This window comes from Dipodomys spectabilis, unplaced genomic scaffold (genome assembly GCF_019054845.1).
Source record: "Dipodomys spectabilis isolate Male_0828 unplaced genomic scaffold, ASM1905484v1 ptg000004l, whole genome shotgun sequence".
Taxonomy (NCBI): Eukaryota; Metazoa; Chordata; class Mammalia; order Rodentia; family Heteromyidae; genus Dipodomys; species Dipodomys spectabilis.
Window position 1 is genome coordinate 12,803,808 of NW_024870681.1, and position 66,441 is coordinate 12,870,248.

The window sequence follows — 66,441 nt, forward strand, 5'->3', positions numbered from 1 at the left end:
TGGAGATAAAAGTCTCATGTAGGGGCTGGGAAGGTGGCTCAGTGGTAGAGCACTTGCCTTGCATGCATGAGGCCCTGGGTTCAATTCCTCAGCACCACATAAGCAAAAAGAAAAAAGCCGGAAGTGGCGCTGTGGCTCAAGTGGTAGAGCACTAGCCTTGAGATGAAGAGCTGAGGGACAGCGCCCAGGCCCAGAGTTCAGACCCCACGACCGGACCCAAAACAACAACAACAACAACAACAAAAGTCTCATGTACTTTCTTGCCTAGGCTGGCTTTGAACTGTGATCCTCAGATCTCACCCTTCTGAGCAGCTAGGATTACAGGCAAGAGTCACTGGCACACAGCTTAAAACTCCTTAAAACGGTTTGTTTAAATTTAAATACATTTACATTTAAAATGAATTTTAGCATCTAGGATTAATTCCAACAATTTCTTCTGCTATCTTCTTACCGGTCCAGCTTCAACCCCTTTTTCAGAGACTGATAATGTCTAACTTTAAGTGTTATTTGGAGCCTTAATACCATCTTTCCCATCCCTTTGGTCCATCTCCAGTCTCCTAAGTTTATTAATTCTACTTAAGGTCCTGCCTACCACATCTGTGTTCTGCCTTATCTTCTTCTGCTTTTGTTTATGACCATCTTTGCCAGTCCCAGTCCCCATCATTTCACTAAAGCGGAGTGTGGAGGTGGACTTTAACCTCTGATGGTCAGTACATCTAACCTCATCATTTATGGATTCCATATTTACAGGTTCCTCTAGTGGCTAAAATTTATTTGTAGCCCAAATATCAAAATCAGATGTATCTGTGGTCATCCTCAGGCATAGAGTGGAGATAAATTTGAGTTGCTGAGCTCTAGCAAGCTCAGCTGAGCTAGGACCAGGTGACAACTGGTCTTCCTCAGCCTTTTTGTTTCTCATTAATGCTGCTTTCTCTTTCTTTCTTCCCTTTTCTTTTTCCATTTTTGTGGATTTTTTTTTTTTTTGCTGATGGTTTTTGCTGCTTCAGACGGTTCCACACTATTGCTAAGGGTTGCCTAGTGTTCCAGTGTAAGAAGGCTGTGCCTTATGGAGAAAGTATATGTGTTAGGCAAGTGTTGTTCAGTCTGACAGCTTGGCCTCAGCCCCCCAGTCCATCCCTCTTGAAGAGGAAGGAGATACCATCCCCCTCACCCTTGCTAACAGTGCTGTTAGCCATGTGTTCTGTATTATTGAGTCTGCAATATATATGAAGTTAGATGTATTTAAATAAACACATTTAAAGTAAGCTTTATACTGCTTAATTAATAAAAATGTTGTAACCAGAATCTCTTAGAAACAAAACCCTCATTTCCCTGAGGAACAATTGTTCAGTATTTATGAATTAGCACTCATAGTGACTTTAGAAAGCCTAACTATATACAGCAAGTAACAAATCTTGACCATATTAAATGTCACAATGAATGCCCCCTCCAACTTGTCTAACTACTTTATGCTGTAGAAAAAGGGAATTGGCTGTATTTATGTGCGAGAGCCCCCTTGAAGAATAATAAAAAGCTGGTAACACCAGTTGCTTCAAAGAACAAGATTGGGTAGCTTAGGAACAGGAGTGGGAGAGGACTTTTTACAACAATGCCTTTTATATAATTACTTGCTTTGGGGATTGAACTCATGGCCTTTATGTCACTCAGCTTTCTTGTTCATGGCTGTTGTTCTACCACTTGAGCCACATCTCCAGCCAGCATTATCCATAGTTAATTATAAAGAGTCTCAGGGGACTTTTCTGCCAGGGTGCCTTTAAACCAAGATCCTCAGATCTCAGCCTGATGAATAGCTAGGATTGTTTTTGTTTTTGTTTTTATTGTGAGAATACCATACAGAAGAGTTACAATTACATGGGCAAGATAACGAGTACATTTCTTATCAAGCATTGTTGCCTCCTCGCTGTTTCCCCTTCCCATCCCTTCCCATACTCCTCCTCTTCCCCCACCCGATCCTCCCCCCACCCCACCAAACTTGTTAAGTTCGTTTTTCAACATAACGACTTGTACATTTCATTGTTGCAATGGGTCCACCTGTATCCCTAGTTAAACGATTTGTTTTTTTCCTTTCCCCTCCACAAATTATACCAACATCAAATACAGTGAAAGTATGGGTTATATTGTGGGGGAGGGACATACAAAGCAACATAAAAATCATCTTATAAATGTGATAGAAACAATTGCATGAAAGGAAAACATTTGAATACTTATCTTGGGGGTTCATTCCCCTAACATCAACTTATCTGACCTTTTCTGCTTGACTCAGACATATACTAGTGGATTCTTGGCATGAACTACTGGTGCCTGGCTGCCTTTTGTGTGTTTCTGAGCCACACAATTAGATTGATAAAAAATTAAACTTAAACTTAAAAACAAAAGAAAATAATAAAATGAAAATATGTAATTTAATCAGGGATCACTTTAGTCTCATGATTAAAGTCCATTCAGAAGGCACCCATCCATCCTCATTGTCATCACTGATCCCATAGGATATGGATAGAAACCCAAGCCTGCAGGCTGGCCATGTTAGATTGTTCCCAAGTAGGATACCACATAAGTAAGCATTTTGAACAAATTTGATTTCATTTTCTTTCCATTTCTTGCTGTACACCCACAGGATTGTACATCTGGATAAAACACAGATCAGGAGTGTTTTCAGATGATCCCATGCAAAGCACTGTATAACTCTAATATGTTGAAGAGAGAAGGAAATCAAATGAAGGACTTTACCCCTCAAAGCATCTGGTACCATGATTCTCAAGCATGGCTGAAAGTTAGACTCTCCAGGAAAGCTTAAAAAGTAGGGATGGGAAATGTTCCTGACATAGTTAATCTAGGATGGGACTCAGCTACCAGAATTATTATGATGCTGATTTTCAACCAGGACTAAGAACCTCTGACAATCAAGTGGACCGGGTGGTTTCTCAGGTTTGGTAGTTTTCAAGTCTGGTTCCCAGAAATGCAGATTCACTTGTTCTGAAGTATGAGGGTGGGATTCATTAACCATGTCTTAAACCCCCTGGATGATTATGACATGTGTCAGGAATGAGAACCAATGTTAGAACAGTCACTTTGCTAAGAAATACAGATGATAAGCTGGGTGCTGGTAGCTCATGCTCACACCTATAATCCTAGCTACTCAGGAGGCTGAGATCTGAGGATCGAGGTGTAAAGCCAGCAGAAAAGTCCCTGTAAGACCCTTATCTCCAATTAACCACTCAAAAAATGGAAGTGGTTCTGTGGCTCAAGTGGTAGAGCATTAGCCTTGAGCAGAAAGAGGCTCAGGGACAGCACCGAGGTGCTGAGTTCAAGCCTCACAACCAACAAAAAAAGAAAAGAAATACAAATGACCAATGAACACGTGGAAAGATGTTCAGTCTTACCATTAGGGAAAAATAAATGAAAATCATATGGTGGTATACCTTTTATCTTTCATATTGCTATAAAGGTTGATAATATCCAGCGAGATAGGAGGAGATGGGAAACCCATAATTACCTACTGGTAGAAAGATAACGACTTTAAAAGGAAGTTTGATAGTTGGATTTTAAAAAAATTTTAATGCCTATCCAATAACAAAACAATCCCTCTGTGCTAGAAAAACTTTTTACTGTGTGCTAGAGCATAAAAAGAATATATAGAGATGTTCATTGCACTATGGAAAATCAGCAACAACCACTTGATCATCCATAGAAGAATGGCTGAGCACACTGAGTACTGCTTTTCTGTAGAATATTGCTTATCAGTTGAAAAGGATGAGGAAGCTCAATATATACACATATACAGCTACCACCCCCCCCCACACACATTACGGTTGAAAAGGTAAGTTGCAGACACATAGATAGATAGATAGATATAGATACATACATACATACACACACACATACATACATACACACATACATACATACATACATAGGTTGATAGATATAAATCTCTCACACAGCACCTTATAGGTTTAATAACACATAACCCAGTACTCTATAAATGGTGTACACAAACATAACTATTAAAATGCATGTAAAGGAACCAGGCACTGGTGGCTCACACCAGTAATCCTAGCTACTCAGGAGGCTAAGATCTGAGGATCTCAGTTCAAAGCCAACCCAAGCAGAAAAGTCCCCATGAGACTCTTACCTCCAATTAACCACTCAAAAAGCAGAAGTGGAGCTGTGGCTCAAAGTGGTGGAATACTAGCATTGAGCAAAAGTACCCAGGCCCTGAGTTCAAGCCCCATGACCAACCAAAAAATATAAAGATATAAGGATTATTTCCCCTGATGAGAATAAAATGAAGGAACTGGATCTGAAATAGAGGTATGGACAAAAAGGATTCAGTCTTATCCATAATTTAAAATGTTCTCTTAAAATGATGCATTTAATTATTTCTTAGGGAGTGAAAAAACAATTTTTGAGAGTGGAAAGTTTTAATAGCAATTTTCCTTGCAAGTCCAATGCCATAGCAATGATTATTAATCTTTTGTGGATCATGGACACACATACAAATTTTCCAAAGACATAAATTGTGTGTGTGTGTGTGTGTGTGTGTGTGTGTGTGTGTGTGTGTGTGTGTGTTCAATTTAAGAGAGCTTCTAGAAGCCCTGAAGCCCACTCATTGGCTTCTCAGCCTTGGGTTGAGAGTATCTGAGCTGCACCATCTTGATAGATTATAAACAGTTTTGCTTTTCTTCCCTCAGACTCCATGACCCTTTCCTGGTCCTCCGTGTCCTGGAGGAGTCATTATGTCTGACAGCTATTTTTATGGGCATCAGCAGCTCTTCTCCCACAGATTAAATTTCCCCAGAAGGTAGATTTTCGCTGACATCTTAATACTTGGAAGGGAGCAGGCAATCCTTGAGGAGTGAGTGAATAGAGCATATGGTGTGTGGAGCTGCAAACAGAAGCTGATCTGTGTCAAGGAAACCTCAAGTGTTTCACATTTGCGTTTGGACATCATCAGATCCTTTTATAAAGTTCTGCAGCGTCATTCTCCCTTCACAGGCATACGGGGCCTTTGGGTGTTAGCCACTCGGCTAGTCGCACAGAGTTCTTAGCTTTTTTATTATGTCCTCTTAAAGAAGAAAGGGGCACACGAAGAGTTATCCTTCTACTCCTAAATTTCTGTCCATCTTCCCTCTACTGTTCCAAAATTATTGCCGAATGCAGGTGTATACCTGCCTTTTCTGAGACTACTTCAATCGGTTTTAACTGGCAAAGTTGGTCTTTATAAAAGCGAAGTTCCTTGTGCTAGCCTGAAACAACTGTACACATGTAGTGAGTCTGCTTCAATGTGCTGTGCCTGCCCCCACTTGAACACCTTGCGGACTCGAATCCCCCCCCCCGGGGAGCACTGTACACCTCATTTCTCATTCCTGTTCCCCTTGTTCATCCCAGAGCAGGTTTGAGAAAGCCCAGGGCAAGCTAGCTGCAATCAAATGTACTTGTTCTTTCTCTAGCTTCCCATGGATGCACCTACATTCCTAGGCAGAAAAGGAGAGGCCTAAATATGACAGCGTGTCATCCAAAATGGTAGATCAGCATTCCTTTGAAAACATGATGGGGTTTGTTCCACAGGGTTGCCACTGCTTCTTAAGTCTTGTGCCTCAGAGAATTAATTTCTGCAGCGGCTATTGAAACCCCACCCCAAGCAGGTCCTTGTAGCTTCTTGCTTCATACCAACCCCTATGGATTTGCACTCATAGCCATACTGCTGTCCTTTCCATTCTGAAATCCCCTTCTGACCTTCCCCAGCCATGTTCGTATTTAATTTATTATGGCTCAGATCCAAATGCAGATTTTTCAACAAGCATTCATTCAGCATATCCACCATTGGCATCAGTTTCCTTTAACTCAGCATTTATTTTTTTATTTTTCTATTTTTATTTTTTGTCAGTCATGGGGCCTGAACTCTGGGCCTGGGTACTATCCCTCAGCTTTTCAGCTCAAGGCTAGTGCTCTACCACTTGAGCCACAGCACCACTTCCAGCTTTTTCTGCTTCTAGGTGCTGAGGAATCGAACCCAGGGCCTCATGCATGCAAGGCAAGCACTCTACCACTGAGCCACCTTCCCAGCCCCAGCATTTCTTTTGTAATGCTAGGGATTGTATCTGGAACCTCACCTATCCTAGGCAAGCATGCTCCCACTGAACTACACCCCAGCCCCTCCCTGCTGCCTTTCAGTACCTGCAGAATTTTATCCCTTCCACTTATAAGATCTTCTCTATAGAAGGTTGGACTGTACCTGCCTACCACAAATACTTGTGAAGCATTTTGAATGTGTCAGACACTCACAGTTCTGGGAATAAAAATAAGATTTCCCCCTCCCCATGGAGTTTATATTCAAGTATCTGAGACAAGAATGACAAGTGGGCCACTAAACACAAGAGTTCCAAAAAGCAAAGGAAATGACTCAAGGTGATGTGTAAAGTGACTAAGAGGAGAGAAAACATTAGAAAAGATGTTCTTAGTGAAGGTCACTTTGAAGAGAAAGACTTTGAGTTGAAATCTATAAAATAGAAGGAGGCACCATTCATTCTAACAGCCATGGAAAGAGCCTTCTATTCTGAAGGAACAGCAAGACCAAAGGCCCTATATGAGTTAGGAGTCTGGCTGCGTGGCACATGGGTGATTATAGGTTTCTAAGATGTCTACCTGTTTCCTACAAAACATAGTAAGGCCACTGATGGCTAGAATATAAACATCACAGATTCCAGGCCTGTCTTCCTTCCTGTGATATCCACAGTGTTAGCACCAATATTGATGAATAAGTAAGTGGGTTTTTACTGAGTGACCAGTGGCTTTATCTCTGGTCTGACAGGTCTGGCCTTCTGCAACCAAGCTGCAAAGAACAGAATTCCTCTCAAATCTCTGTCTGTGTGCCTTAGTAGCACCATTTGTTCAAGGGAGAAAGAACAGGGCATTTCCTTTCTGGAGCAATGTATACCAATGAATAATCTCACAGAGGAAATCTGTGGAACCTTTGGAAGCTGCTCGGGGAATCCAGACAATTCCAGAGCGTGGCTTGGCAGATAGGAAGCCAGAAGCACTGTACATTAAGTGTTTACCCAACAGACAGTGGGAACTGCCATGTGAGCAGCCGCTGCCCTCCCCCCAGGAGCATTTCCAGAGCTGGAACCTCTCTTAAGCTTCCAGAATGTGGATAAAGTTTTTCTGCATGATAACAGGACACGGTGTTACTTTCCTTACTACTAGGTTTATTGTTGTACTAATTCCAGAGTTCCTGTCCAGCTTTTCTCTCACATTCTCTCATGGGCAAGCCTGTCTGTCTGCAGTCATTCAAAGCAATCCCCGTTAGATGCTGTCTTCAGCATATGCAGGAAAATCTCCATTCATAGCTAGATACCCGAAGTGAAATCATCTTTTGATGTCTTTCTTGGCTGTGCTGGGGATAAAACGTAGGGCATGCCATATATTAGGCAAGTGTTCTATCACTAAGCCCCTCCCCTTCCCATACTTTCTTTCTGTGCCAGTCCTGTAGCTTGAACTCAGGATTTGGGCACTGTCCCTGAGCTTTTTTGCTCAAGGCTAGAACTTCACTACTTGAGCCACACCTCCATTTCCAGCTTTTTTTTAAGGTAGTTAATTGGAGATAAGAGTTTCATGGACTTTACTTTCCAGGCTGGCTTTGAACCACAATCTTTATATCTCAGCCTCCTGAATAGGTAGGATTAGGCATGAGCCATCAGCACTGGCTAGATTACCTTTTTAAATGATCAGGTGTAACTAGCCTAGCTCCAGTGGCCACATCTGTTATCCCTGTTACTCAGGATGCTTAGACCTGTAAGACTGAAATTTAAAGGCAGACTGGGCAGACTAGTCTTTGAGGTTCTGTCTCCAACTAGATAACAACATGCCAGACTGGAATCATGGTTCAGGTGGCAAAGTACCAGCCATGAACAAGAAAGCTCAACAGCCTGAGGCCTTGAGTTCAATCCTTGATACTGGTACACACACACACACACACACACACACACACACACACACACACACACACACACACACACACACTAATATAATCAGAAGATTTATTGAAATAATGAACTTCCATGAAACTTTTCTTCCTCTACAAAAATAAGAAAATCAGGGTGCCAGTGGTTCATGCTTGTCATCCCAGCTACTAAAGAGGCTAAGATCTGAGGATCATGGCTCAAAGCCAGCCTGGGCAGAAAAGTCCCTATGAGACTTGTATTTTCAATTAACCACAAAAATTGGAAGTGGTGCTATAGCTCAAAGTGGTAGAAAGCTAGCCTTGAGCAAAAAGAGCTCAGGGACAGTGCCCAGACCCTGAGTTCAAGCCCCACTATCAACCAAAAACAAAACAAAAAAAAAAACACCTATAATCCTACCTTGGTTTTAATGGAAATAAAAGAAGCATAAAACTATGCATCTTGGGCTGGGAAGGTGGCTCAGTGGTAGAGTGCTTGCCTACTATGCATGAGGCCCTGGGTTCGATTCCTCAGCACCACATTAGCTGAAAAAAAAGCTGGAAGTGGTGCTGTGGCTCAAATGGTAGAGCACTAGCCTTGAGCTGAAGAGCTGAGGGACAGTGCCCAGGCCCAGAGTTCAGGCCCCATGACTGACCAAAAAAAAAGCTTATATATTATCATAAAAATGAGGGAGATCGGGACCACTTTGTTCAAAAAGAGAAACTGAGGCCCAGAGACAAAGCTATGTAATGCTCTTCTTCCAGTGCCCACCCACTGATTAATATAACGAAATAGATATTATAGGAATCACGTTCACATAAAGAATTCTCTCAAACCTCACTTATTTCCAAACCCTACTCCTATTGCCACTGTGGTGACAGTGGAGACCTGAATGTCCATGCAGACAATGTCTAGGTGCTAACTACCTGTCATGTGACTCATAAGCCAACCTAAATTCATGTGTAAACTTTAGTGTATTTTTGTTTTAGCATAACCTTGTTTTAAACAATCAACTTGAAACAACAGGTTTCTTAATGACCTGGTGTTGTGATTCGAGTTTCATACTGTGCATACTATGTTAGCCAATGAAATTGAAAAGGACAGAAGTGGGCAGAATGAGCCTCTTTCTACCACCTTCCAGTTATTAATAGAGCAATACCTGAGTCAAGTTTGAACTTAGACCATAGGTCTTAGGTCTACACCGAGTCATTTAATTATCTTTTGTCAGTGGAGTTGGGGACCTGTTTGGAGGTTGAATTCCCTCAAACATATGCTTCATACACTCTAAGCATTGTCCTGCCTATAATGTCCAGATCCCACAGACCAGATGGCTTCTAGGTCAGGCAACTCATGTACCCTGTGCTCATGGTGCATGGTGAAGAGCCGGATTGAAATAAACTGAAAGGAAAGACCCTCTTAACAGCATGTCAGCACACCCAGTAAGACTATTGCTTGCCAGTTAGAATAAAACATATTTCTAGATAACTTTTTACCTATATCCAGAAGAAACAAATTTCTCCCCTTTTTCAAGTGGTCTCAGAGTGAATGTTTGACCCTGAGAGTCAAGAGATATGGAATGTTTGAACCCTTGACTCTTTTAATTTAAAAATAAAGAGCCTTCCCATTGCAACCTCATATGAATATACCTTTCTTTTTGGGCCACTTTTTGTGAAAACGAAACTGGCTCTTTGGAAGTTATCATTGAAAGCTAAGGCCTTCATCCAATGGAATGACACTGGTTCTTAGATTTGGCCTTTAATTCTACTGTGATTTAGATAATGTCACTCCTACCCAATAATTGTGAGCCATAGAGTCTGAAAATACAAACTAAATCCTAAACTCTTTTTTTTAATTAATTAATTTATTTATTTTTATTGTGAAAATACCATACAGAGGGGTTACAATTACATGGGCAAGGTAATGAGTACATTTCTTATCAAGCATTGTTGCCTCCTCCTTTGTTTCCCTTACCATCCCTTCAATCTCCAAAGTCTTAAATACACTTTCCCACTTAAACTCTCTCTATCCACTCACAAAATAAACAAAGATATTTTGTGTACCTAGAATGCACTTAGCACAGTGTTGCTAAGCCTTGCTGTGCAGATGAGTACAAGGTAAAAAGTGTCCAACTTCTGCCTCCACTAGGAAAGAGATGTAGGAACAAAACTAATAAGCAGTAAAGATGTAGGAGCGTGGGGATCTCCCACCATGGGTAGAGAGGAGAAGCAATTCTTCCAAGGCTAGGAACAGCTTCCCTGATGTGGGGACAAATGCGATCCATTACTTTTATTTATTTTTTATTTTGGCAATGCTAGGGTTTGAACTCAGGGCCTCTAATTGCTAGGCAGGTATTCTACCACTTGAGCCAGCCCCTTTTGCTTTAGTTATTTTTCAGAATAGAGCTCCTCTATGACCCAGCAATCCCACATTTGAGCATTTACCCAAATGATCACAAACAAGACCACACTAAAGCTACCAGCACAACTATATTTATTGCAGCATTATTTACCATAGCTAAGATATGGAACCAACCCAGATGCCCCTCAGTAGATGAATGGATCAAGAAAATGTGAGATATTGCCTCCATCAGAAAGAATGACATTGCCCCATTTGTTAGGAAAAAATTATATTAAGTGAAGTAAGCCAGGCCCAAAGAAACATAGGTCCCATGGTTTCCCTTATTTGCAATAACCAGTGTATGTCTGAGTCAAGCAGAAAAGGTCAGATAAGTTGATGTTAGGGAAATGAACCCCAAGATAAGTATTCAAATTTGTTTTCATGCAATTGTTTCTAACATATTTATCAGATTATTTCTTTGTTGCTTTGTATGTCCCTCCCCCACAATAGAATCTTGCATTTTTGTCCGGGCCAGCCTGGATTTTCCTAGTTAAGACTACCACATTGTTGGGATGAGAGGTTGTGATTACAAAGCTACATTGGTTGAGATCAGTGTTGATAATTTTTTGCTTAGTCTTTACCCCAACTGCCCATCCTCCGGATCTCTGCCTCCACAGTAAGTGGGATTATAGTGGAAGTCACAGCACTCAGCCAAATTAGTTCTTAAACAGAGAATGAAGGAGGAGCATTACTAGCAGGTGGAACCAAGTGAGCCACGTTTGCTACCTAGAGTAAATTCAGTCACCCAGAGTGTCCACCAAATAAATGGCAAGGCAGAGCAGAAGAGTCTGGAGAGATACACAGAGGTAGGAGAACAAAAAAGGACCTTCTGTTTGTCCAGTTTGGGACGCTAAGAAACAGAGGTGACCCCTCCTAAAATCTGAAATGCCCATCCACTCAGCTGGACACCCAGCCACCACCTGAGATGAGAGGAATAGGATTTAGGAGAACGTGGGCTTTGGTGCAAGCTACACTGAAGTGCTTTTCTAAGCCTCAGAGCTTAACGCCTTTGTGGTATCAGCAGATTGTTTACTCTCTAAAGCTCAGACTTGCTAGCTGCACAACAGGTAAGACAACAACTACTTCCTAGGGAAGAACAAAAGGAACAGGAGAATGTGTGGAGGACTCAGTATTGTGGCACCCAGGAAGTGAGTTTATTAACAATGCATCCTGAATAATAGTATCTGGTGAAAATCCTGTGATTGTTAATCATGCTTTGTAACTCAGGGTCCGTAGAGAGACCTAGGGTCAGCTAGATCAGTTGAGGTCAAGTTGATTTCATTGCTTGGTTCTCAGAAGAGCCCTGATGGGAATTAAGCTTCAGCCTCAACTCTCAGCCAGATTCGAAGTGTCAGGAGGACATGCCTGGCAGGCTCATTTCTCCTCAGATTTCTTACCCCATGAGGATCCAGGGGGAAGGGGAGCCCAAGCCTGGGATTATAAGGGCATTCTTGGGTCTCCCTGTGTAAAATGATAATGCCAAGAGATCTTGGCACCCAGTGAGGGACTGCAGCTGCCGCTACCCAAGGCTCCTTGCCCCACACAATTTCTAAGTGCCTGCCGATATTAGACCCTCAGGACTGTCCACAAAGTCTTCTCCCAGTCATCTTTATCTAATAGCTGTGTTGCACGAGCGAACATGGTGTGTGCTTCTTGCCTTCTGGAAGTGTTTGTTGACACTTAAAATGTTTTAATGCACTTTACTTTTTGAGAGTAGTTTTCAATTTACTGTGTAAGCTGAGTAGAGTAAATGAGCCAAGTGGAAAGTACAGAGACTCCTATATCCAGCTTTACTCGCAGTAGTTTGTTGGTCAGAGCTGCCCTATCCTGACACATTCTGTCAAGCCCACCTCCTTGCTTTATGTTAGGGCTCACTCCTGGTAATGTATATTCTGTAACTGTGGTTGACATTTTCCAGCAACCTTTGTCCCCTGGAGGGTATGTCCACCCTGCTTTGGACAAAGCTGCTGATGCCATTCTATGTCCAACTACCATGGTTTTGGAAGTGGGTTTAAGATGGAGTAGAAACAAGAGAAAAAAACAACAGAGGCAAGAGAGAGAAAAGAGTCACCCACTCACCCAGGCAAGTCCCACCCTCAGAATCTTTACTGGTGGAGGTTAGTGATAGCTCTTGGCCAAAACATCCAGATGATTCCCTTGTTCCTTCAGGCTGCTGATCTGTATCTATGCCTTCATCCTCTCAGAGAGATGGCATGGCCTTTGAGTCTTTCCTTGTAGCTTTTTCCCTGCATACCTTTCAGGGGTACATGGCCACCCCTACCCAAAATAGAGAGGGAACTTATTATTTTGAACTGATAACTTAGGAAAGGACTGGGTTGAGTCTGGAAAGCTTTGACTTCCGTTTTGCAGCACCTAAGATAATGTATCTTAAGAGCTCTTGCAAATTTCTCATGAGGTGGTCTAAGTCAGCCTCCTGCTTTGAATGATGAGGCTCTCTGAGTGTCCTGGAAGCTGAGGGCAACGCTGGGATGTCCTTCCAAACAGGGACCCAAACAGCTGAAGAGCTCCAGTTACCCAAGAAGTGAGTGACATGGACACTTCTTTCTCTTGCCAGTTGGAGGAAGGGAAGAAATGGAGCAAGTGAGGTGGTGAAGGAAAGGACAGGGACAGGAGGGTGGAGGGGTGGGGAGGGGCTGGCAGAAAGGACTGGAACATTCTGTCTCTAACCTGGCTCCTTGCTGATCCTTGGGGGGCAAGGGTAGGTTTCCACTTTGAATCCCAAGCTGCTGCTGGTGATTTACCAATGCAATTATTGACTCCCTCAAGATCATCAAGATCCCCCCTTAGCACAGGACTGTTGTAAAGGAAGATTGCTCTGTGTGTGTGTGTGAGCACGCTCCATGCATGCACGCATGTGAGCATGTGCAATCGCACCAAGTGAAGTGTGTCCTAAGTCTGTGCTTCAGGATTTCAACATGGATAAAGTTTGTTCAGAGTGAATTAAAGATGCATACCCATTTACATGTTTTTTTTTAATTTATCGTGCTTTTTTTTGCTCATTTGAACTTTATGTGCCTTCCTAAAATGGCCGTGGATTGATTTGGCAGCAATAAAAATAAATGATTTGTAATTGCAGCAACTGAAACTGGTTTGAAAAAAAATTGCAGAAACAATTTAAAAAGTTTTTATACAGGAAGGCCCAGAAGGAACATGTCACATGGTTAACCTTGGTAGCTTGTGGGTGGTGCGTGGGATGGAGAGGTAGAAGATGGTCAGTTGCTTTATTTGTATTGTACTTCTGTCACTTTTAAAGTAATTCCAAGAAAGAAAGAAAAAGTATGAGAATTTCTTTTGCCATGTGTTTTTAATAAATATCTATGAGCCATCATTTTGATTTCATAAACACTGTGTTCATAGTTGCTTCAGATCTTTATTTTTTAAATAATTGCAATATTAAAATAGTATAATTATCTTCTGTTTTTCTTCCCAAGTACTTCCGGCATCTACAACTCTGAAATTAGTGGGTACATTCATGTCCAGATTTTGACCCTTTTATTATGTATGTGTATGTACGTAGGCAGTATGCCTTAATGTTTTGTCTTTGAAAACTAGGCTAGGATGGTTCTGTATGTATCCCAGGAACTCTTTTCTCTTGAGATACACACAGTTCTGTCTCACTCATTTTCATCACTGTATAGCATTCTATCCTATAACTTTATCAAAGGTATCTATCCATTCTCTTATTGATGAATTATAATAAAATTCAGTACATTGAATATTGTGGTTTGTACCTTATTGGGTACTTGAATTATCTAGGATAAGTCAATCCTACTCCTAGGAGTTTCCTAGGAGTGGAATTACTTAGTCCTTTGGACAGGTATAGAATTTAAGAGAAAGAACAAGACTTTTTGTTTCGTTTTAGGATGGTGGTTCTTCAGTTTCTTTTTATCCTTTTCCTTTCACATTTGAAATCTGGGACAGCTTTCCATGAAAATCCTAATTATGAAGAACTGGCTGGTCAGAACTCAGAGAACTAACTCATCTTGAGCCGAACTGAAGCAGAGACCCGTGAATAAATTACTTCGCCCCTTTCAGAAGATTGCATGTCATTTGAGAACACATTAAACAAGATAGCAAGATTAATGAGTTTACTCAAAAAAAGAAAATAAATTTTGGTAAGTAGGGCAATGAATTTAAAATGCTGAATCTTTATGAACCCAGAAGCAAAAAAAAAACAACAACAACAACATGGCATCTAATCTAGGCTGTGTCTGTGATGGTACTTTATGAGTGTCCTATATGTTATTTTCTCTCCTTCCAGATCAATTACAGTGTGTTTGCATCACCAGGCCCCTTCCTTCTTCATTCTAACCAGTCCTCTCCATTGATTTTATAGAGGACTGACATTCTGTGAGGTCAGCTCTTTCCTGGTACCCACAATGCCCTGCAGCCCTTCAGTATCTTATGTGAGCCCCTCTTGGCAAAGGTCTATACTCCCTCTTGCCCTAGACCTTCCCAAGGCTTCCAGTGCGCTCTGTACCTCAGCTCTGTGCCAAGAATGTGACATGCAACCAAACCTAGGGAGGGGGGGAGGGGGGAGCATACTATAAGGTTTGCTGCATTTTAAGGGGTTGTCCATTTTAAGATCCATTTCACAGATTTTGTTGCCAATGATGCATCTTAAGTAGTCTTAGGGTCAAAAGAACCACCTTGTTTAAAACAAGCAGTGAGTATATAGGGTTGCATACGCCTGGGGAAACTGGGATGAAGATCAAATGCAAATGATGGAATGTAGGAGATACTGAGGGGGGACGGGGGAGTGGTTAGCGGGAGGTAATACAGCCTGACTCAGGAGTACAACAAATGGCTGGATGTATCTGAACATGACATAGACAGGGCATCACTTTGGGTGCATCCTTTCTGTTCCTTGAGTCCCAGTTTACCTACCTGGGAAGTACAATAGTTGGACTAGATAAGAGATTCTGACCCTTGTACTCACCTTTCAATCAGATTTTCTAGATACAAACGCCTGGGGTCCTCTCCAAAGCAGCTCACTGAGCAGCTCTGGGTGTTGTGCTGGGCTTCTGGTTTTTTATCAAGGCTCCCTTACAATAATGTTCAATCTAGCATAATAAAACCCACTGGATACTGCTGCTTGTAAAGGCGGAAGAGCTGGGGGATAAGGACGTACCATTGAGGGGAGAATCTGATCCAAAAACATTATGTGAATCTATGGAAATATCACAGTGAGACCCCTTTATAATTAACATAGGCAAATAAAAATATGAGCTAAAAACTAAAAGCTTGCTCACAAATGGTCGTATTTAAGCAGAATTGAGCACCGCTAACTAAGATGATGGCTGAGAGGCCTTCTAGGTTGAAGATTAATTCACTTTTTGATCTCACGGATAGATTATAAATGAGGAGGAAACACTGATTTGGAGACCGAGGAGGAAGTGGAGGCATGAATGTGATATTTACCTGCTCTCCAGGACTGGGTAAGCCCCAAAGGGAAGCCCTCTGACAGCAAAGACTGTTTCCTTGGATTTCACCAGTTCCTGTGACTTGCTTGGTACAGAGTAGATATCCACTAAGTACTGGACAGAAGGATTACAAATGGTCCTGAAACATGATTTTATTGGGGCATCTAGGATTCAACAAGAGCTCCAGAGTTTGTCTGTTGGACTGGAGGGGTGGCTCAAGTAGTAGAGTGCCAGCTGAGCAAGAGTTGGCCCAAGCTAACTAAACTCAGTGGAAACTGATTCTTCTCACTGGCTTTCCAGCCCACTGTGTGTGCACAGGAGTACTTCCAGGCCCAAGAAGTAGAACCCATCCCTGTCCCAGAGCATTTCCATCTCACCACACAAGAAAAGAAGGTCAATGGGGGAGGTAGTCAGCTTTCCATCATTCTTACAAATACCTGAAATAATCAACGTATAATGAGAAATTGTTTATTTTGGCTGGCAGTTTGGGAAGCGGCAGCCCATTGCTTTGGAGCCAGTGATGGGGGTTTGAAAAACAGCATATCCTGGCAGAAGCACATGATGGAGTAAAACAGCTCACCTCATGCCTGGGGTGTGAAGAGAGTAAAAGAGGGAGGAGCTAGGTTCCCACTGTGGCCCAATGACTGGAAGACCTCTCCTTGGGTCCCGCCTCTTAAAGGTCTCACACCCTCCAGACAGCTCCACTGGATGGGACAAGCCTTTATCAAACAGGCTTCTGAGGGTCATTCTATATTCAAATTTTAATGTTGGTGTGGGCCCCAAAACATGAGCTGGGTTGTGCTTAAATGTTATTTCTCCTGAGCTCTGAAGGTCTGCTATCTTGGCTTCCTTTTCCTTAAGTCATTTTGGTGTTCAAAGGGTCTGGAACCATTCATCCTGAATCAGAATACCTATTTAGACTTCTTGGTAACATCTCCATTATTTTTCCAGCTTTCCCTTTTGGAGCATCCATGCGACCACCCACCCTGTGTGTTTACTCTCCTGGTTACCACAACCGTCTCCTAAGCATCACATTATTTTGCTGTTTGCTAAGGACACATGGAGAGAAACACGTTAATCTCCCCAGTAAGGTCATTCCAGATCTCTCAGCAAGATGGGTCGCTTCTGGGAAGCTGCCCTGTAGACAGCTAATCCATCCTTCTTGTAGGCTTCACTTACAGAGGTGGCATCTGCTGACCTTACATTCTTGAGAGCTGTCTTATTTTGAGGGCTGGAGTACTCTGTCTACTGTCTACAATTACCAGGACTAAAAATACTTTGGAGAATAGAGAGTCTTCAAGGGGACTCACCATTACTCCTATTTGGAGGCCGTGGTTCAAGGCAACATCCTTGTTCATGTGCTGAGCTGTACATTCCTTACCAGAACCATATCACAATTCACAGTGGATGGGAGGTTAACCTGTAGGCTGGGCCTTGATGATGTTGTCTTTCTCCAAAAATGTCTCCATGTAGTGATTGGGTTTTTTTTTTCCCCTGATACACTATCATTCCTTAGCTTAAACATGCCTCATACCACGGCTTCATTTTTTCCCATGGAAATGTACATTTCCATCCTTTCCAGCCTATCTTTAGATCCTACTTCTGATAGTGAAATTTAGGAGCTTCTACAAAAACCTAGGATCAGAGAAACGGAGATCATGATGTTAAGTGAAATCAGCCAGGCAGAGAAAGACAATTACTAAATGTTCTTACTCCTATGTGGAACCCAAAAGGTGGCTATCGGAGCATTGGTGGGTGGTAACTTGCAGCTAGATGGCATGTGCTTTTGCACAGAGGGATAATTCTAGATAACAGCAATGTGCTGGATATCTCAAAAAAAAAAAAAAAAAGCTCAGAACGAGAAGATAGAGAATGTTTCACCATGCAGAAAAGAGAGATTTGAACACTTCATCCTTTACCTTGTCACACTCCATTTCCTGGGGGTGTTTAAACAAGGGAAACACTTCTACTGTATAAAAATGTTAGTGTATGGACTGGGAAGGTGGCTCGGTGGTAGAGCGCTTGCCTTGCATGCATGAGGCCCTGGGTTCGATTCCTCAGCACCACATAAGCAAAATGAAAAAGCCAGAAGTGGCCCTGTGGCTCAAGTGGTAGAGTGCTAGCCTTGAGCTGAAGAGCTGAGGGACAGTGTCCAGGCTCAGAGTTCAGGCTCCACGACCGGACCCAAAAAAAAAAATATATGTTAGTGTAACTCTAAAGATGTGCGCTTCTATTGAGGAAGCTCTTCCTTCTTGAATATTAATTTACACTTTCTTCTTCTATATGTTTAGCTTAACTTGACTTTAGGGGTGGTGTGTGTGTGTGTGTGTGTGTGTGTGTGTGTGTGTGTGTGTGTGTGTAGGTAAGTAGGTAGATAGGTAGGTAGGTATATGCTCATGAATAGAACATTTATGAAAGAAGATCAAGAACCTGGGAAAAGTGTTTACTCTGGCAAGCAGCGCTGATGAACTGAGGTGGGGAGGTATTTCTGTTTTCATTTTCACACTTCATGTGCTGCTGTCGATGGCTTCTTCAACATAAGAGATCATTGCTGGTGGTCATCTGATCTTCTGAGTCCTACTCTAACAATCTATGACTGTACTAAATTAGGGAGGAGCTTTATACGCCTCCCTCTAATCTCTGAACTCGCTGAATGAGACTCTGTTCAAGATGTAGAAGTTCCTCATGTCCCCACCATTGCCTGACAGATTCTGAGATTCCCAGGCTTAAAGTACTCCAGGTCAATGAATTGATTCCCTTTCTATTATTGGTGAAATTTGCAGTAACTTCTAGTAGTATACTTGTATATTGTTTCACATCCCTTCCTTTTTATACTTTTATTGAGCTATATTTCATTTACTGTAACCCTAACCGTAACATTGACTTATTAAAAGTTCAGTGATTTCCTCAGGGGGTGGGGGGGAGGATGGTTACAGAGACATACACAATAATCATTGCTGTCTAATCGGGGACATTTCAGCATCCCCTGAACAAACTCCACACTCCCCCATCCTGCTCTCCCTTTCATTTTCTAGCATCAACTCATCTGTTTCTATTTCTATAAATTCACCTAATTCAGGATAGTTCCCATAAATGGAATCACCTAACACAGGGTGTTTTGTTCTTCAAAAAATACAATTAACAGGATTTATCTTTTCTGGATGCCTTGTATTACTGTTATTAATAACACACCATGCTCGAAATAATCTAAAGAAACCTTCAGGCGGAGTGATGTGTGAGCCTGTAATCGGGACTCTGTTAGAGCCATGTTGCTGGAGGTGTCGGTGGTTACTTGAATACCTTCCTTGTTCTGTAGCATAGAACTCTCGCTTTAACCAGCCTTTCCTCCTGTTTTGCATGGCTGGCCCATTAGTCCATGAGCTAGCTCAGGCCTAATCTTGACACAGGTTTGGGTGCAGAGCCCCAAGAACCATGGCATGTTTCTCTTTTTCTCCTAGAGCAGCAACCAAACAGGCCAGAGCACTTCATCTCCTATTGCTATCTTGAGCATCTTGTATCATTCAGTCAGCTAAATTCCATCTTAGCCATAAATCCCCCACAAGGATTTTGTGATCTCTCTGGTTTAACCGGTGTTAAACCCTTTGATTCGTGTATCCTTCCTCTCCCTTTTCTTAAAATAACCTGTCGTCCTCATGTCAAGGATCCGATCCACTTCCCTTTCTCTAAAATTGCATGATCATACAAGAATACGTCTTCTGGTTCCTAAGCACATGCATAGCGAAATAGGATTAAATGCAAACCTCCAGGCAGGGTGGTGCTGGGCACCCCTCCCCCCCCCCCCCCCCCCCCCGGTCAGTGCAACCCACGTCTTACAAACCCAAGAATGCTGGAGAGGGAGAGAGATGGAAATAGTTCACATCTAAGCTGCACTGGAAAACAATGTCTTTGTAAGTATTTTCATTTACTTCTTGGGCAGACATGGAATGAAGAGGGGCGTGTTTGAGACCATCATACTTTCAGGTTCTTGACACAGTTCTGATGGGAATTGTTTGAGACTGGGGCAGGGAAGGAGCTGTCATCACTCTGAGTTTGCTCAGGGGAGAAGGCAGGTGCCAGCTGGGCTATGGGCATTTGAGATTTGGGGGATCCTCCTGTTGAGCTTGTTGTCAGGTGAATCCCCCAAATAAGGACACCTTGTGGAGCATAGCCTTGGGTCATCCTGAACCTGGAGATCATGATAGTCTATCAGGGAAAGAAGTATTTGATTGGGGCTTGGTTCAGGTCAGGAACAGAGCGTATGGAACAGAGCCTGGTGCACAGCCGGTCCCGGCAAGTTTCTGCCTAAGGGCTGGATCTCTGGAGATGTTGATGGAGATGCTGAGGGTTCTCAGCTTGGAAGTGCTGCAGTTTGCGTTTGATCTGTTCTGGGGAAGCAAAGTCATGTGGAAAGGCTGCCGGGATGTCCCACCAGAAGCCCAGCTTGAAAATGTTGAAGTGGCCCCTAAACTTCAAGTGCACTAGGAAATAGTTTGGATTCATCGAATCCTACATAACTAGACACTAGTGGATTCCACTTCCTGGGCAAGTTGGCAGACAGGGCACCCTGCCATTCAGAGGAGAGCATCGGAATGCAGGCAGCTGCTACACCACCTCATAAGTGACCTGGCACTGCCCCCTCGTGGCAATTTTCACCAAATGCATCTTGGTTTAAAAAGACAGGGCTGGGGCCTCTTATTTAGCGCATGTGTGAGGCATATACAGATGGGCTTGGCAATTAATTTTTCTAATCCCGTCTTGCTGTTATGTGAACAAAATGAGCGAGATAAGTCCATGTACTTTGTGCCTCTTTCTGGCTCCAGCAACAGTCTGAGACTATTCTATTTGTCTCTGGGAACAGCCATTGCTATTGTACAGTATTATGCTTGCATGTTTCAGGCACTGGTAGAGTAGGTGCTGTAATTATTCATAAACGGTAGATGAGGAAAATGGAGGCTCAGAGAGCAAGTCTCACTCTTGTTGCAAAAGTACGGCATTCAGTTCTGGGAGCCAACAACCTGCGATCCCACATCTACAGACAGTGGAAACTAGAGGAGAGTGGACAGAAAAAGGAGGCTTTTATTTTACATTTTACAACTATGTCTTACAATAAAAACATATATTTTGTCGATATATTTCTCTAAAAATGTAGGCTGAATTCTGAATGCATTCACTGCCAGTCTAGCACACCGAGAAGCGAACACACAGATCAGAGGGGGCAGGATACAGGACACTCTGAGAGGACATGGTTTCCCAGGAATGCAATGGCTATTGGATGACCCTCAAGGAGCTAAGAGCGTCATCTTAATACAAGTGTCTAGACTAGGGTCTGGGCAGCAAAGTTGTAAGTGCATTTCAGATGACTGTCTTAGCATCTTCTTGGCTGCCCCACTGGACATAGCAGGCCTGGGACCTCTTTGGAGGGGCTTGGGCTGGGGTCACTGGGAAGTTAGTTATACAGAGAATCAATGATAAATAGGCTTCAAAGCTTCTGATGTGCCTGAAGGTGGGAAGTTCTGCCAGCAGGTGGCAGCACACGCTCTCATCTCTTGGCTGCCTCTGCTCAACAGAACCCAAGCCTGGTTTTGGCGTTCTGGATCCCACTGTTTATGAGTGCTTTTCTTTTCTCTAACTTTCTCTTTCTCTTTTCTTTTTTTGCCAGTCTTGGACTTGAACCCGGGGCCTGGGCACAATTCTTGAGCTTCTTTTGCTCAAGGATAGCCCTCTACCACTTGAGCCACAGTGCCACTTCCAGCTTTTTCTGTTTATGTGGTACTGAGGCATCGAACCAGGGCTTCATGCATGCCAGGCAAGCACTCTACCACTGAGCCACCTTCCCAGCCTCTTGTAGATTGTTTTCATCTGGAGGTTTGGGTAAGGAAGCGGGGAATATGTGTGCAAGCTACTGATATCTTGGGTCTGCCCCCTCAGAAATTCTGATTTCATTAGTCTTGAGCGTGACCTGAGATTGTAATTTTTTTTTCTTAGTCTCCTGAGTAGCCTGATCTACTGATAATAGCCACCACACCTGGCTATGGGCATCTGTTTAAAAAAAAAAAAAAACCTCCCCAAGTGGCTTTCCACCAAGGTTGGCTTGCTAGGCCCTGCCATTCTTATGTATTCAGTGGACACTTTGTCTTCCCTTTTAAAAAAATTATTGTCTTATACAGGGGGAGCCTGATTTCACAGGAAGAATGTAGGCACATAGGAAGAGATGTCATGTAGAGCTACCAGTTCATTATGGAAGAGACAGCTTAAAAGATAATTCTCAAAACAAGAAGAGAAAAAAAAAACCGGTGTTCAAATAGCTTGTGAGAGAATGATAGACATTCGGTCCCCTTCGGAGGAGGATTTTGAAAGCCATAAGGAGGTCAGGGAATGATCTCAAAGGCAGGGTGGCAATGTGTTGGGCTGGGCCTGGAAACCGGCCTTCCTGGTTATCAGGGGTTTGGGCATGTTGGACTGAGGGGCAGGTGGGCTGGCAGAAGTGGAGTCACAGAAAGAATGGGAAAGAGGGCAGGTGTGTCCTGAGGGGAATTAGGCTCCTGAGGCTACCCAGAGCCTCTGTCCCAGGCATGCTGAAAGCATAACCTCATTCTGGACAAAATGTGAAATGAAGGGGGAATTGGTATTACCAGCTTTCATGTTTGTCTCAGCATCTGGGGCCCAGGAGCTGCCCTGCACTTCTCTACAGAGCTCAGGCTCAGCCTGAGCCTCTGCCAGAGCCATTCATCTATCTGCCTTGGCACCTGAAGCACTTTTGGCAAGGCCCAGCTGGGGACTATGCACTTGGCAGAGCAGCAGCGCCACCTAGTGAGAGGTTGGTGCTCAAGACTGAAAGACAAGGCCAGGCTGCTAGAATTGGCCAGGAGAGAGGCCCTGTCCCAGAGTGGGAAAGCCTGCCTTGGAAATATGCACAGAAGGCAATGGAAGGAGCCAGATGTAACAGAAGCCAGGGAGGTGAGCAGGTTCAGTGCCCCTGGAGGAGGGAATTCCAGTGACAGTCTTTGCACTACCTTGAAGCTGTCACTCGCCTTGTACATCTTTATAGAGAACCCGTGAGAGCTGATGTGGACCATCTCCGCAGTTCCCACACTCTTCAACTTCCTGGGCCAAGTCTCTAGTTCCAAGAACAAGGACGGTAGAATTGGCACTGAAAGTAACAAAGGAACTTCTGGCAGGAGTGCCCAGTGGCTTTCAGGAGCTAGTCCAGGATCTGGATCTCTACCAGTATATGTCCAAGCAGGGGGCAGGGAATAGAGGAATGTTGTCCAGTCTTTTTTTTTTTAATTTCTTTATTATTATTATTATTATTACTATTATTAGTTTATGTGGTGCTGAGGAATCGAACCCAGGGCCTCATGCATGCAAGGCAAGCACTCTACCACTGAGCCACCTTCCCAGCCCTGTTGTCCAGTCTTGATGTTGTCTTTTATCATAAATACCTCCAGTGCCAAACAAATTGGCACTTACATAGTTAAGCCATACAATCTTAAACACTTGGCCTAGGCAAGTTGGATTTTGCAAGTACTTGGATACCCTACTAGATTAATAAGGAGACATGTAAAAACCAGAGCTTTTAGAAACCCTCAAGGGCCTGGATCTCAAAGTGGGGTCCACTCAGACCCACAGAGTTGCTATCAGCAGGACTCAGTCCAGGCCAGAGTATCAGAAACTTGAGAGTGGGGCTTGGTGATATGGCTTGAAGTCTGTCTCAAGCCCTCCTGAAAATTCTGGGAGCTTTTGAGAACCATGGATCAAGAACCAGACTTCTTCTCAAGACCTACTGTGCTACCATCTGACTATTCAAATGCAAATTCTGACTCAGTAGTTCCACGAAGGGTCTGAGATCCAGCAGCTCTGACAAACTCCCAGCTAGATACAATGCTGCTGCTATTCAGACTATTTTGTGTTGTGGGATTAGCACTTAGGTTTCCCAAACTAGCTCCATGCTTTAAGAAGGCAAGGTTTATTAACTGTATAGCTCCCAGTCCTCTCCCCTAGAAATTCCCACTGTAGGAAGGGTTGTTTTAGGGCCCGGAAATCTTGTCTGAGCTGTTATCTTCAGGCAGCTTATTAGAATCCCCAGGGAGCCTCTTGATGCAGGTTCCCAGGCTCCAACCTCATCTATGGAATCAGAATCTTTACTAAAGAAGGAGCCCTGAAGTACAGCAGGCAGTTCTGATGGCTAGATGAGCTTAACAACCTTCAGAGCCATGCAGGCCTCTCCCTGCTCAGGTAAAGAACTTGGCCAAAACCTGCAGAGGAAGCTGACCAAGACATGAAGGAAAGTGGAAGGAAATTAAGACTGGGAGATGGACATCCTCATCTCTGTGTCAGTCTTCTTCCCATGATTGTCTAAATTCTGTGTGTGTGTGTGTTTGTGTGTTTTTGTGTGTGTGTGTGTGTGTGTGTGTGTGTGTGTGTGTGTGTGTGTGTTTCAGAATGGGAAGTGGGTTACCAAAGTAAGTAGGACAGTCATCCACAAAAGCTACTCAGGGATCTAAGAAGGAACTTAAATATGTTGTCCAGAAACGTGTGCAATGAAATGTGAACCTCACGGGGAAGGCCTTGGTGCATCCAGAAAGCCTGAAATATGTGAAGATTTCAGCAAATGGGGGTAGCCATGTGGGAATGGGGGGGGGACAGAAGTGGGGCCAAGTTGAAGGTCAGCCTGAGGTAGCTAACTACCCTCGGATGATGGACAGAGCAGTGACAGGTTTCACAGAGGCCTGAGGACAACTCAGCTCATTCAAATGGATCTGTGATGACAGCATTTGCTCACCACCCAGCCGGCTCCCAAGTTGCCAGACTTTGACTTACAATGGTATGGAGGCAGAATGCATTCAGCGGAAGCCATGCTGGGAGTTTGAATGTCTTCCTTGGCCAGTGACCTGTGGTCCTTCCTGTCTTCCTACACTGGCTCAGCAGCAGCTGAGCTTCCCATGGACAGCTCCTGCCAGCCCATAGTCATGAAGGGAGACATGCCACTATTCCTGTGTTCTGTGTTGCTGAGCTCTGACACTGGCTGGGTCAAGGGCATTACATGCATTTCCTGCATTCCTGTATTCAGTGTACAATATCAGTGCCCATCCCAACCCCATCAACAGTCAAGCTGCTGGCTCTTGGGACAAAGGTACTGTGAACAGTGAGCTCTACTGCTCACCAGATCTTCATATAGCCCACCTTGAAAATCCAAAAGGGGGGTTCAGTGAAGCATGAAGTGCCATAAGGAGTTTTGTCAGAATTACTTCTTCCTTATTCTGTAAGGATTAATAGTCCCACTGTCTTTTTTTTTTTTAATCTCGGGAGCTCAGGTTGATTTAAACCATAGAACTACTATTAATATTTTCTTACAGAGATGTCAACACAGGCAAAGATTGTGTTCGTTTCTTATTTCAGACAGTGAATGAAGCAAAGGGAAAAAGATCGCCCAGGATTGCCAGGCAGAGAAGAACTTGAAGGAAGGAAGGGAGGACAGCAGGTCTTGTCTGGTTGGTCACACAGGTCCAGGCTGGCCAGAACAGTGGCAGTGTCCTATCTCTGGGTCAGGAGTTTGAGTCCCAGCTTGTGGAGTGGTTCTGGGAACAGAAGAGAGGTATAGAAGTTGGGGTGCTCAGACTGGGAGTATGGCTCAGTGGTAGGGTGCTTGCCTAGCATGCATGAAGCCCTGGGTTTGATTCCTCAGTAACACATACACCGAAAAAGCTGGAAGTAGTGCTGTGGTAGAGTGCTAGCCTTGAGCAAAAGAAGCTTCAGGACAGAGCCCAGGCCCTGAGTTCAAGCCCCAGGACTGGCAACAACAACAACAACCAAAGGGTTCTGGAGCTCTTGTTGCAGTGTAGGGGCAACGCAGCCAGCACTGCCCCTAGGACCCTTTCCAAAGGCCACAAGGGGAGGCTGGGAGAGAAACAACGGATGGGAAAACACCTTCCTGACGGCTCCTCTGCTCACACCGGCCCTGAGAAGGGTGCAGCCGAAGTGCTGATTTTCTCCAACGAATGGCCCTTATTATGGGATGTCCGATGGATCTTCTCCAAAGACAAGAAGAACTCCAGGGCCGCAGGACTCTGAATTTATATCCACAGGAGACCAAGAGCAACCACACCCAATGGAATGAGTGGAACGCTCATTAATGTGAACCCTTGGGCCAGGAGGCAAAGGCCACCCTCTGCCTCCCAGTCAGCCCTCTGACTTCTCTCTCAACAGGCTTCCTGGAGCAGAGTGTGATTGTGAGGACATGTGCTTTGCTCCTCATCAAGGCAAAGAGGGGCTCGTGCCCCAAACCCACCCTCTTCCCCAACCCCATACATCTCTTGGGAGATGAGGCTCGAATAGCCCTGAAGGAAACAGGAAGGGGACATTTTCTTTCTCTGGCTGAAGGCGGTTCACTGAACGGCTGGTTTCTGCCCTCTGGGAACAAGGTCAGGATGGTCTCAAAATAAACACCCGCATGTTCATTAGTCCTCGACACCTGTTGTCCTGGAGACAGAGACCCAGGCCCCAAAATAGCTGCAGCTGCAGCTGCAGTGGGAAATCTTTCCCTGGGCTGGAGGGAGGGCCATATTTGGAAATGTGTGTCCCTCCACCCACCTGCCTGCCCTCCCTGCCATGAGTCTTGGGACTTGAAGACCTGAGCTGCTTTCTCTCTCTGCTTTCCTGGTCTCCCTCTTTGGGGGGGATTTCTGTTTCTCCCATTCCCTGATTCTGGGCACACAGTGGGGAGTGGGGAATGACAGATGCTTGAACACATAATAAGGCACAGACTTTAAACTCACAGCTGCAGAGTCTGGGGAGGAGGTTGTGGCTCTGGGGGGCAGGCAGTCAAGTTTCCTGTTTCCTCACCTCCTCTCCCAGGCCTCTTCTCGAATGCTTCATTCTCACTTCCCAATTCTGAGCCTGGGTGATATGCAAGCATCCCTGCTCCTGGCCCTTGTTTTAATAAACCAAGTTCAAGGCTCTGTTTGTTCTTGACTCTGTAAAGAACCTCTTTGGTGATATTCTTCTGCCTTTAAGACACATATATGGAAGCAGAGTGTTGGCTTAATGAACTTGTTTTTTCCCCAAGGGCAACAGATTCCCTTCCACATCTCTCTTCTCCTAGGAAGTCAATCCATTGCATGACTGAGCACCTGCAGTGTACATGGCATTGCATACTGCTATACACCATGGTGTCCTTTTGACCTTTGTCTACGAAAGCTTGTCACTCTCTTGCCTTCCTCGATTCCTGTTTCATATTTTTATTGGGGTCTTCTATTCTTTTTTACTGCAACATTAGTTGAAGGTTCTGTCTTCATTGTCCTTGTAACCCTGGAGGGCCCTCTGTGTGGTGGCTTCTTCTATCAGAAAGCTGATGTCAGGTGAAGGTAGCCTGTTTTTTGGCGGGGGGGGGGGGGGGTGTACGGTGGGGTGGTCACTTGCTTTAGAACCAAACTCACAAAGGAAGACCACAGCTCATTTGCTGTAACAAAGAGTAGACCCATAAATTGCCCAGAACTTGTGATTTCTTGTTCCTCACTGTCATGGAAAGCATGCAACATCTTGGATAAAAATAGTCGATGTCATCCGGGGCACATGGCTTCTTGGGGCCTATATAGGCCGGAGACCTGGAGATCTGAGGAATGTCTTAGCCTGGCCCAGGGGATCATCACTCACAGCCACAAGCCACAAGCCTAGGGGCCCCTCAACTTCAGCTGTTTTTAGCCATGGGATTATTGGGAGGGGTACAAATAGACCTCTGAGTCCTGGGCCATTTGCTCACCCAGTCTTCTGAGTCTCATATGTCTTATTAAAACTCTCAGCTGTCAGGGTGACCCAGGCATGGAGAAATGAAAGGCTGCCCTCCACAGCTGCTGATGGCTGAAGACAGCCTGTTTTCCCCCATAAGGACATGTTACTCCTGTTAGAAACCGTGTCCCTCAGGTCCCAAAGAAGAGCGCCATCTGCCAGTCACAAATCAAGATCTCATCTGTTCCAAATAAAGCAAGAATCTGCCAGCCACACGGGCAGTCCCTTGAGAGTTGACAGGTCTTTTTTTAATCCTATTCTTGAGCATGCATTTCTTCTATAATTAAAAATGATAGAATGTAATTTAAAGAAATTAGAAATTCACTAGTGAATAAAGAAATTCAATAAAGAATTCAGCCAGCCAGACGTTTCCAGATGGTATGAGGATTCAGAAAGAAAGGAAAAGAAGAGTGAGAAAGGAAAAGTATAAAGGAATGGCCTGGGAAATTTGGGGTACACGGGATCCCACTTGAAGAACTGAGCAAGAAGAGGAGAGACTTTCACTCTATTTGACCATCTGTTTTGACCTCAGATATATAACAGCCAGTGAGCATCACAAATGAGCTAAAAGTCATTTAAGTTCTTACTGAAAAATTGACTGGCTATTGGAGGGCAGATGCTCAAGGATGGAGTGGGTGGGGGTGGCACAGGTAATTGGTGGCCAAGAGAAAGGTTATCATGGAACTCCTACAGGAAATGGACAGCAATAGCCACTAAGCAAAAAGGAGCTAGGTACCAGTGGTTCATGCCTATAATCCTAACTGCTCATGAGGCTGAGATCTGAGGATTGGCATTTGAAGCCAGCCCAGACAGGAAATTCTGTGAGATTTTTATCTCCTATTAACCACCAAAAAGCCAGAAGTGGTACTGTGGCCCAAGTGGTAGACTGTCAACCTTGGGCACAAAAACTTAAAGACAGTGGCCCAAGTCCTGCATTCAAGTCCCAGGACACACACGCGCACACACACACACACACACACACACACACACACACACACACACACAGAGTATACTTGATGTTTTAGAGCCTAAGTTTTAACACAACTTTGCCCTTTGCCCTCCACTTTTTAGTATTTCTGTCTGTCTGGTCAGCTGCCCATGTGGACAGCCATTGCCTTGGTCTTGATCAAGCACTGTGCTTTGGTTTCCTCTTCCTCTGTAATTAGCAGACGTATCAAACCCATTGAATCTTTATACCGATGACAATGACATGAGATGGTCAATGCACACTGAGTGAACAGCACGAGCTTGGTACACAGTGATTGCTGTTACCCCCTCCTGGCTGTGTAGGGTGGCAGCTCCTTACTTGGAAGGAGATGCCTGTTTTCATTTCTTTCTCCTCTGTGTCAGGGCTTCTTGGCAAAGTTCTTCACGATCGTAACTCTTAAAAAATGAACTTCCTTCATTTACAACCTTCAGAGAATCGGAGCCTAACCGAGAAGCCATGGATGATTCAAGAATCAGATTCCACTTTATCTAGATCAGAACCATGTAGATATCTGGCTAGAAATTCTTTGTAAATGACTGTGTCTATTTCCATTAGGAGGCCTATAATGTCTGGCTGCCTATCATTTTGGGATCTTAAAGGTTCCTACTTGACGTCAAAATGATGGTACGCTGCCAGGAGCATTGACTCACATCTGTCATCTTCGTTACTCAGGAGGCTGAGAAGGATAGCAGTTTGAGCAGTCCGGGTAAAAAGTTGATGAGATTTCCATCTCAACCAATAAAAAAGTGGGTGCTGGGGTGTTCACCAGTCATCCTAGCTATGTGAGAAATATAAAAATGGGGATGAAGGTCAAGACCCACTTGATCAAAAATGGGAGACCCTATTAGTAAAATAAAGAAACCAAAAGAGGCTCAAGTAGTACAGTGCCTGCCTAGCAAGTACCGAGGCCCTGAGTTTAAACCTCAGCACTTCCTTCACTCCTAAAAAAAGGATGTCCCAGTTCTTTCATTTCTCTTTGACTCAGTGTGAACTGGATTCTTCTGAAATGAAGAACGTCCTTTGCTTTCTCTGTTGCCTGCTTTCCATAAAAAGCCATATCTGGCAGTTCTCATGAATCCCCAGATGATGTGAGGATTGTGGGTCTTTTGGGCTGGGCCTCAGGTCTGGAGGGGGATCCAACTACTTCCCAGAGCAGTGAGGTCCCCTTAGAAATAGCCACTACCAGAAGGGCATAGCACTTTCTACTCACAGTGCTGGAATGATGTCACAGAAACAAGCCAGGGACCTGATCTTTCAGAGTGACTAGAACCAGCAGGAATCCGAACCTGATGTGATCACAGCCCTGGGCCTGTCATCCCGACAAATCCCAGGAGAGGCTAAACTTGGGGTTGAGCCCTCAAGAGAATTCCCTGAGGACTTTACTTCTTACCCAAGTCCAAATGGGTCACTTTTGAATTCTCTACATCCAGATAAAGCAAAAGACTTTGGCAGCTCTTTCCAATGAGTTTAATTATGGCAATAAACAAATGATCACAGGTTAGATGATGCTATTTCAAATCGTGGTCAATTAAATTATTCTGATTTTCTGCTCTATTTCCCCCTATAGGTTTTACCTGGGTGGCAAGTAGGGTTTGGAGTTGTGTGACTCTGAAAATAATGTACATCATGCCAAGATAGAAAGACTCCACAGTAACTTCAGACTGAATATGTTTTATTTTATTCTCTTAAATGTTAATTATGTTTTGATTGGAGCCCAGAGCCTCATGTGTGCTGGGTAAGAATTCTGCTGCTGAGTTACCTGCTCAGCCCCTTAATTTTTGAAAGAACCAGACCCACTTTCATTCATTTGTATATTCCCAATAGCTCAGAGAAGGGAGCAGCTGTCCATCAAATATTTTCTGGATTCCAGATCTATTTCTTTAATAGGATTATAGAAGAGGGGAATCTGACCCTTCGCTTTATTACCCTACCTAATGTGAGATGGGGTTTGCATAAGCCTAACCTTTGTGTCCCCCCACAATGTATCAAAAAAAATGACTCTTGAAAAATTCTCTCTTCCCTCCCTCATCAAAGTAACCCTTAGCCTAAAAGTATTTCCTTTGTTATCTGTTTATACAAAGTGTGTTCCCTCCCTCCCGTGTACACACATGATTTGAAGTTTGAACTAAACCATCTGCTTACTGAGATTTCAACAGTAAACATAAAAATCACCAGAGGATGGCGGGGTGGAGTGTGGGGAAACCATTTCCACATGGGGAGAAGGAAAGCAATGGTAATGAAACAGGCTCCGCTAGAAACAAGGCCAAGTTTATTGCATGTGAAAAGGAATCACATGGAAATGCAGCCCAGTGGTCAGGAAGTGTGAACATATACATTTTGTATATCTTCTGTCCATCCTGATCCTGGAGGGCTCCCTTACTCTTCACTGTCGTGGACTACCATCTGGAAAGGAAGCGGGCACTTGTAGTCAAGTCAGATGGCAGAGACACCTTTCTTCCTTCCTGTCTTCCAACAGTTACCAAGGAGTTGCTTATACATATCAGTAGGAGGCAGGAAATTTGGGGGGAGGGGGATCTTGTAAGGATACAGTTATATAGATGAAGCCTGAGAAACCAGCCAGGAGAGATAGCAAACCCCATTTGGATGGCAGATGTCCTAAGTAGATAGACACTGCAGAAGCAAGTGCTTGCTCCTCAGGCTCTAGAGAATATTCCTGTAGCGGTGCTCTGGTGCCAGCAGAGGGCATGAGAGAGCTCAGTAGGATTCCATTCTTTCTCAAGATAGTGTTTGTTTTTTGTTGTCAAACTTATTTTTTCGCTGGGTGGCTGGTGGCTAGATACTCAGGAGGCTGACATCTAGGGATCAGTGTTTGAAGCTATCCTGGACATACAAACAGGAGAGATTCTTATCTTCAGTGAGCCAGCAAGGAGCTGGAAATAAAGAGGCGGCTCAAGTGGCAGAGCTCCAGCCATGAGTGAAAAAACTAAGTGATGCCCTGAGTTCAAGCCCAATACTAACAGAAACAAAAAGAAAATTAGGAGACAAAACTGTATTTTTTGGTGGTGCTTGAGTTTGAGAGCCAGGCTTCATGCTTGCTAGGCAGGTGCTCTACCACTTAAAAATATACTCCCATCCTTTTGTTGTTGTTTTTTTGTAGGTTGTGGGGCTTGAACTCTGGGCTTAGGTGCTGTCCCTGAGCTCTTCAGCTCAAGGCTAGTGCTCTACCACTTGAGCCACAGCGTCCCTTCTGGTTTTCTGGTGGTTAATTGGAGATCAGAGTCTCACAGACTTTTCTGCCTGGGCTGGCTTTGAACCGCAATCCTCAGATCTCAAACTCCTGAGTAGCTAGGATTACAGGCGTGAGCCACCGGCACTTGGAGCAGCCTTTTTTGCTTTTAATATTTTTTAAAATGTTATAGGTCTCACATGAAAACTAAGTTGCTTAAGACAATCCCCTCCCTGGGATGTAATAGAGGGGACTCTGTACAGCTGCTTCTAGCTCAGCAGTCTCCATCATCACTGTGGGTGGCTCTTGGATCAACAACTTACCCTGCTAGAGGTGAAGTCTCGGGTCTTTGCGCGCAGTTTATTGACTTGCGATTCTGCGATGTCTGCTCGTTCCTCCGCCTCTTCCAGCTCATGCTGAGCTTTCCGGAATTTGGTGAGATGAACATTAGCTTGTTCATCCTAAATACAAAGAGCCCGGCAGGTCAGATCAGCGCATGCTCCTCTCTCAGAACTCCTTGCGGGATCGGAACCAGGCACCGTGTCAACATCACACAGACTTACCGCCTCCTCCGCCTGCCTCTTGTAGGACTTGACTTTCACTTGAAGTTTATCCACCAGGTCCTGTAACCTCAGCACATTCTTCCTGTCCTCTTCACTCTAAAATGGGAACGTTGTGAGAGAAGAGGGGTAGAGCTGCACAGGACTGACCCATTTTCTCAACTCCAGTGTCTCTTCTTATATTCAAGTTGGACATACTGTTCAGAAGTACTTGTCCCACAGAAAGGAACCTTACTTCATTGTTGGTGGGAATGTAAACTTGTTCAACCACTTTGGAAAGCAGTATGGAGGTTCCTCAAAAGACTTCACATAGAACTCCCCTATGACCCAGTAATCCCACTTTTGGGCATTTACCCTAATGTTTACAAAAAAGACCACACTAACGCTACCAGCACAACTATGTTTATTGCAGCATTATTTACCATAGCTAAGATATGGAACCAACCCAGATGGCCCTCAGTAGATGAATGGATCAAGAAAATGTGGTATATATACACAATGGAATTCTATGCCTCCATCAGAAAGAATGACATTTCCCCATTTGTTAGGAAATGGAAAGGCTTGGAAAAAATTATATTAAGTGAAGTAAGCCAGGCCCAAAGAAACATAGGTCCCATGGTTTCCCTTATTTGCAATATCTAGTATAGGTATGAGTCAAGCGGAAAAAGTCAGATAATGTGATGTCAGGAAAACGAACCCTTAAATATGTATTTTAATGTTTTTGTTTCTTTCATGCATGTGTTTCTAACGCATTTATAAGATTATTTCTTTGTTGCTTTGTATGTCCCTCCCCCACAGTGTAACCCCCGCTTTCACTATATTTGATGTCAGTATAACATGTGGAGGAGATGGGGACAAACAAGTCATTTAAGGATTCAGGTGGACCTGTTGCAACAATGAGAAGTACAAAATATCATGTCAAAACCAGCTTTACAATGTCGGAGTGGGGGGGGGGTATGATTGGGTGGGGGGAGGGGGGAGGCTGGGAAGGGAGGTGAAGGGTAAACAAAGGAGGAGGCTGCAATGCTTGGTAAGAAATGTATGCATTTTCCTGCCCATGTAATTGTAACCCCTCTGTACAGTATGTTCTCAAATAAAATAAAATTAAATTTAAAAAAAAAAAGAAGTACTTGTCCCAAACAGGAAGAATTAAAAAAACAAAAGGCCAGCAACGCTTCTTTCTACCTACTTGGTATGTGAGCTCCTTGACCCGACGCTCATACTTTCTCAACCCCTTCACAGACTCCGTGTTCTTCTTCTGCTCCCCTTCCAGCTCAGACTCCAGCTCTCGGATCTAAGGAGAAGTTAGGGTGTTGTTCTGGGCCGGTGGTATGAATGGGAGAAGATGGGGTGGGAGGTGGGGGCTCAGTCCAGCCAGGGATTTCCCTGTTGTACCCTGGCCTCCAGTTTCTGGATCTGCTTCTTGCCACCCTTCAGAGCCAGCTGCTCAGCCTCATCCAGACGGTGCTGCAGGTCCTTCACCGTCTGCTCCAGGTTCTTCTTCATCCGCTCCAGGTGGGCGCTGGTGTCCTGTTCCTTCTTCAGCTCCTCGGCCATCATGGCAGCCTGAAAAGTATATTAGGCCCACTGAGTGGCTGACCAAGTTCAGAGCCTTCATCGCTGTGGAGACCTGGGTGTTTGAAAGGAGCAGAGATCATGCCCTAGAGCTGTGAGTGCGCACAGCTTTCCCCTTAGAGTAGGACAAGCGCTCCACAGGACATACAATAATCTAAGAAATAGAACTTGCCAGGACTGGCAGGACAAAGTGGTTGGCTCCTAGTGACCTTCCCCATCTCCAAGGGCTCTTCCTTTCATGACCACTAACATATTTTAGAAGATCCTGAGGCTAGGAGAAAACTGGTTTGATATTCAGCACCCCAGGATTGGGGATAACAAGGTTAAGACAGGTCCTCTTGAGAACCAAAAGCCAAGTCTCTTTGAGGTGGTATTCCCTTGCCAGACAGCAGGTGACGCCATTAGATCTGCAGACCCAGGAAGCAGGATTAGGGGACCAGGAAGGTTATAGGTAGTTAGTGGGCGAGGTGATTTGGGATGTCAACGTGAAGGTGCAGTTTCCACATCTGGAAGGGCTCACCTGTCCTTCCTATCTTTCTTTATTCAATGTATCTCTTTCAAATGTACAGGAAGAAACAGCTGAGTTTGAGGAGAGAGGGGGCAGGGGTCTTGGAAGAGATGTAAGCCATGAATGTTCTGGGGGAGACCTCTGCCTTTTTCATGGGACAGTTTAGGGGATTAGGGAGTAAGAAAGGCTTTGAGGAAGCCCAGGCCAGGAAAGGAAGATAAAGCCTTACATCAGTGATGGCCTTCTTGGCCTTCTCTTCAGCATTCCTGGCGTCTCTGCTGGCATCTTCCACCTCACTCTGGAGCTGTGTGAGGTCTGTCTCCAGCTTCTTCTTGGTGTGGATGAGGCTGGTGTTCTGGGGAAGGTGAGGGGGTGGGCATCACACAGGTGTGCCTGAGGCTCAGGTGTGTCTGTAGGATCCCCAGGTTCCCACACCCTTACCTGGGTATGCAGCAGCTGCACTCGCTCGTTGGAGTCCAGGAGCTCCTGCTCAGCCAGCTTCCGGGCCCTCTCGGTCTGCTCCAGAGTGGCCCGCAGCTCCTCCACCTCGGCCTGCAGCAGGTTGGCTCTGCGCTCCACAATGGCCAGCTGCTCCTTCAGATCCTCCTGGCCCCGGAGAGCGTCATCCAGGTGCAGCTGTGTGTCCTAGCAAGAAGAAAAAGGAAGACACTCTGAAGTGGGTGTCCTAGGTCCATGAGCTTTGTTTTGAGCCTTTAAGGATGGGGGAGCTTTTCCTCAGAGGGGGAGATCTGGGGTGGGGGGAAGAACTCTGCACCTTCAGCTGGCCCTGGACGCTCCGGAGGTGTTTGAGGGTCTCCGCAGCCTGGCGGTTGGCATGACTCAACTGGATCTCAATCTCATTGAGGTCGCCCTCCATCTTCTTCTTGATCCGGATCGCTTCATTGCGACTCCGCACCTCAGCGTCCAGTGCACTCTGCATGGTCTCCACAGTCCTCTGGTAGTTCCTCTTCAGCTGCTCAATCTCCTCATCCTTCTCGGCGATCTTCCTGTCGATTTCTGATTTCACCTGGGTCAATTCCAGCTGGATTCGGAGAATCTTGGCCTCTTCATGTTCAAGAGCAGCCTTTGGGGGGGAGGAGGGGGAGAGACAAACAAAATTGATGGTAACCATGCTGGGGCAGAGCCTGCTACACCAACCTGGGGAGGGCAAGCCCTAAAATCTAGCGCTGTCACATTAAAACGACCTTTGCAAAAAGTCTTCACTTGGCCAGGTTGCTGGTAGCTCATGCCTTGAGTCCTAGCTCCTTAGGAGGCTGAGATCTGAGGATGGAGGTTTGAAGCCAACTTGGGCAAGCAAGTCCATGAGATGCTTATTAATCAGCAAAAAAATACCCATGAGTGGAACTGTGGCTCAAGTGGTAGAGTACTAGCCTTGAACAAAAAAGCCAAGTGAGAACATGAAGCCCCAGTATTGGTATACACACACACACACACACACAAATCTAACTTCACTGGGGAAATGAAACCTGCTTCCTTATGATTTGGCTTTGATTATGCAATCGTCAATCATACACTAATAACATTTAAACCATCCTATTTCTTAGGAGCAGGCAGCACTTTACATATATTTTTCAATTTGCCTAAGATTTTATGGAATCTAATTTTCAGACCTATTTCCATGTCAGCATTTTCTCCAGTGAATTCAAGATAAGTCATAGAGATTATCCTATCCAGCCTTATAAGAGTTGTTGGGGGGGGTGGGGAGGGAGGGACAGGCATTAGGACTGTGATTTTACAAAGGTAAAAACAACAACAAAACCTAAAGCAGCTTACCTGCTGCCCGGCCCCTTCCACCAACTCCCACCCCCACATCCTGGTCTTTTGTTCCTGCTGCCGCCAGCAGAGACTCCAGTGCTCACCTCTGCTTCCTCCAAAGCCATCTGAATATCAGCCTTTTCCAACTCCATCTGCTTCCTTGATTTCTCCAGTTCGTGGATGGTTTTCCCATTTTCAGCGATTTGTTCTGTGAGGTCCGCTATCTCCTCTGCAACAAAATAACTCCCCACTGCAGTGATCTGCCTCCACCTGGGTTTCCCCAGCATGCAAAGTGCTAACTCCCGGCTTTCGCACTGGTTTCTTATCCTGCTAAAGACTTCTGTTTTGTAGAGATAAGAAACGGAACCTAGAGGGACTTGCAATCAATGCAAAAGATGGTGGCTGCTTCCCGTGAGGGGAAGGGAAAGGTCTCGGACCGGCTCCTACTTGGCATTTGGAACAGCTTACGCTCTAAGTTCTTGTTTTCCCGTTTCACGGTCTCCAGTTGATCCAGGGCTTCCTCATAGGCATTTTTCAGTTTGAAGAGCTCAGTGCTCAGGCAGCGGGACTCCTTCAGAGACGCCTCCAGCTCTGCTTGACTCTCCTCACACTTGGTCTTCCACTCAGCCAGCACCTGAAACACCCACAGCAATTTCAGTTTATCAGCTCTCCTACAAGCTTTGAACTCAGCAGAACCATTAAAAGGGATACTCTCAGATCTAGGGTTACACTGACAGAGCCTTTTGTTTCAACTTCTTAATGTTGCTCGTTGGCGTAGCCAAGATTTCCTTCCATACATTTACTCACTCAACATCAGCTGGGGGCTGGTAGCTCATGCCTCTAATCCTAGCTTACTCAAGAGGCTGAGATCTGAGGATCCCAGTTCAAAGCCAGCCTGGGCAGGAAAATCCCAGAGACTCGTGTCTCCAACGAACTACCAAAAAGCTGGCAGTGGAGGTGTTGCTTCAGTGGTAGAGTGCCATCCTTGAGTGAAAAAGCTAAGGGAATTGGGCACACACCTGTAGTCCTAGCTATTCAGAAGGCTGAGATCTGAGGATTATGGTTCAAAGCCAAGCCAGGAAGAAAAGTGTATGAGAGTCTTATCTCCAATAAACTACTTAGAAAAAAACCAGAAGTGATATTGTGGCTCAAGTGGTAGAAGTGCTAGTCTTGAGCACAAAGAGGCTCAAGGACAGTGCCCAGGCCCTGAGTTCAAATCCTGTGCTGGCACACACACACACACACACACACACACACACACACACACACACACACACACACACACACACACATACACGCACAATTTTGCTCAAGATCAGTAGCAACTGCTGTCTCCAAAAAGCATATGGATCCTTGGAAGGAGGCTCTTTTCCTCATACAGTATTTCTAAGTATTTCCTTAAAACATTAGCTCCAGTGATAGCTGTCTGCCACACTGAGAAGGGGCATTCCAGCATGCCTCCTATTGGGACATGTTAAGAGTTCCACACATCAACTACCTAGACGCTCCAGCAACATGAGGGTTTGCAAAGAGCTGGGGGCTGAGCAAGACTATAGACATTAACTAGGCCCTGCTGACCATGTTTGCAAGGAGCCCCACCACCCCACCCCTACCCCATTTCCATTCTGTTTGCAAGATGTAGCAACCACACCCTGGGTAGTTCAGAGACATTCTCCATGCCACACTGCTGTTGAGGAAGAGCCGGGCCTAAGGCCAGCCCCTCTTTCCACAACCAACCAGAACCTACACACACACACACACACACACACACACACACACACATCATGGCACTTGGCAACACCTTATCAAAGTTCCGCTGCTTCTTGTCCAGAGCAGCAGCCAGGGAGTTGGCTCTTTCCACATCAACCATGAGATCCTCCACCTCTCCTTGGAGCCTCTGCTTTGTCTTCTCCAAGGAAGCACATTTAGCATTCACTGCCTCAACCTGTTCCTCCGAGTCCTGAAGGCGCTGAGCAAGTTTTTTCCTTTTAAGGATATGAAAAAGAAGCAGATGTTATTTTGGTTTCAAGCTTAATGAACATCACTGCTCATCAAGCTGGAGTTGCTGATCTGTGGGATTCAAGCACTCCTGTGGTTTCAGGAGCCCAGGAGGGAGCCCTCTCTGCTCAGAGTCTGTGATCAATAACCTGCCTTGTCTCTACCCAGGATCAAAGTGGATGTCTTAATGAGACTGGCTAGTGACAGGTTCACACACACACACACACACACTCAGTAGATCATCCTCAGTTGTGAAGCCAGGATGTTGGTGCGTTCTACCATGTGAGTACTTAAAAGTTTTTCTAGTTCTTCCACAGGCAGAGTTGCTTACTTGGCCTCCTCCAGCTCCTCCGTGCGCTGGATGGCGTCCGTCTCGTATTTGGTTCTCCACTGGGCAACCTCACTGTTGGCCTTGGACAGCGCCCTCTGCAGCTCGGCTTTGCCTTCCTGCTCCTCCTCATACTGCTCCCGAAGCAGATCACAGTCATGGCGGGAGGATTGCAGGGCGTGGGCCAGGGCGTTCTTGGCCTGGGGAATAAAAAACAATAATATGATAAAAGCGAAATGAACTCCAAAACATGGACACAGAGGTTTTTCTTTGTTGCTGTTTTAATGTATTATGTGATTTTTCTGTTTCCTTGGAATGTTCTGCCCCCTATGGTACACCCCCTGTGGTCACTGTGTTCGATTCTGGTACCCTGGTATTGTATATGCATTTATTTGAAATAGGGAAGGGAAGGGGAACAAGAGAATGGTGAGAAAAAGGGCCAGGGGGGAAACCAATGCATCAGCAATATACAACAAGACAACTAGGGGCAAGGGGGGGGAGAAGTAGGAGAAAAATGAGGGAAGGGGTAACAAGTTTGAGAAGAAATGTGCTCATTACCTTACTTATGTAACTGTCACCCCTATCTACCTCACCTTGACAATAAAAAATAAAAAGTTTTAAAAAAAAGAGTCCACAATGGATTTGATACTATGTGCTTCACACAACCTAAGTATGTCCCTGACGGAGCTGTGTGGTGTGCATCCTGTGCACCTGCAACCCCAGGTGATATCTGAAAATCCAACCAAGAACATAGAGGCAAGAAAGGCACCTTGCTTTCTTCCTCCAGCTGCCTCTTGAGCTCTTCTATCTGCTGGGTAAAGGCTTGCTTGCTCCTGGAAAGTTGGGACACGATGCTCTCCTTCTCTTCCAGTTGACGACTCAGTTCACCTATGGTCAGAAGGAAATATTTTCATGCATTCATACAATGCACTCATTCCTTCACTCCCCAAGTTCCTAGTATGTGTAAGATCTGGCAAACAAATGAGAAGATGTGGCTATATCCATGGACAGAGGAATAGCATGCCTGACAATGACAGTGCCAGAAACCACTGGATGTGGGGACCACAATGAGGCCCAAAGAAAACCATTGCACCCTGAAAATGTTACCAGGGCCCTGAATGAATGACTTCTCCCAAGCTGCCCAGCGGCCTCTTCCTTTGTCATGAAAGGAATTCCTTAGTGCTTCTGGGAGCAGCTGCTGCTCCCCAGCAACGTGGCGGTAGTCTTTGACTAAACAGGGCCAGTTCAGGTTGATATGTGTACAGAGGTCAGAGATAAAGGGGACAGACAGGGTTTGTGACTCCACAGCTTACTCCTCAAGGTTATTGCAGAAGGGGTAGCTGACTACACTTCTTTTTGATTTACCTGTAGTGAGGGGTCCATGGTGAGTGGAGACACGTTTTCTAGGTGAAAACCCCAAACAATGTTCCATTAGTTTGTTGGTGGTGGTAGTGGTGGAGGGGGTGGTGATGTGTGTGTGTGTGTGTGTGTGTGTGTGTGTGTGTGTGTGTCCAGTACCAGGGTTTGAGCTCAGGGCCTCACACTCTAGCTTGGCTTGCTTACTGTTTCTCTACCACTTGAGCTACATCTCTGGCTCTGCTTTTTGCTGGTTAATTGGAGATAAGAGTCTCATGGACTGTCCTGCCTGGGTAGGCTTTGAACCAAGATCCTCAGATCTCAGCCTCCCCTAAGTAGCTAGGATTACAGCTGCCAACGCCCAACTTCCTTACATTTTTATCACATAGGGAGAGGCAACACAAATTAGCCCGTTTCTCGCTTTATTCTCCACAATGCCTAAATGCAGACACCATGCTACAAGAAGTAGAGATGGCTGGATCTTCCTTTCTCCTCCTATTTTTGCCTATTAGATTCAGTCTGACCTAAGTTTGTATTAATAGGGAACATCCTAGAATATGGCGATGTTTTGAGCCCCTCCTTGTTCTGATCCACTTTCTCCCCTCTTCCTTGGACTCTTTTTTTGTTGGCCATGGGGCTTGAACTCTGGGCCTGGACTCTGTCCCTGAGCTTTTCAGCTCAGGGTGAGCACTCTACTTGAGCCACAGCTGCCACTTCCCGTTTTCTGGTGGCTTATTGGAGATAAGAGTCTCATGGACTTTCCTGCCCAGGCTGGCTTTGACCCACGATCCTCAGATCTCAGCCTCCTGAGTAGCTAGGATTACAGGTGTGAGCCACTGGCACTCGGCTCTTGGACTCATCTTTAGGAATATCTTGAATGCACCTTCTGTGGGTTATTTCGATTAAGTCTCTGGTGCAAAGATTCTCTCAGAAATCCTCTACCAAACCCTGCCCTGCCGTCCTAGGTCCCAGTGCAGGTGGGGTAGGCCTGGCTCACCAGCTTCGGCCTGCAGCCGAGATTTCTGCGTGGTCAGCTCGCTCAGGCTCCTCTGACTCTCCTCATTCTTGCCCCTGGCCTCGCTCAGCTGATCCTCCAGAGTTCGACAGATCTTCTCCAGATTGGCCTGATGAATCGGGACAAGGGGGAGAGGTAAGGATGGCAGGTGTGCCGGGCTGGGCTGTGGGCCCGGCCGCAGGGGTCCCGTGCGCAGCCCGGCCCCGCTTGCACACCTTGGATTTGGACACGCTCTCCACGCTGCTGGACAAGTCGTCGATCTCCAGCTTGAACTCGCTCTTCTCCTTCTCCAGCTTCTGCTTGACCCGCTGCAGGTTGTCGATCTGCTCAGCCAGCTCGGCAGCACTGTCTGCGTGCTTCTTCCTCAGCGTGGCCACCGTGGCTTCGTGCTGCAGCGTGGCCTCCTCCAGGTCCCGGCGCAGCTTCAGGAACTCCGCCTCCCGCTTCTTGTTCAGCTCGATCTGGGTGGAAGTGACGCCGCCTGCCTCCTCCAGACGCTCGCTCAGCTCCTCCAGCTCCCGGGCATAGTCGCTGCGCTGCTTCTCCGTCTTGGCCCGCGTGGCCCTCTCGGCCTCGATCTCCTCCTCCAGTTCCTCGATGCGAGCCTGCAGAGGGGTGCAGTGCAGCCCGTCACCCACCCACCAGCAGCTCTCCACAGAGAGTGGAGGGTCAATGTTCCGGTGCCAGCATGCAGAATCCACGCAGGTGCCCACCCCACTGGGGCACGGATGGGTAAAGGAACTGTGTAGATAGATGGATGGATAGATAGATAGATGGATAGATAGATAGATAGATACATACATACATACATACATACATAGACAGATACATAGATACATAGACAGATACATAGATAGATACATAGATACATAAATAGATACATACATACATACATAGACAGATACATAGATAGATAGATACATACATACATACATACATACATACATATATACATACATACATAGATAGATACATAAATACATACATACATACATAGATACGTAGATAGATACATAGATAGACAGATACATAGATACATAGATAGATACATAGTTACATAAATAGATAGATAGATAGATAGATACACAGATACATAGATAGATACGTAGATAGATTCATAGATACGTAGACAGATAGATAGATAGATAGATAGATAGATAGATAGATAGATAGATAGATAGATAGATAGATAGATAGATAGATTGATTCAATGGAGTATTATTCAGCCATAAAAAGAAATGAAGGCAAGTCATTTGCAGGAAAATGGAAGGTACTGGACACTAAGTTACCTTACATGAAATATACCAGAAGCAGAAAAAGCAAAGGCCATATATATTCTCATGCAGAGTTTTTAAAGTTTTTATTTTGTGTGATGTGTGCATGGACATGTGTGTGCACGCGTACACATCAGAACTAGGGCTTGAACCCAGGCCCCTGGGTGCTGTCACTGAGCTTTTTCACTCAAGGCTAGTGCTTTATTTAAACGACCCCTCTACTTTTGGGTTTGGGGTAGTTCATTGGAGATAAGAGTATCACAGACTTTCCTATCCAGGCTGGCTTCAAACCACAATCCTCAGATCTTAGCTTCCTAATGAGCTACTGGCACCTGGATTTTATTTTTATTTTTTTACATCTACCCAAATGTAGAATAGTGAGTAACTACCAGAGGCTGGGGAAGTGGGGGAGGCTGGATTTGATCAGCGCATGTACACTATGTATATGTTTTGAAATGTTACAGTGAACCCCATTAATGCACAGCTAATACATGTTGATATGGAATCTAGTTGTTACCATATTACCTTGTTACCTAGTTTCTACTCCCATCAGATGAATGAGTCGTCAGATCTCACAGATAAATAGGAATGTCACTAAAAGATTTTCCTGTGCCAACCACCATTAGCCCCCAGTAGCCAACCCATAACGGTTCCATTCCTTTGAATATTGACCCACATATTTTAGTTATGTGTTTGATTACAAGTTGGAGGTTAGTGATCATGCCTGCCCCATCAGCCTGGCAGAAAGGAAACCCAGGAAATTCATTCATGCGGCCCTGCCTATTTGCTCTGGCTGTGAGAGGCCAGCACTCTGCTCCCTGGGTGACCCATGTGTGAAAGTAAAATTGGAAGGCCTCCTAACCTGTAGCTCTTTGATTTTCTTCTGGAACTGGAGGCCCAGGGTCTGCTCATCCTCCACTTTGCTTTGCAGTTGACTGTACTCAAAATCCTTCCTGTGGAGGGAAATGTACAGTAGGTGAAGACAGAATCCATCAGGTAACAACCTACAACGCACCGGAGCCAGTGGTTAGGTGGTTTACTTCTTCAGCCTTTCATCCAGCTGTTGCTTATCGTTCTCCAGATCTAGGATGGACTCTTGAGCAAGCTTCAAGTCTCCCTCCAGCTTCCTCTTGTTCCTTTCCAGGTCTACTCGCAGCTTCTTTTCTTGTTCTAGAGAGCTCTCCAGCTGGAAGAAAAAAAAATGGCACCATTTCCTTTTGGGATCAAATGCATTGTTAAAATTCTCCCAGGAAAAGGGGATGTGCACCCTGAAATTCCAGGACTCCTGAGGTTAATGCTGTTGACTTACATCATCTACTTGCTGTTCCAGTTTGCTCTTGATTTTGCTCAAAGAGTTAACTTTGTCTTCCTCTGCCTGCAGGTCATCCAGGGTCTGCTGGTGGGCCTCTTGGAGGGCCTTCTTCTCCCTGGTCAGCTTAGCAATGGTCTCATCCAACCCAGACAGCTCTTCTGTAAGGTTTTTCACCTAAGAAGAGATCTCAACCATCAGAAGAAGGGATGGTTTGGTTTGCAGTGAATATGTCAAGCCAGAAAGACCCAGTAGGGGGGATACCTTGTTCTCTGTAGCATGCTTCTCCTTTTCGACCTTGGCCAGTGTCAGCTCAAGGTCATCGATGTCTTTCTTCAGTTCTGAGCACTCATCCTCCAGCTTCCTCTTCTTGGCGGTCAGCTCAGCATTGATCTCTTCCTCATCCTCAGCTCTCTCCGTCACCTCTTTGATTTTGGCCTCCAGTTGGAATTTGGCTTTGATCAACTGATCGCATCTCTCCTCTGCATCCAACAAGTTTTCACTTTCCTAAAGAGAAAGAAGAATCAGAGCAAGACGGATGAGAGTGATGAAAGAGGTGACAGCAATTAAGATGTATTCATCGTGCTTGCAAACTGACATGCTGAATTGGAACCCTTTGTACAACCACTTAGGGATAAAAACAAGTAAGCAAGCAAATCAATTAATAGATAATAAAATAATTATCACTTCCTTTAGGGATAATGAGATTTGTGATGGTCTAGTATTTTGTTCTACGTCCTTTATGAAGCACCCAGCTTCCCCCGAAAAAAACTCCACCATTAATCTAGCTTTGCTAAAAACTTAGTAAAATACAGGACAATGGCAACAACAAGAATAATAGTAATAGTAGAAAAGACTCTTAGGCACATACAGCTTGTACTTGGAGCTGCAAGTCATTCTTCTCTTGTACCAGTGTCACCAGCTTTTCTTCTAACTCTTTTCTTTTCGCCTCTGACTTGGCGAGCTCATCCTTGGTTTTCTGGAACTCTTCCTTCATGGTGGCCATTTCCTTCTCAGTCTCCGCACTCTTTAGCAAAGGCTTGATCTTGAAGAAGAGTTTCATCCAGGGCCAGTGCTTGACATTCATGAAGGAGCGGATGTTGTACTGGATACAGAAGATGGACTCCCTGAAAACAAAGCATTGTTTATTCTACGGAGGCCCTCCCCGCCTTCCCCTCAAAGAGCCCACATTTGAATAAAGACCTCACTTTACCTTCTTTGAACCATTTTCTGGAATTCAACCCGCATGAGGAACCCTCTGCACACAGCCTGGGTCCGGGTGATGAGTTTGGCCAGGCGGTCATCCCGCATCTCCTCCAGGGTCCCCAGCAAGCCAGCCTTGAAGAACACCTGCAGGGAGAAGTGGATGCAATGGGGTCTGTTTTCTGGGGAAACTATGTGGAGAGGATGGAGAGGCCAACGCCTGTCAGACTGAGGTCCTACCTTCGTGTGTCCAAATTTGTACTGCGTGTGGTCAATATCGATGGATGCCAAGAGCTTCTCACAGGCTTTCTTACTGTCAATGAATTGTCCCTCCGGGATGGCGCTGGCATTCAACACTCGGTATCTGCCGTTGCATATAGAGATAATCAGGCTATTAGCAAAGACGTAACCCTCAGAGACCCAGCCAAGTCGAGGCCCCTCTTCAAGGCAGGAAGGCCAAGTTGTCCATAATCACACTGCCATACAATGGCCTAGAATCTAGGCTGGAGAGCACTTAGGCCAGGCCTTTCCCTGCCTGGAGGTACATCAGATAAATTCCAGAGGAAAACACACACACACACACACACACACACACACACACACACACACACACACACACACATATATACATACATACATATATATACATATGTGTATATGTATACATCCATATACATATGGATGTATACACATATACATATATATACCTAACCCAGTGGTAGGTTATTTATTGTACTCACATGTCCACATTGTTCTTTCAGAATGAATCTTTTCACACTAACATTTCACCCCTGTCAAATCCTAGTCTTTGTACGCTCAAGAATCATCTAGAACATCTTCCTTACACACCTTTGCTTAAAATCTCCATAGAGAATCCTGTTGGGGAATCCCTTCCTGCAGATGCGGATTCCTTCCAGGACACCGTTACAGCGCAGCTGGTGCAGAACCAGGCTGTGCTCCATGGCCCCTACGAACAGAGGTGAGACCCGTCAGCTTCACCGGGAGCCCGCTGGCAGGCAGGGCCTCTGCCCAGGGGAGCTCAGCCTGCAGGTGACTCACCTGGGGTTTTGGTTTCATTGGGGATTATACAGCGCACGAAATGAGGGTGAGTGGTCCTCAAATTGGACATCAGCTTGTTCAGGTTTTCCTAAAGGACAAGATTCAATTTCACAGTGTACAGTTAGCCTCTTACAAAGAAAGACACACTGCCATGAAAAATAAGATAGATGTTTTACATTTATCACAAGTTCTAAAGAACAGTGACAGCACATTCTTGCATGCAATAGTCTTAGGGCATATTCTCCCCACATTACAACTAATATATGTATATGTATATCTATATCTATATATATATGTATGTATGATAGCCAGGCACCAGTAGCTCATGCCTGTTATCTTAGCTAGTCAGGAGGCTGAGATCTGGGGAACATGGTTCAAAGCTAGTCTGGGCAGGAAAGTCTGTGAGATTCTTATCTCTAATAAACTATTCAGAAAAAGCTGGAAATGGTGCTATGGCTCAAGTGGTAGAGTGCTAACCTAAAGCATAGAGAGGCTCGGGGCCAGAGACTAGGCCCTGAGTTCTAGCCCAGGGACCAGAATAAAATAACATAAAATAAATTTTAAAAAATAGAAGTTAACATAAGCAGCAGTACTGGGCATTGAACCCAAGCCTGGGCACAACTGTTCTGCCACTTGAGCTCGCTACCAGCCCTTTTAGTTTTGTGTTTAAGATTCTAATACATGGATTTGTGCTACTTTTGCCTGAGCTGTCTTTAGCTTCCCATCTTCTTACCTCTGCCTTCCCAGTTGCTAGGATTACAGGTGTCATTAGGATCACTACTATGTGCAGACATTGCTCGTCTTAAATGATTCAAGGTTAGGCTCTGTTATATTGCTTGTGGCTTAATGAACTGTATACAAGCAAATGAACTTGCACTCATCCTACCCTGAAAAGTGCAGAGACAGTTTGAAAGGAAGACCCCTTCTTCTTGGCAACTTTCTTCTTGCCACTGTCAGCTATGAGAAACAAAGGAAGACAAGTGCTGTGAACAGGTCTGCAAAGTGGGCTGCAAAGGGGTGACCACCCAAGGCCGAGGCCTTCCTCCTGTCCAGAGTCTTTTACCATCAGTTGTGGCAAAGGTGGCATAGAGGTGTGCCAAGAGCCTGTTGGAGGACTTCTGGTACAGCCCCACAACGGTTTCGTTCAGAGGGTCCTTGTTCTTCTCCAGCCAGCCTGAGACACTGTAGTCCACAGTGCCCGCGTAGTGGATCAGAGAGAAGTGGGCCTCGGCTTTGCCTTTGACCACTTTGGGCTTCTGGAAGTTGCTGGATTTGCCCAGGTGCTGGTCGTACAGCTTGTTCTTGAAGGAGGTGTCTGTTGCCTTGGGGAACATGCACTCCTCTTCCAGGATGGAGAAGATGCCCATTGGCTAGATTTGAGGCAAAGGCATTGGTAAACATGAGTCGCATTGCAGCATGGGAAGAGGGTTCTGAGTGATGTGTAAGATACCTTCTCTATGAGCTCAATGCAGGCAGCCAGGTCCATCCCGAAGTCAATGAACGTCCACTCGATGCCTTCCTTCTTGTACTCCTCCTGCTCCAGCACGAACATGTGGTGGTTGAAAAACTGTTGCAGTTTCTCATTGGTGAAGTTGATGCACAGCTGCTCCAGGCTGTTATACTGCCATCAAAATATAATATTCACGTGAAAACTTAGACTGCATTCAGAGAGCCATGAGCTGTCTCCCTTACAGCCTTAGTAGTCCTTGTTGGTCCATCTCTGCTCTCTCCAGGGCCCAGCTTTGACCACATTTCCTCCTTTATGAAAGAAGAAGGCATCTCCAACTTCTACTAACTACAAGATGTTGCCCCCTCTCCTGAGCTTTCATGGTGTGAGCATCTTTCCTGAACCAAGTTGAAGCTAGTCTGCATGCTATAGAAACTGCTGTGTTGTTTTTAGTTTTTTTTCCCCTCAACTAGACAAGAGGCTCATTTTTTTCTGCCACCTGCATTTCTGGTACACATTCTCCTTAATGACTGGCCATATGCTTCTAACACAGGACAGTACAAATATTTATATAAAATTGTGTGTGAGGATTGAGGATATTTCTAGTGGTAGGGTGCTTGCCTAACATATATGAGGTCCTGGGTTGGATTCGTCAGCACCTCAAGACAGCTATAAATAAATAACTTGATTAATTTAAAAATAGTGTATCATTTACTTTGCATCAAATTCTCTGCTTCTCATTCTGGCTCTTCCTAACTCATGAATAGTATTATTTTTTTCTCATTTACTCATTTGTGGATAGCCTTTAAAATTCTCTTCACAAAGAGTCATCACCTTTCTGAAATACTTATAAAGCCTCTCAGCGTGGCAACTCGCTTCATCTGATTTTCTCAGCCTACTTTTCCTACAGTATGGCCTTCCAGAACCAAGAGCTATCAAGGGAGGAATGGAAATCAGACGAACCTCAAAGATTTCAAAGCCTGCAATGTCCAAAACACCAATGAAGTGCTGTCTCGGCAGCTTCGTGTCCAGCTGCTGATTAATGCGGGTGACCATCCAGAGGAAGAGCTTTTCATATACTGATTTGGAAAGGGCATTCACAGCGTGGTGCACCTGTCCAGGAAAAGCCAGTTCATGAGGAGGAAGGCAGTGACCATCAGGGGCCTGGCTCTCTTCCTGGCCTCCGGGATGGGACGCTCCTTACCTGGTCCACCGTCTGCCCCTTGGTGACATACTCATTTCCTACTTTTACTCTGGGGAAGCACAAGGCTTTCAGGAGATCGGAGGAGTTCAGGCCCATCAGGTAAGCTGTCTTGTCAGCCACTGGTAAGCAAGAAAGACAACATTCAGCCACATGGTGGCGGTGGACCAAGTCCATCTTGGTACTTGGCATCATCTATCCCTTAGGGACATCTGTGGGGCCAGTGGAAGTGATGTCACTCAAAGAACATGGTCAGTTTTATGAAAGGGAAGGATCTGTCCCCAAGGCTCAGCCCTGGTCACTTCTCACTGTCACTAAAACCAGACTGTGCTAGGGATTCGGCAAGTGGATAGTGACAGTGCCCAGAGGCATCCGTGGTCTAGCAACAGGTCATTTGGGCACTGAATGATGTCAGGAGAATGGCCCCAGCCCTGGTTGATGTCCTACTTTGTGGAGTTGGTACCTTCAGTGCCGTCTGGTTCTGCCTGCTCCTCACGCTGCTTCTGCTTGAATTTCATGTTCCCATAATGCATCACGGCCCCCGTCAACTTGTACAGTCCGGATTTCTCCTCTGGGGTGAAGCCCAGGATATCTATGGCACTCTGGGCATGGAAAGATCAGCCCATGGTCAGTGGCCTATGATGAGAGAAGCCCCCTTACCTCCCACGCCCCTCATGCCTCCTCCCCCTGCTTACATCCGTAGCCAATAGTTCCTCTGCATCGTCGATGCTGCCCACCAGGATTTCACCCTGGCTGATGAACGGGTAGTCGTAAGGGTTGGTTGTGATCAGGAGCAACTCTGAAATGATGAAAGGTTGAAGAGTTGACCCTGATACTTAGGGAAAAAAAATCCTTCTGGTGGATTTAGTTCCCCTACCCCAGGTTGGGAGTTTAACCCAGCTGGAATCAGAACTAATTGTAGAGTTAGAAATCTCTTTTCTCCTCTATCTGAGCCTGAAAACACAGACCAGGGAAGACGTTGCTGTCTTCTATGCCTTGTAGATTAAGAATCCTAGAGGATATTTAAGTGTTCTTGTTTCACAGTTGGGGAAAACTGGCTGAACATGGGCCAGGTCTGGAGTTACACTGGATGGGGAAATAGAGGTCTGTGGTATAACCATGACTTTTCCTAATTTCTGTCGAAAACCTGCAGCCTGTTTTCAGGCTAGAGACCAAGAAGTGTGAGCAGATGCAGCCAGAAGGCAAGGAAGCCAGTGTACATAGAGGCTTCTATCTGAGGCAGAACTGGAGGCAGGGTGACTGGCTGGCTATCCACCCACGGGCTGGGTTCATCTGATTGTACATGGGCCTCTCTCAGAGCCTTTGAGAGAGGTCTCTGCACCTGGACACAAGAGGGCGATCAAGGACAATTAAATGTTCAACTGTTCAGAAGCTTTTTATAAACCTGCTCTGAACCTTGGCTTAGTCTTGCTGCTGTCTGACCAGATGTTTTTCAAGTTGGTATGGTCACTGCCCAGGTAGCCTCACCCCACATCTGACATAAACTCCTTGGTTGGCAGTGCATCACCTATGCAAAGGCAGAACTCTTCTTCATGCATGAAAGACCACGCCCTCTGGTAATTTCTCCAACCCCATGGAGGGCCTCCTCACCGATGAGCTCCGGCTTCTTGTTGGAAAGAATCTGGTAGAAGATGTGGTAGCTTCTCTCCGCCTTCAGCTGGAAGGTGACCCTTGATTTTTCCAGCAGATCTGGAACACAAACACAGGCCTGTCCTCCTAGCTGTTCCCCAAAACATGGAGACCACATACTACCTCACAGCGGCTACTTACAAGTTTCAATATCTGCAGAGGCTAGCTTCCCCGTCGTTCCGAAATGGATTCGGATGAACTTGCCCTGTACAAGGGGAAAAGGGAGAGCAGTTCCTACCATGCCCCCTCCCCCACTTCATCTCCTGGGCACCATCAGGAAGAGCCTTGTCCCTGTAGTTTGGTCTTAATTATATGCTTTCTTCTTTTCTTTACCTTCTTCCATGGGACTCATCTGCTTCTTTCTGTTCCTCCTATTCCTGCTCAGATCTATTCAGCAAAGTAGTGATATCTCTCTCTCTTTCTCTCTCTCTCTCTCTCTCTCTCTCTCTCTCTCTCTGTTCATGCCAGTAATAAGGCTTGAAATCAGAGATGAGTGCTGCTCCTTAGACTTTTCACTCAAGGTTAGTGATAGATACACATTTGGCTTTCCAGGGATTCACTGGAAAGAAGAGTCTCATAGATTTTCTTGAGCAGGCTAGCCTTCAAACTGTGATCCTCAGATCTCAACCTCGTGAGGAGTATAGGCATGAGCCATGGGTGCCCAGCTCCTCCAGGTATTCAGGTTTGGGGTCCCGTGCCTTCTACACCCCTCCCATCCCCCTGCTCCCAGTCATTACCTGCCAATTCCATCTATTGAGGAGTTGGCTTCTGGTCACTCAGCTAGTCTATTACCCACCCAGTTCATTGAACTCTATCTGAGCATGTCTTGTGTATTTGTTTGGACTTTCATGGTCTCCCCACTCTGGTCTGTAAACTTCCTGTTTTAGGTATATTGTAGGCAGAGAGATCCCAACCATGCTTGGACTACTCACAAAACGAGAGGAGTTGTCATTCCTCACGGTTTTGGCATTGCCAAAGGCCTCCAGCAGGGGGTTGGCACTGATGATTTGATCTTCCAGAGTCCCCTAACGCAAAAAGTGGAGGAAGAAACACCAATTTTTTTTTTAAAAACCTATCTTTTTAAAGCCAGAAAATGATGGTAATAAGTGCTCACTAGTTCCACCTCTCCTGCCTGCCTAGGAGTGAGAGGCCCCTCCCTCCTCCTGGGACAATCCAACCCAAGGACTGACTCAATCAGCAGCAGGCCTTCCTTCACACCCTCTGCCATTCCCACACATGTAGCCATAGTTGGGTCTCTTAAATGGACAGCCCTTGCTTCTCCGGGTAGACTGTCTGGATTTATTTTATAATACTGTGTTATTATTATTATTGTTGTTGTTGTTGTATATTTCATATTATTGTATTGTCTGTGTCAAAGGCAAGGGTGTGCTAGAGTTCTCTCACTCATCCATGAATCTGAAAGAAAGGAACAAACTCTTTACGCTGCCCCCAGATTGTGAAACCTTTGTATCTTTTCTTCTAAGAAATCGCAGGATCCTGTGCTACCCTTGGCTAAGATGGCTTTTACATCCTAGCCTGCTTTTCCCACTCTCACTTTCTCATTCTCTCTTCCTCTCTTTCTCCCTCTCTCTTTATCTCTTACTTTCTCTGATGCTAGCACTGGGGCTTGAACTCAGGGGCCTGAGCACTACCCCTCAGATTGTTTTACACAAGGCTAGAGCTCTACTACTTGAGCCATCGCTCCAATTCTGGCTTTTGGCTGGTTAATTGGAGATAAGAGTGTCAAATGGGACTTTCCTGTCAAATTGTGATTCAAACTGTGATTCTCAGGTCTCAGCCTCCCAAGCTAGTATTAGAGACGTGAGCCACCCATGCCTGGCTCTAGCCTGCTTTTCTCTTCTTGTGGAGAGAGGAAGGTACCCGCCTGGCCTCTTTGTTGTGAAGTTAGAATAGAAATGTGAAGAGGCAGCAGAGAAAACTCCTTAGTCCCTGCTCACCTTCATTTTGGAGTCCTTCTTCTTAGCCAGGTCTCCAGTAGCTGCAATTGTTGCAAAGTACTGGATGACCCGCTTGGTGTTCACAGTCTTGCCTGCCCCGGATTCTCCGCTGTTCAGAAAGTTGGTAAGAGATAAAGGAAGTGAGACCTGATCCAGGCGCCAATGGCTCACAGCTGCAATTCTAGTGACTCAGCAGGCTGAGATCTGATGATCAATGTTTGAAGCCAGCCTGGACAGACAAATCTGAGAAGCTCTTATCTCCAGTCAACCAGCAAAAAGCCAGAAGTGGGGCTGTAGCTCAAGTGGTAAAACATCAGCCTTAATGGAAAAAGCCAAGTGAGAATGCAAGGCCCTGAGTTTAAGCCCCAGCACTGAAATAAAAAAAAAAAATTAAAAAGAAAAGAAGTGAGACCAATTGGTGTAGACAGGCTTCCTGGGATGCATCAAGTGGCCTGGACATGGACAAAACTAGCCTAGAAGTCACTAAGAGCGACAGAGGCCCGGCTGTGAAACCACTCTGTGCTCTAGATACTCACGTGATCAGAATGGACTGGTTTTCACGATCTGTCAAAGGAAAAAATAAAATAGAGCTGATGGCAGTACGGAAGAGCTCTCTAAGACTCCCTGGTCTCTCAAGGAGCCACAGCTAAACTAGACAATTCTATTCCCCCTTAGTTGCCTTCTTTATTGAGTTCACAGTAGGAAGGGAAGAGCTTCCTTCTTTTGAATGAGAATCAAAGAAGTGAAGCCCCTGATGGCAGCCCATGGCTTCCCATTGGAAGAGATGGAGACATTTAAACCTGTCTGTGTTTCTGATCTGTGTAGTTTTACCAATACTCTGATCAGTGAACATTCCTCACCCTGGCCCTGGACAGACAGTCTGTCTGGCTTCTTTCTGCCTCTTCTCCCTCATCTCTCTCTACTCCCTCCTCTCCCTCTCCTGGGTACTAGAGTGAGGCAGTACCAGGATGAGGGATAGCAGCCGAGCCCTTTCATTTCCCCTTTCCTCATCTCTCCCCACACGCCAGATCCCGCCCCTCCCTGCTTCCTCCTCAGAACACACCAGTCAGCATGAACTGATAGGCGTTGTCAGAGATGGAGAAGATGTGGGGCGGGGCCTCCTGACGCTTTTTGCCTCGGTAGCCGTTCACCACCTCGGGGTTGTACACCGGCAGCCACTTGTAGGGGTTGACGGTGACGCAGAAGAGGCCGGAGTAGGTCTGTGGAGAGAAAACAAAAAGTATATGTATCTATGGGTTGGGTCTTTTTGATGTTAGATTTCTTTCTGGTAAACTTGTAAAAGAGTGAAGTAAATATTTGTTTATTGGCAGCATGGGATTTAAACTCAGGGCCTCTTGCTTGCTCAGCTGGTGCTCTGCCACTTGGGCCACACCCCAAGCCTTGCTTTATTTATTTATTTTTTTTGATAGTTATTTTGGAGATGGAGTCTCATAGACTTCTTCTGCCTGGGCTGGCTTTGAACTATTCTCTTCTAGATCTCAACCTCCCGAGTAGCTAGGTTTACAGGAAAGAGCCACAACAGTGCTTGATTTCTACTTACCCATGAAGCAACTGAAATGCAAAACAGAAACTAGCCAGACCTCCCACAGCTAGTACTGTTTTTAGGTTGTTTACTTTTAGGATTTTTTTGTGTGTGTTTCTGAGGCAAAAACTATATATCACTGTATATCCCAGGCTGGGCCTGAACTTTCTATCCTCCTATCTCAGCCTTTTGCCTGTTGGGATTACGGGTGTGCAGCACCACACCTGACTCCCACCCATCCCTTGCTTCATCTTCTTTCTCTGCCCTCCACTTCTTCTGCTGTGCTCCACACTAGTCAGAACCCCCCACCTATACAGTCCTGTGTATACCACCCTTGCCCACCCCACATCTAGTGTCCCAGGAAAGCTAGGGCCCGGGTCACCACTGACATAGATCATCCAGGACGTGTAGCGGTCTTTGAGGTTGTACAGCACTGCCGGCTCATTCAGATGCGTTAGCATGGCCATGTCCTCGATCTTGTCAAACTTGGGGGGATTCATGGCGTACACATCTTCCGGCTTCACCACCAGGGTCTGAAAGGGGAAGAGGCACCAAGGCTTAGCTCACATTCCTACTGCTTCAGGAAGAGACTTGCCCAGGTGGGACAAGAGGGTTACCTGGTTGATGGCGAAGGAAGATGCTGTTAGGGGGTGACTTGTGGTGGAGGGGACAGGGGGTGCTTGGTGTCTGTTACTGGGGTTCATTTCCTCTCCAGTGTCTTTGGGGAAGGGAGACAATGACAGAAACGAGAGAACAGGATGGGACCCCTATAAAGGAGGCAGAGGCCTGTGGCAGGGATGGGAGCTAATAAAGCTCCTCAGTGCTGGCATCCCAGGAGCTCTCCACAGCCTGTTCAGAGAAAATAGCCCATCCTGATAGAAGCAAGGGGAGGAGAGACAGCTGGGTGGTTTGAATTCCCAGGCTGGTATCCATGGCATAAGCTAACATGTGAAGCTCTCTGAGAGCAGCTGACACCCCCAGAATACCTCCATTGTGCCCCCAGAATACCCCCATTGTGTCCCCCAGAATACCCCCATTGTGTCCCCCTTCCTCAACCTTGTTGGCACATGCTTAGGAAAGAGTGGCACTCCTCCCTTTCCCTGTCTATGGGCAGACGATTACAGGCCGAGTGAAGAGTCAGCCAGGGGCCAGGCAGAGCAGAGGTTCCCAGCATGCACCAGGGCTTTGCATTGCTCTCAGGAAAACACCCACCCCAGGCCTTGAGTTTTCTCTGTGTAGAGCCTGAAGCCCTGGGGCGGGGGCCTTTTTCTTCCCTGTGCTTGGCACTTTCTTGCTCTCAATTGGTCAATCCTGTCTCTGGACCATGTGAGCAGGAAACCTATCCTAAACATTGACCCTCTGGTCTCATTATATCTAGCTTTTACCTTTCCTCCCAGCTCTTCTTCTTAGCTTCTTCTGTGTGTGTGTGTGTGTGTGTGTGTGTGTGATTTTTTTTTTGTTGGTTGTGGTGTTTGAACTCCAGCACTGGGCGCTGACCCTGAGCCTCTTTGTGCTCAAGGCTAGTGCTCTAGCACTTGAACCACAGTGCCACTTCCTGTTTTTGAGTGGTTAATTGGAGGTAAGAGTCTCATGGGGACTTCTCTGCCTAGGCTGGCTTCAAACTATGATCCTCTGATCTCATCCTCCTGAGTAGCTAGGATTACAGGTGATAGCCACTGGCACCTAGCTTTCTTCTTAGCTTCTTTATGAAGTGTTGAATGCCCTTTCCTTCACTCAAAGACACTATTTCCTCTTCTTGTCTGTTAGATTCTCTTTTTTCCTTGTTTTATTTTACTTTATCTTATTTATTTTATTCTATTTATTTCAGGGACATTTTTCAGACTCAGAAGGTCGTGAAGTCCAAATTATCTTCCACCTTTTCCCATAATGGCTTGGCTCAAAATATAATAGGCTATAGTGTTCATCTCCCTCTAATAGCAGATGTCTGCTAGTTCATTGAGCTTGTGGTCCACTAAGGGCCTCTTGCCCACTTTCCTTACCATTGCTAAAGATAGGGAAAATCTAGACTTCCAAGGAAGGGTGTTGTAAAAGTGCGCCTCCTAGTGTTGGACTCCCAGTTCTGCACCTTTGAAAAGCATGCAAACATTGATTTGTTTTTTTCAAAAAAAAAAAACACAAAAATACTGAATGCTAACTGCTTTGATCAACCATCACCAGGCCTTTTTCTTGCTTAGAAATGAAGGCCAGTACTCACTATGCTGTCTCCTAGAACACCCATGGGCCAGAGCCCATGAAAGGGGCTGGAGGAGGGGCCAATGCACATGCGCAGAAACAAAGCAGAGAGCCAGAGGAAGGCAGGCCCAGGAGCCTTACCCGGCTGTCTTCTGTCTCTACCGTGACCTTCCCATCTTGGCTATTCTTAATTTTCCCCTTGGCATACTCTTCTTTGGAGTCAACCACAAAGCAGTAGGTTTTGGCATCGAAAGGCTGGTTCTGAGCCTCGATCCTCTCCTTTTCCGACTTCCGGAGGAAAGGGGCGGCTATGCCGAACACTTCCATCTCGCTGTCACTACTCATGGCGTCGGCTGTGAAGCAAACCCACCGGTGAGCCCAGCTGCTCCCTGGCCAGGCACCAGGCAGCTCCTACCCCATCCCAGAATCCACCTGCAGGAGCCCTCAAAGGTGCATCATGCAAAAATAAAGGCACTCGTCAAAGGGCATCCTGAATGGCAAATGACAAAAGCAGTTTTGAACCATTTTGAATGGAGGCTTGACCCCCATGTGAGTAGTCAGAGCCTGACTTCCTTCGGTGGCTAAGAATAGAGGCTTGCCTCTGATAGCAGCAGAGAACTAGCATGGTTCAGAAGGGCTGCCTCTTGTTCTGGCTCTGCAGCCCTAATGCCCTGCAGTCCAAGCCCTCTGGTGTCCAAGGGACCATTCGGAGGAGAATACCAGATAATGGGGGCTCATCTGAAGACTTCTAGAAGCCTGAGGGTTCTCACCTGAGTCACACCTGCAGGAGGACAGCAGAAGGTAGTAGTAGAGGCTGGAAACCACAGGACCTGCAACAGTACACACACACACACACACACACACACACACACACACACACACACACACACACACACACACACACACACACACACACACACACACACACCACCCAAGTTCAGAGATGCCCGGGAGTATCCTGGCTCTCTGTCAAGTAAGCTCTTGATGAGACTAAAGTAGTAAAGACAAAAAAAATGAGTCATTTATAAGTAGAGTTAGCCAGAGGCAAGCTGCAGGGCCAAGACCTACTGATACATAAAGCCACCACATGTCTCCATTTGGTTTCCTTCATCCCTGCCCATTCTGGTACAATCTGACATCAGAATCAGAAAATGATGCTTAAAGGTCAGAATCCCTGATAAAAAGTTGGGGCTACCCAGCTGGTGGGAACGAGGGGTGGAGGGTGAGCAGGTGTTTTGGTCCTCCATAAGCAGGAGAAATCTCTGAGATGGGTTAATTAACACCTGGCAGCTCTGAAGGGTTGAGCATTTGGGAGATGTGCAGCCCAGGAGAGGAAGGCACTGAGTCCACAGGCCCACATTGCACAAGTCAGAGGGGCCAGAGGGAAGGTCAAGCCAGGGTGGACAGCTGTGCAGGTGTCCAACAAGATCCTGACTATGAGGAGGAAGGAGCAAGCATTACCTCAGCTTTAGGGAGGAGGTGCTGGAGGCAGAGGGCACCTGGGTATTTTGGGCCCAGGGAGAATTCACTCATCAAATTCTATGAAAACTTAGAGAAAGGAGGTACCACCTTACCAATGCCAGGCAGGGCCAGGAGAGTGGTGAACCACACCAGGTCAGTAGCAGGTGCTGAAAAGAGTCACCCAAGAGGAGGCTGTGACTTACCTCTGCCCACAAGAGCGAGCCACAGAGAGGTGACTGCTCCCTGGGGCTTTTATACGCCTCTGCTAACCCCCTCGGCTCATTCCTTCTCTATATTTGGAAAGAGAATGACCGACACCACCGGCTGAGAACCACTGCTCCTTCCACACGTACTTTTTTTTTTGCCATTGCCAAGGGAAAGGTATATATAGAAATGAGCAGGATCCATAACCATTTCTCCAACTGTAGAAACTTGGGAGCTTGAGATGCCTTTCTCTGAACGTGAGGCTGGTGCATCTTCACCAGATGCACTGAACAGCCTTGTAGGGGAGGGAGGGAGGGAGGAAAGGAGGGTGGTTCCATCTTGCCAGCCATTTCCCTGCAAAGACAGGGGAAAACCCCTTTGGGAGAATGGAGGGGGGGGTCTCAATTGGGCATTTTGCTTTTTTTAAAAAAAAATCTTATCAGGTGGGAAAACAAATGCATCTGTTGAAATTTCTCCTGGAAAATTTTTTTAGCAGGACTTTCGTCTCAACCTGAGATCTGTATAATGTTAAAATTTGTGATAATGATAATAGTGATGATGGTGGTGATGATGATAGTAATAATTCCCTCTCCTGCCCATCCTCTTCTGCCTCTACTTTTCCACCATGTCATTTTCTGTCTAAGTGTTATCATTCACTTAATCCTTTTTTAAGTACTAATAGGCCCAACACATAAATGAATGACAGGGAGCTATGCCGCCAGCCAACACTCACAGTGACAGGTGCTGAAGGGCCTGTTTGTGATCAAGATACATTCCCAATTAGAAAAGACCAGCTGCCCGGGGAGGCAGGGGAGGGGGTAGTCAGGAGAGTGGTGGGGGCCTGCAGAGAAAGGGAGGGTGAGAGGTTGTCTCACAAATGTGATCATTTCTAAATCAGGAATGGAAAAATATCAAGCTTGAAGAGAAGGATTAGGGTGTATTTGAAACTTCTTCCCATTTTGTTCCCTCTGTCCCCTAACTGAAGCTTTGGAATGGTAATACTGGGCCTTCCATGAATATTTCAGAGAGAGCTATGGGTTTTCCATTTGAGAATCAGGACAGCTCCTTCTGTATTCAGCCCAGATGTGCATGGGAAAGTGGGCACAATGAAGGGACCTTTAGTAAACACCTTCTGTCTTCTAGCCTTATGGTGAGCACTTCAAGGGGCACAATGGAGCTAAGTCCCAATAGCTCGGGCCTGTAAATCTAGATACTCAGGACACTGAATACAAGGATCATGGTTCAGAGTCAGCCTGGGCAAACAAATCTGTGAGACCTCCATAACAGCCAGCAAAAATAAAAAGGCTGAGCTGAAGGCATGGCTCAAATGGTTGATTAAGTAAGCAAGCTGAGAGAGTATGACACTAAGAGTTCAAACCCCAGTACTGTCAACAAATGAACAAAACTGTCAGGAGTCACAAGTCTGGACATTCAAGAAGTGATTTTAGGAGAGGAGAGATCTGTGGGGAGCAGCTCCCTCCAATTGTAGCAGGAAAATCATATTGCTGAGAGCTGGGCAGGCCTGGAGATTGTACCCACTGGACCCATTCCAAACCAGTGGGCTGGAGCATCATGCTCTCAAAGCCTTTCTCCACACGTCTGTGAAATGTAAGTATGTCTGTTTCATGGACTATGTGTGTTGAAGGATGAAACACACCCTGTGCCATGCTCTGTTTGCATCATTTGTGTCTGACCAATGTCAGTTCTCTTGTTTACCTGAATATGCAACAATGTGGTATGATGGGTTGAGCACATTATAGTGAATACATGTCATTAGAGGGGAAAGACATAGATGTAATTTATCTTAAAAAAAAAAAGTCTATCAGAACTAGGCAGGGGTGGATCATGTCTGTAATCTTAGCTATGCAGGAGGCTGGAGATGCGAGTTTCAAGATTCAAAGCTAGGCCTGGGCATAAGAGTCCATGTGAGACTCTTCCCTCCAATTAACCAGTAAAAAGCCAGAAATGGAGCTGTGGCTCAAGTGGTAGAGCCTTAACCTTAAGCAAAAAGCCAAGCAACATGCAAGGCTCTGTGTTCAAGCCCCAGAACTGGCAGACACACACATATGCACGCACATGCACACACACACACACACACACACACACACACACACACACACACACACAAATCTATCAGAAGAGTGAATCTTAAAGATGAGAACATCTTGCCACAGCTTTCACAGCACAGTGGATATTCTCCTGACAGCGAATTCTCTCTCTGATAAGCAAGGGACAGATGACTTATTGGTATATTATTAGCTTGCCTTTGGAAACAGAAGGAGCCCTTGTTCTCTGAGCCATCATCCAACCAGGGTTAATCCCATAGCCAGGACAGAAGGCTGCATTTATCCCTTATGAGCTGAAGAAAAAATGTATTGTGTCTCAAGAATGCAGGCTGGCTCAGGAGCTTCGAGAGCCTGGCTCTTCCTCTAGGCTATTTTCTCCTGTTTGATGTCCAGCCCCACAGCAGGGACACGGGGGTTCCTGGCCATGGAGCAGCATTCCCAGGACTGCTGTCTGCCCGGGCATGAAGTCAGCCTTTGGGAGCAAGTGCCTTCCTTACCCATCTACCCCTGCAAGGAAGATTGGATTCACTGAACACAAGGAGCTCTGTGATCCTTGGCCAACACTATTCCCCAGCTTTGAGGGGAAATGGGGAAGCGGTGGTCTTTGGGCAGTGACCAGAATCTCCTGGAGAAAAAAGTTCAAACAGAGTAGCCAGTCTCCTTTTATTACACTTCAATCATACAGTTTCTCCAGTTTCCTATTATGACAAGTTTTGTATGTACCAGTGAGCACCAAGCACCATACATGAACGCTCATCTCTATCAATATAATAGCTGCTAGCATTTGGCCACCTCTTAGGATAAAAACAATCTCCACCATGTCATTTTCCTTCCCAGGAAAATTAACAGTAGTAATTCTGTGTCTGTAGCTCATATTCAAATTTCTCCAGGTATTCCAGCAATGATAGAACTGGGTTTCTTCCTCCAAAAATGAAGATTTAGTCTTTATCTCTCTCTGTCTCTCTGTCTCTGTCTCTGTCTCTCTTTCTCTGTATGTGTATGTATATATACCAGGGTTTGAACTCAGTCAGGGCCTTGTCCTCTTACTCAGTTTGCTTGCTTGCCTTTACCACTTAAACAACAGTGCCAGCTAAATTTTTTGCTGGTTAATTGGAGATGGTGTTTTAGACTGCTCTGCCTGGGTTGGCTTTGGGCTATGATCCTCCACATCTCAGCCTTGTGAGAAGCCCCAGTAGCTAGGATTACAGGCATGAGATACTGGCTTCTAGGCTAGCACTGAGTCCAGTTTTTAGCACTTTACTTGGTTCTGTATCTTTAGTTTCTTTTAGTCTAGAATCGTCCTCCATCTCATTTTCAATTTTTTTTTTTTTGGTCCGGTTGTGGGGCCTGAACTCTGAGCCTGGGCACTGTCCCTCAGCTCTTCAGCTCAAGGCTAGCACTCTACCACTGAGCCACCTTCCCAGTCCCTCATTTTTAATTTTTAAAAGTAATATAAATGTGGGGGGGGGGGTTTTTGCCAGTCCTGGGGCTTGAACTCAGGTTCTGGGCATTGTCCTTGAGTTTCTTTTGCTCAAGGCTAACACTCTACCATCTGAATCACAGCGCCCCATTTGGCTTTTTCTGTTTACGTGGTACTGAGGAATTGAACCCAGAGCTTCATACATGCTAGGCAAACACTCTACCACTAAGCAATAGTCCAAGCCATGTTGTATACTTTCTATGTGCCAGGTATGGGCCACTGAGAGAGAAACACAGGTGTTTGTCATTTTGTTACGTTTTGCTTTTGTTCCAGTCCAGGGCCTGTATGCTGTCTCTGAGCTTTTCTTCCTCAAGGCTATTGCTCTACCTCTTGAGCCACAGCTCCACTTCTGGATTTTTTAGGTAATTAGTTGGAGAGAAGAATCTCATAGACTTTCCTGCCTGGACTGGTTTTGAGCCATAATCCTCAGATCTCAGCCCCCTAGTTAGCTAGGATTATAGGCATGAGCCAACGGTGCCTGACAATAACTGTTTTTCTTTAAAGAAGTTCTCAGGCTCAGGGCAGGAAGAAGATGAGCCATTTGCCCAAGCTAAGTAGGTAGGATGAGATCAGAAATGACAGCAGCACTCAAAAGGCACATGCGGCGAATGCCAGGGAACAGGCAGGCAAGGGTCCCAGGGAAGTATAGAGGGCACTTGGTAAAAGGGTGTTAAGTCAGACCTTGAGGATAGAAGTCTGCACTTGGCCATGGCTTTTATTACTTGAGGAAAGGAAGCCACTGTCCAAACTATGAATAACTATTTATTTGGACTCCTTTTGCTTTTGAGGTAGTAACTTGTTTTGTAGCCCAAGAGGGCCTCAAATTAGCAATCTTCCTGCCTCAGTCTCCTGAAGGCTGGGATTATAAGTATGTACCAACACACCCAGTTTGTACCTGGACTTTTCAAAAAGAGAAAGATCCTATCCACATATCTTTTGAGTGTATTTTTTGTACAATAGACCCGTGGTGTCTGTCTGGTGATTATGCTTCCAAGGAGATCACCATTGAGGAGATCCTGCAAAGGCTCAGATACTTGAGAAGTTCAGCACTAGACTGCATGTGAGTGTTTGATTCATTTTGAATACTATCCACCTTCCCTTAAAGTCATGCCCCCTTTCAACACATCTTAATTTCTATGTCATCATTTAAGAACACTCACTTTTATTTTCTGGGGGAGATGGAATTGGACAAAATTAAGGATTGGGAGACACTTAGCATATCACACAACTGACATGATCTCAGGAATGAGGGAACGTCTCCTCCTCCACTGAGCTGAAGTTGCACGTGATGGATTTTGTGGGGTTTTCTTTGTTGTGGTGTTTTTTGTTTTTTTTGCTTTGAAATTTCTTTTGGTTTTAGTTGCTTATGTATTTGATCATGCTTTGTCAAAACTGTGTGTAAGAAATCTGTGGAGAAGATAGGCTTACCTTTTCAATTTTATTTATTTGTTGGTGGTGATCTCTTGCTGTGCCTATTTTGTAAATTAAACTTCATCACAGAGGTGTATGTACAGGAAAAAATGGTGAATTGGTGTCAGGTATTCACTGGGGGTGCTGGAATGCATACCATATCTATAAGCATGGAGGCTGGTAACAGGAGAGGCAGCAGGAATGTATTCTAGTGAGTAAAGGAGCAGGGTAAAACCGAAAGGAGGAAACTTGCAGGGAATGAGGGGAAAAAAAGGGACCCTTAGTAGGCTGTAGCATGACAAAAGCCAAGGTAATTTGCCCTAAACATCTACTGACTTCTAGACTGTTCCTTTCCTGTGGGAGGAGACAAAGGGATTGAACAGAATAAACAAGGAGGGGAATTTCCTTTTGACTTTCTACAATTTAGCTTTTGGTAATTTTTGAACTAGATGCCTATTTCAAAGTGTTTCAAAAAGTAATTAACTCACACTTTCAAAAAATATGTAGTATGAAAACATGCTCCCGATAAGGTCAATAAAACTAAAACGAATATACTGAGACCTTTTAAGAGGGCAAAAATAGCACAAGTATTCAGTGTTCATGCAGGGCTAAACAATTGGTTGTATTTTAAAATCTCTGCTGGGCCTTGTGCTAAAGGTTTTGTGACACGATCATCTAATACCTGTATAGATTCTGTATTACAAAGGAGGAAATGGAGGCACTAGGGAGGAAAGGTAACTGGCTTGGACCATATGCTGGCAGCTTACACTTGAGGATTACAGTTCAAAGCCAGCCCAGGCAGAAAAGTTCATGAGACTTTTATCTCCAAGTAACCACTGAAAGGCCAGAAGTGGAGCTATGGCTCAAGTGACAGAAACATGGTCTTGAGCAAAAAACTTCAGGGAGTAAAGTACTATGTGATTTTTTTTTTTTTGTTCCATTTCTATGTTCTTCCCCTACAGTATAACCCCTGTTTTCACTCTATTTGATTCCAGTGCCCTACATCTTTTATATACGTTTTTCTAATTTGGGGAGGGGAAGGGAAATAACAAAATGCTGAAATAAGGATACAGGCTGACCCACTGTAACAATAAGATGTACAAGACACAATACTGAAAACAAACTTTACAACTTTGTGGGGAGGGAGGAAGGAGTTGGGAAGGTGGGGCAGGAAGGGATGGTAGGGGGAAAACAAGGGAAAGGTAACAATGCTCGATAGGAAATGTACTCATTACCTTATCATGTAACTGTAACCCCTCTGTACAGAATCTTTACAATAAAAAAAAGAAAAAACCTCAGGGACAGCATCCAGGCTCTGAGGTCAAGCCCTAGTATTGATTACCTCCCATAAAAAGAAAAGAAAGGAATGAAAGGAAAGGAAGGGAGAATGAAGGAAGGAAGGAAGGAAGGAAGAAAGGGCATGCTACTAGCTAGCAGTCCGGTCAGAGTCATCTGCAGTCATACGTGTCAGAGCTGTACTATGAATTACCTTGTTAACTGCATTAGAAGAGATCAGGAGATGGATGGCTCAGGAAATGTAACAGGAGCTAGGATCCTCCCACAGTTAATCAGAGGAAACTTTGGAAATGTCAAACCTTAATCTGTGAGAGACAGCTGGCGCTGAGAAGGGAACAGGTAAGGGACACGATTCCACATGCTGGAAAGGAATGGGCAAAGGAGGTGCTATCCTTTGAGCTATGTGGCAAAGGGAGATGACAGCTACTGTCACAAGTCTGCATTGGGCTCTGCTGATTGATGGTGCTCGTGTGGTCAGGGGCTTGGAGCCTGGTGCCTGAAGCAGGGAGGAATGCTTTGAGTAGGGCGGAGGAAACCAATTCCAAAGGAGGATGTGAGAAGGCAGGCCTGGTCCAGGGCCTTGCCAGCAGATTTGGGGGCAGGAATTGGAAGTAATGGATGAATCTGAACAATGCCATGGAGAATGAGGCAGGTAACTCAGTCCTCTGGTTATATTTGGGGGCATGGAAGAGAGAGATCAAAGGTCACTGTCAAGTCACCAAAGATCTGAAATAGAGAGAAAATGGTCATGTGACAAGAGAAACTGAAAGAAAGGTGGCCCATTTTGGAATGTGAGGGTAGATTAAGATTTAAACTATAATCCTTAATTGGAAAGATAACATGAATTGTTTATTCAAAGCAGTGTTTTGGGTTTTTTTTTGCTTTGTTTTGTTTTGTTTTTCCAAACTGGCCATGCCTAAGCATTACCTGAGGAGCTGTTAAAGAGAAAAAGCTTTGCAAAGCCACTAGAAGAGTGGACTTGATGTAGAAGAAAAGAATTGGAGGCAACCGATGGAAGAACAAACTTAAGAATAAACGTAATACGTATATGCAAAGGCTGAAAGTATTGCTGAAATACATAAAATTGAGTGTTCCTTGGTATTGGAAAGGATGGTTCAATATCTTGATATCAATTATCCCAAGTTTATATGAATTTAAAGCAACCCTTGCTCCTCCACCCCCTGAGCAAAGGAATACCACAGACAGTCATGAAGGGAATTTGTACAAGCCTGTGGAAGCTGGGCATCAGTGGTTCACTCCTATAATCCTAGCTACTCAGGAGTCTGAGATCTGAGGATTGCAGTTTGAAGCCAGCCTGGGCAGGAAAGTCAATGAAACTCTCATTTCCAGTTAGCCACCATAAAGCCAGAAGTAGACCTGTGTGTGTGACTCAAGTGGTACAGTACTAGCCTTGAGCAAAAAAAGCTCGGGGACAGTGCCCAGAGGGCTTGAGTTCAAGCCCCAGGTCCAGCGGGGGGTAAAAAAAAAGTCTATGGTAATACACATGGGGGTTTTGTGCATAGTGTTAGGTCTTCCCTGCGGGAACACTTTTTCCCCCTTCCTCTTCACCAGCCTGAAACCAGCAATTACCTGACTGACAATCACCGGACTAAGTCAGCAAAGGATCCAGGCTCTGAGGTCATTTCCTCATCTGCTGAGATATTTTCTGAACCACCCTGGACATGCCTCTCTCAAACAGTGAGAGGCTCCCCAGGTATGACTTCTACATCCGCCCTGGTGCCATCTCCCATCTTTATATAATCTGGTCCAGCACAAGTTCCCTTCTCTCTTTCTCTCCTTCCTTCCCCTCTATCTCGCATGCCTCCATCTCTTGGGAACCCACAGTTTGCTCTCCCCTTCAATAAATTCTTTTTCTGCCTGAACCATGTGACAGTTTCCTTTCCAGTGAACCTTACATATATGTAGAGGGCAGTATCTCAAGCCAGCAGAGCAAAGATGGACTTCTTCTAAAGTAGGGATGGGACAATCAGATGGCCATTTGGGAAAAGATAAACAGAGACCCGCTTTATCTCACACCACATGTCAGGCTAAATAATAACTATATCAGATCCAAATATAAAGCAATTGAACCAAGTCCTAAAGAAAAGATGAGTGAATTCAGGTCCAATTCCTGCTGCTATGGCTCTGAATTCTGAGCAGATAAATTCTGGAAGAGCTGCTGTTATGTCCAGGAGGAGCAAGTGCAGGTGGTTTCTTGTCTACCCAGCAAGAGAGGAAGAAGGAACTCTTAACTCTTCATACTCTCCCAGAGATCTAGTCCTTGGGGATTATACTGGGATTAACCTGACACCCTGCTTTTCTTTCTCTAACTCTCCTGGGATCATCTCTGTCAGGACCCCCCAAAATGTTACCAATACAAGCTACCCTTCTCTCACGGGGGATTCCGAGACACTGAATCAGGCAAGTTTAGTTACCGTGTTTTCTAATTTCTCTATGCATTTCTCCATCATTCATGGCTAGCGGTTACCTAGTATTAAAAGTAAGGTTGAATCTCGTGATTCTTGCATCTTTATGATTCTCATAGGAACAGCCTTCCTATGCTTTTTCCTTTTGAGGCAAGATTTTTCTATTTTAAGAACTTTCCAATGTCAAAGATTTTGGTAAGCTCTTGGTTATTTCGTTATGACATTCCTCCCATTTATTCCTGATATCCTTTGAGCCTTACAGCAATGGCAGGGGCTAGGCAGAGCAGGTGGAATTATCCCCCACTTAATTGATGGGGAAACTGACTCATCAGAGAGTCCTTGGCCAGGGTGCAGTGGCTGCAGGAAGAATTAGGTTCCTTTCTC

The 66,441-nt window shown here is 45.4% G+C and overlaps 1 protein-coding gene across 1 annotated transcript; it reads right to left on the reverse strand.

The window, feature by feature from the left end:
* Positions 1 to 30,821: 30,821 nt before the first annotated feature.
* Positions 30,822 to 56,061, reverse strand: LOC122119114 (myosin-3). Its single transcript, XM_042693060.1, has 39 exons — positions 55,856 to 56,061; positions 53,911 to 54,054; positions 53,042 to 53,198; positions 52,515 to 52,542; positions 51,979 to 52,087; positions 50,953 to 51,045; positions 50,162 to 50,225; positions 49,982 to 50,080; positions 49,066 to 49,169; positions 48,834 to 48,972; positions 48,374 to 48,492; positions 48,133 to 48,282; positions 47,173 to 47,343; positions 46,786 to 47,092; positions 46,609 to 46,679; positions 45,723 to 45,810; positions 45,513 to 45,630; positions 44,904 to 45,027; positions 44,674 to 44,810; positions 44,332 to 44,587; positions 43,725 to 43,967; positions 43,461 to 43,637; positions 43,192 to 43,337; positions 43,014 to 43,104; positions 41,093 to 41,482; positions 40,860 to 40,986; positions 39,276 to 39,394; positions 38,510 to 38,706; positions 37,982 to 38,165; positions 36,649 to 36,814; positions 36,285 to 36,409; positions 35,180 to 35,488; positions 34,846 to 35,049; positions 34,634 to 34,759; positions 33,717 to 33,887; positions 33,511 to 33,615; positions 32,325 to 32,420; positions 32,085 to 32,222; positions 30,822 to 30,977 (listed from the first exon to the last, which is right to left on the reverse strand). The coding sequence occupies exons 1-39, from the start codon at positions 56,057 to 56,059 to the stop codon at positions 30,951 to 30,953; spliced, it is 5,823 nt and encodes a 1,940-aa protein (XP_042548994.1). The 5' UTR covers positions 56,060 to 56,061; the 3' UTR covers positions 30,822 to 30,950.
* Between the last annotated feature and the right edge of the window lie 10,380 nt (positions 56,062 to 66,441).

Excerpts from the sequence above, each read along its gene's own strand:
- LOC122119114 (XM_042693060.1), bottom strand. The coding sequence starts at position 56,059 with ATGAGTAGTGACAGCGAGATGGAAGTGTTCGGCATAGCCGCCCCTTTC. Across the intron at positions 51,046-51,978 it reads AGAAGGACTCCAAAATGAAG|GGGACTCTGGAAGATCAAAT; the intron begins GTGAGCAGGGAC and ends TTTTTGCGTTAG. Across the intron at positions 48,283-48,373 it reads AGGGGCAGACGGTGGACCAG|GTGCACCACGCTGTGAATGC; the intron begins GTAAGGAGCGTC and ends TTTCCTGGACAG.